Below are 72089 nucleotides of genomic sequence, written 5' to 3'. Positions count from 1 at the left end.
AAAATTCTGAAAGAGATGGGAATACCAGACCACCTGACCTGCCTCTTGAGAAATCTGTATGCAGGTCAGGCAGCAACAGTTAGAACTGGACATGGAACAACAGACTGGTTCCAAATAGGAAAAGGAGTACGTCAAGGCTGTATATTGTCACTCTGCTTATTTAACTTCTATGCAGAGTACATCATGAGAAACGCTGGACTGGAAGAAACACAAGCTGGAATCAAGATTGCCGGGAGAAATATCAATAACCTCAGATATGCAGATGACACCACCCTTATGGCAGAAAGTGAAGAGGAACTCAAAAGCCTCTTGATGAAAGTGAAAGTGGAGAGTGAAAAAGTTGGCTTAAAGCTCAACATTCAGAAAACGAAGATCATGGCATCCAGTCCCATCACTTCATGGGAAATAGATGGGGAAACAGTGGAAACAGAGTCAGACTTTATTTTTCTGGGCTCCAAAATCACTACAGATAGTGACTGCAGCCATGAAATTAAAAGACGCTTACTCCTTGGAAGGAAAGTTATGACCAACCTAGACAGCATATTCAAAAGCAGAGACATTACTTTGCCAACAAAGGTTCATCTAGTCAAGGCTATGGTTTTTCCTGTGGTCATGTATGGATGTGAGAGTTGGACTGTGAAGAAGGCTGAGCGCTGAAGAATTGATGCTTTTGAACTGTGGTGTTGGAGAAGACTCTTGAGAGTCCCTTGGACTGCAAGGAGATCCAACCAGTCCATTCTGAAGGAGATCAGCCCTGGGATTTCTTTGGAGGGAATGATGCTGAAGCTGAAACTCCAGTATTTTGGCCACCTCATGTGAAGAGTTGACTCATTGGAAAAGACTCTGATGCTGGGAGGGATTGGGGGCAGGAGGAGAAGGGGATGCCAGAGGATGAGATGGCTGGATGGCATCACTGACTCGATGGACGTGAGTCTGAGTGAACTCCGGGAGTTGGTGATGGACAGGGAGGCCTGGCGTGCTGTGATTCATGGGGTCGCAAAGAGTTGGACACGACTGAATGACTGAACTGAACTGTCCCCTTATACAGTCCATGTTCAAGGTTCTGATGTTATATGGGAGACTTAGCATCTTATTTCTCTTCTAGACATAAGTCTTGGGAGACTACCGCTGAACTCAGCTAATAACCACTGGCTCCTTCCTCTCTCCATATGCCACCCTAGTCCTTTCTGTGACCCTTCATTTTTTTTTTTTTTTCCTGTAAGTGAAATTTCTAGAAGTAGCATTTCTGGGCCACAAGATACATATTGATCTGACATGTCAGAGGCATGATCGTGGGAGGTTGGAGATAGCTGAATGAGATTAGCTGTCTCTCTCTGTTCCTGCTCTCAGTGGTACCCTTACTTCTGCTTAGTTTCTGTAGTCTTTGCTAAATAAATCATGCTGTTCCTCTTTTTTTAGTCAGTAAGTGTGGCCTCTCGAGCCAGTCAGTGGCCCAAGACTTTCTTTCAGTGTTGCGAAGGAGAGAATAGCTATGAAAATTAGAGAAAGTGGGAGGATATTTGGAAGTGGAGCCCATTATGTATGATTGCTGAGAACTTTTCTCAACGCTTTGGTTTAGACTATGTTTTAAGATTCCTCATGGGAACTCTTTCTTGTGAGAATTGCATGCAGGTATATTTTACAGGCTTCTTTTCCTTTTTCCAAAATAACTTTAACACCCACCTACTCACATAAGCTACCCGTCTTACATGAAATGACTCATTTGTCAATACTAAGTGCAGAAGCCAGTGTGGAGGCTGACTGTTTCATCAAGAACACAAAGGGTATTGTATTTCAGCTTAAGCGTGTCAAGTAGTGAACTTTTTCTTGTTCTTAGGACATCCTTTGACTTACACATGAGTTCTCAGTGTCCTGAGAGAGACTGTGGTGGTGGTGGTGGTGTCACTCAGTCATGTCTGCTCTTGCAATACAGTGGACTATAGCCAGTCAGGCTCCTCTATCTATGGGTTTTCCCAGGCAAGAATACTGAAGTGGGTTGCCATTTCCTTCTCCAGGGGATCTCCCAACACAGGAATTGAACCTGGGTTTCTTGAATCACAGGCAGATTCTTTACTCACAGAGCTACAAGGGAAGTTCAATGAAAAGGAGACAGGGACGCAAAATGGGCAGAATGTAATAGAGATAGATGATTTATGGTGCATCAAGACAGGACTGTCTCATTGTATTCATTATTGTAGTAGTGTCCTAGGGCAATCATAACAAAGTACCACAAATGGGTGGCTTAGAACAACAGAGATGTATTGTCTCCCAGTTTTGAAGGCTAGGAGCCCCAAATCAAGATGTCAGCAGGACCCTGCTCTCTTCTGAAACCTGCAGAGGAAGTCTTCTTTGCTTCTTTCTAGCTTTCAGTGGTTGGCTAGTGACCTTTGGCATTTATTGGATTATAGCTGCGTAACTAGTCTCTGCTTTCATCACTAAGTGCGTTCTGGGTTTGCCTGTGGCTGTGTCTTTCAAGGACACTATTATATTGAATTAGGGCCCACCCTTCTCCAGTATGATCTCATCTTAATGAATTATATCTATTTTCAAATTTTTGTGGCCCTATTTCCAATTAAGTTCACAGCCTAACTTACTAGGGATAAAGACTTCAACCCATCTTTTTGTTTTTTTTTTTTTTTTTGAGGAGACATAAATCATCCCAAAATGCTCATATTCACAGGAAGGAAGGCAGGGAGAGGGAAGGGAGGAGGAAAGAAAAGTGATAGTTATGGGTAATGCATTGGAAGGCTAATGTTGGAAGTGGAAGTGGAAGTAGACCACTACTTTCCTACCCTTTTTTAACAAAAAATTGCTTCTAAGGGCCTCTGTTATTTGGGTAAATTGCCTTCTCTTCCTTTCTTCTGGTAGAAACTGTTATGTACTGAACAATCTTCTGTTCTTTGCACTAAATTTTGGGCAGTGGTTGTCAGACTCTGCTGGATATTTCAGATCACCTGGGAACTTGGTAAAAATAAACAGATATCCAGTCTCTATCTTACTTCAATAAGCCCACCTCTGTATCTTCTAAATGGTGCCCTCAAGTCTGAGAACCTCTGGCCTTGGGCATATATGGCTTGCAGTCTTTCTACCCCAATCTTTGCCAACATTGTGGATGCGTCATTGTCCACAAAGAAGACTTAGCTAACACCAGACCTTTCCTGTCTTAACCTTTTCACCCTCAGTGACCTTCTAGTCCAGGCCTTTCAAGCCAGCCCCTCCCACAGGCACACTGTGGACCTCCTCAGCACTATCACACTAAAGTGTGAAAGCAATGTCTCTTGCCTCCTACTGGCTTCCTACAATTCCCTCCTCAACCCCAGGCCATCTGGTGGCCACTCCCTCTAGCCCATCTTGAAATCTGAGATAGCTCCAGACTGCGTCTTCCCACAGGCCCACGTCTGGTCCAGGAGCAATACTCCCCCACCTCTGGCCCACTGCTGGGAGATGGGCTCCCAGTACAGCCCAACGGCCCCCACCACCTCCCATTTGGCCAGAGCTTCTCTTACCAGTCCTTACACTCTTCAAACTGAAGGAGGCATGTTGTAAGCTCTTTAGGTGCTTTCTTAAATTATCTCTCTTACTTGGTTTGAGAAGAGAGGAGAACCATTCCCTTCGCCTAGGAGAGGGGAGAAGAAAGAGCCAAGGTATTCCAATTCTTAAAAGAAAATGTCTCCCAATTTTTCAACCCCTGTGCTTGTACATCCTCCAGTTGAGTGGATTTAAGGTCACAAGACCAGTTTGACCCCCTTTACAAGTCCTGCATTGGTGATACAGCCCCTCATTATAGCACCTATTGTTTTCTTCTTGATCTTTAGGGCTTCAGCCAAAAGGAAAACAGGAAGAGCCCCTACTGAACATCCTGTTTACATACAGCACTGCTCCCTAATTTAGGAAATGGCTAGTTTGTTTGTTAAACAATTTTCACTGGGCCCATTCCTTGATCTTAAGGGGACCTTTCCTTGATCTATGGTTCCCTTTACTTTCACCACAGGACTTGTCCTGCCTCCCTCCATCCCAGGTTAGATTTCATGGTTTGTACTTTCAGTAATCCTCTTGCCAATACCTGAAATTCCCTTGTCTCCTTAACTCTGGGAGTTGGTATGGACAGGGAGACCTGGTGTGTTGTGGTCCATGGGGTTGCGAAAAGTCGGACACGACTGAGCAACTGAACTGAACTGAGCTCTGGGCCCTCACTGCTAACAACACTGTTATATTTCTTTGGCCAATTGGCTCTCTTATTCTCTGCAAGGGCCATTTCAGATCTTCTCCACTCTCTTCAATCTCTAAACTCCTACCTTGCTGCTCACTCTCAGAAAATATCTTTTATTTCTTAGAGAAAACGAAAGTCATTATACTGTAACACCTTCTCCCTGGCATATTTACCACCCAACTTACATGGGCACCCTTGGTATTCTCTGTCCCTCCTGTTAAAATAGAGGTATTCATACTTTGGCCCAAGACCAATGCCTCTGTTTCTTCTTCAGATCTCATTCCCTCTCACCTTCTTAGGAATCATATCCATTATCCCTTCTTCAATCTGGATTCCTATGGTATCTGGATATATTAAAGTCTCCCCTAGATGAACAAACCTGCAATAGCTTATACTTATAAAGTAATTACTGTGTATCACTATTGTGCTAAGTACTTTATATATGTAACCTATTTATTTATTTTTAAAAATTTATGTATTTCTTTATTTTTGGCTGCACTGGTCTTTATGACTATGCTTGGGCTTTCTCTGAAAATGGCACCCCACTCCAGTACTCTTGCCTGGAAAATTCCATGGACAGAGGAACCGGTAGGCTACAGTCCATGGAGTCACAAAGAGTTGGACACGACTGAGCGGCTTCACTTTCACTTCACTTTGGGCTTTCTCTACTTGCTGTGTGCTGGCTTCTGAATGTGGTGGCATCTCCTGTTGCCATGCCAATGCTCTAGGGTGCGCAGGTGCAGTAGTTGTGGTACACAGGCTCAGTTGATCCAAGGCATGTGGATTCTTCCCAGACCATGGGTCAAACCTGTGTCCCCTGCATTGGCAGGCAGATTCTTAACCACTGGACCAACTGGGAAGTCCATATACAACTTATTTAGTCATCATATTACCAAGTGAAGTAGGTAGCATTTTTAACTCCATTTTTTTAAGAGGAAATCAATTCAAAGAATACATAACCTGTCCCAGATCATACAGCTGATGGGTAAAGTGGAATTCAAACTGAAGCAGTCTAATTCCACAGCCTTTTCTATTCTCTGGATTCCCTGTTGGTCTGTTTTTGTTGCCTATTATTTCTCTACATTTTTTTATTTCGTTGTTTCCTCCACGACCTGCTTCTTTCCCCCTGTCTTGCTCCAATTTTTATTATGACAAATTCGAAATTACAGAAAGCTGCCAGAATAGTGCAATGGGTATCTATATATCTTTTATTGAGACTCACACACATAAATAGGTGTACACACACAGAGAGAGGCAGTTACACAATGACATGATTCAAATTTCAATTAACATGGTATGCTGCTGCTGCTAAATCGCTTCAGTCGTGTCCGATTCTGTGCGACCTCATAGATGGAAGCCCACCAGGCTCCCCTGTCCTTGGGATTCTCCAGGCAAGAACACTGGAGTGGGTTGCCATTTCCTTCTCCAATGCATGAAAGTGAAAAGTGAAAGGGAAGTCGCTCAGTCGTGTCCGACTCTTAGCGACCCCATGAACTACAGCCTACCAGGCTCCTCCACCATGTATACTAACTATAATTGTGTAAAGTACAAACTTCACTGCCAGAGCTTCAGTCTTCAAATAGCTACATAATTAACAGATGCTTGTAATGACCAGTGACAGTGACCAATCATGACACTCTTTCAAATCTGTTAGAATGGTCACTACACATCTGTTACTCAGTTCATGCAGAGATAGCACAGCATACAATTGTATTGCCTCCTTGCCTCTCAGTGATAAATTCACATGACATTTTATAAAAAGGATATTGACCAAAAAAGATGAAAATGCAGGAAAGAAATTAAAAGTAATAATGATGAAAGTGAAATTCAAATCAAACATATATGGAGTTATGCAAGACTTAACTGGGAATATTGACACTGCTACCATTAGATATGCTCTGGAAATGCAGCCAGAGGAACTTAGTGGAGGCAAATCTATCAAGATTAATGAGGAAAGTGGTTGTGATAAAAAGGATTAAGATGTTCCAGGGAAGTGACATTATCAAAAACTTCACATTATAGGAGCGTTTGAAGATATTTCACAACATTGTAAGTGAAAGGGATGAAGGGCGGCAAACTGACTCAAACTTAGGAGTATGACAACTTGAAAGGCACAGAGAAGATTCCATATAGTTACATGATCAGAAGAACAGTTCAAAGTACTCTTCAGTTTTTTATGAAGAAATAAAATACTTTAATCCTCGATATTTCTAGTGTTTTAAATTACAGTACCACTTCATGGCAGATAGAAGGGGAAAAAGTGGAAGCAGTGACAGATTTTATTTTCTTGGGCTCTCGAATCACTGTGGATGGTGACTGCAGCCATGAAATTAAGAGATACTTGCCCCTTGAAAGGAAAGCTGTGACAAACATAGACGGCATATTAAAAAGTAGAGACATCACTTTGCCAACAAAGGTCTGTACAGTCAAAGCTATGGTTTTTCCAGTAGTCATGTATGGATAATAGAGTTGGTCCGTAAAGAAGACTAAGTGCCAAAGAATTGATGCTTTTGAACTGTGGTGTTGGAGAAGACTCTTGAGAATCTCTTGAACTGCAAGGAGATCAAACAGTCAATCCTAAAGGAAATCAACCCTAAATATTAATTGGAAGGACTGATGCTGAAACTGAAGCTCCAATAACTTTGGCCACCTGATGCAAAGAGCCATCTTATTGGAAAAGACCCTGATGCTGGAAAAGATTGAAGGCGAAAGGAGAAGGGGGCAGCAGAGGATAAGATGGTTAGATATTATCACCAGCTCAGTGGATATGAATTTGAGAAAACTCCAGGAGATAGTAGTGGACAGCGGAGCCTGGTGTGCTGCAGTTCATGGGGTTGCAGAGTTAGACACGACTTAGCAACTGAATGATATCATACTAAACAAAAATTGAAAGTGAAAGTGAAGTCGCTCAGTCATGTCGACTCTTTGTGACCCCATGGACTGTAGCATACCAGGCTCCTTTGTCCATGGGATTTTCCAGGCAAGACTACTGGAGTGGGTTGCCATTTCCTTCTCCAAAACAAAAATTAGTTTTACTAATTTTTCCTTTTCCTACATTTATAACTGAACATAAGAGTTTATAGTGTTTTGATATAACTGTTTAAAAGTCATAGAACAGTGGTAATTTCCCCCACTGATCATTAAAAATAATTGTGCACAGTTTCACTTTACACAGTCACTTACTTTTTTATTGTTTTTATTTTTGGTTGCACTGTGTAGGCTTTCTCTAGTTGCAGTGAGCAAGGGCTACTCTTCACTGCAGTGTGAGGACTTCTCATTGCAGTGGCTTCTTTTGTGGCAGAGCACAGGTTCTAGGGTATGTGGCCTTCAGTAGTCACGGCACATGGGCTTAGTTGCTCTATGGCATGTGGAATAATCCTGGACCAGGGATCACACCCATGTCCCCTTGCATTGGCCGGTGGATTTTTATCCACTATGCCACCAGTCTTTTTTTTTTAACGTGGTCATTTTTGAGTTTTACACTACCAGGCAAAATGAGGACTGCATATATGTATACATTTTTTTTTTTTGCCTGAGCCATTTGATGTCGTGATGCTTCATCCCGTAAATATTTCAACATGTATTTCTGTCTCTTAAGAACAAGGACATTCTTCTACATAATCACAATACCTCTCTTACCACTCTCAAGAAGTTTGATTAATAACATATCTAATATTCATTATGTATTCAACTGTCTGAATAATATTCTTTGCAGCATTTTTTAATATCCAATGTCTATATAAAGCTCAGACATGGCCTTTAGTTTCCTTTAACCTAGAATAGTTCTGCTGTTTTTGTTTTCTTTTCCTCTCATAACACTGCTATTCTTTAATGAGTTCTGCAGAGTGTCTCACTATTTGTGTGATTATTCTCTCATGCTTAGATTAAGACATTTATGTTCTAGAAATTGTTTCCTCCACCTGCCCTACTCCCACTTCCCATCCAGGCCCCTGGTAGCTGTGGGAAGGTATGCTGACATTTCTGTAATGACCTTCTCTTCTTTATATTCCTTTCTTTCTCCTTAACCAAGTAACTAACCAATCCTCTTCTCTCTAAAAAACAAAACCAAACTATTCTACAACTAGCTCCCTCAACCCTCCCACACATTCTTAAGAAGGACTGAAATTCCATCATGCACTTCCTTCATTCTATTGTTTCTAGGGCAGTTCCTCTTTTAACTCCTTGAGTGCTCAAATGCCTGCACATTCCATCAAAATGCACTCTCCAGAAAAGACTGAAAAGTCTTTCACTAAACTTGAAATGACTACCAGCAGTTTAAAAAAGACACATCTCCCAGAGGAGAGTTTGCCTTTTGAGAAATATGTTCAGCGCCCAGCCAGTTGCCAAGGCATAATAGAATCTCTAATTTTTTGTTCAGTTAAATTGCCATATAGCTCAGTAGGTGAACTAGAGATTTCCATATGAAACTCTGTCTTCATTAAAGCACTGCTTTCAGAGTGTTAACACTTTCTATTGGTAAGTTTATATAGGAGAGAGCTAGAGTCTTGGATGATTAGCTGGGCATTTGCAGAGGATCTTTGTGATATTGCTGTTTTACCCTTGGTAAAGAAAGTAATTCTTATAATTTTCATGGATGGCTTATCTCATGAACTATTTATAAACTTGAATTCAGAGAAGACAAAGTTTTATCTTAAGGTCTCATTCATCTAAAGCTCCAAACACATGCCTTACACAGTAATCAAAGTTCAATATATTTGACAAGAATACTACATAGACGATGGTTTGTCTTCTTTTGTTCCTCATATCAGAAGGTTTATAATGTCTGTTAGCAGTCATTTAAGTTTGACCATTGGGTTAAGCTGGTGTGTGATTTCTTTAATGGTCAGATTACTTCTTTACTTATTTTTAAAAAATATTTATTTGGCTGCATCAGGTCTTAGTTATGTCATCTGGGATCTTTTGTTGCCTTGTGTGGACTCTATAGTTGTGGAATGTGCTGCTCCGAAGCATGAGGAGTCTTAGATCCCCAACAAGGGAACCCAAGTTTAGAACCCAAGTCTTCTGCACTTCAAGGCAGATTCTTAACCACAGGACCATCAGGGAAATCCCATCTTTCCTTTAGTTATTAATGAGTAATGTTTGGGCTTCCCTGGTGGCTCAGACAGTAAAGAATCTGCCTGCAATGCAGCAGACCGAAGTTTGATCCCTAGGTCAGGAAGGTCCCCTAGAGAAGGGAATGGCAATCCACTCCAGTATTCCTGTCTGGAGAATTCCACGGACAGAGGAGCCTAGTGGGCTACAGTCCATGTAGTCAAAAAGAGTTGGACACAGCTGAGCGACTAACACTTTGACTTTTTCTTTCTATCAATGTATAAGGAGATACTTGAGACTATGTGAATGTTTTATCTTCCAACCTTTCACCCAGTAGTGTTAACATCCATTGATGATCTTTCCTTGTCAATTATTATATTAGTTGTTATGAAATGATGATTTTCTAATCCTGTCAATCCATCTACATTTATTACCTGGAACCCTTCTGTAAAGAAGAGCTTTCTTTCCCTCCTCCTCTGTGCCCTGCCTTCACTCCCTGCCTTTTTTTTCTTTTTTTGAGTGTTTTGATTGACTCATGGATTCTTTTTCATTCAATATATTATAATGAATTGCCGTCATTATTTTTAGAATTCAAATTGCCCTGTTTTGGCCAGTAGGAGAACCTTTAAATCTGGCTTCTGTGTCCTTTGACATATCCCATTAGTTTGGAATGCTTATCTGGTTGCTTTTAATTGAGTGCCAGATATTGCATTTAGATAATTGTAAAAATAGTTTGAGGCCTACAATAATATTATCTTTCTCCAAGGAGGATTTATGTTTGCTTCTGGCAAGAGGTTAAGGCCACTAGCAATCCTAGATCATTTTAATCCAACTGCAGAACCTGAGAGGATTTGAAGCTAGGAGGGCTGGTCTATGTCTGGTTTACCCTCACTCCCCATGTAGTCCTTTGGGTCCCAACCCCAAACCTGGCGTCTTTCCTCTTGACCTTCCCTGAACTTCAGTTTTTATACCTCGATCCCTGCTAGGCTGTCAAAAGTTCTCTTCAGCTTCTCAACCACCTCTTTGGGAAAAGTGGCTTGAAATGTTCTGCTCACCTCTGAGTCTTCTTCTCTCAGGTCTAATTACCATAATTCTTTATGTTAGCTCTTGGAATAATTAAAACAAAATTTTTTTCCCAACTTTGTGGGTTGTCTGGGTAAGAGGGCTAACCTGAATTACCTAATCTATTACTGGAAGTGGAAGTTCTCCTGACCCCAGAGCTGACTTTTAAAAATAAACTATGGTCACATCATTTTTATAATTTAAACACTGAAGTGACTGCCTATTTTTCTGCCGAATTCTTAATCAAGCCTGAAGGTCTATATCCCCACAACATCTCTAGCTACTCTCCTCACTTTCTACTTTCTAGACATACTTTCTGTCTTTGCATGCCACACCTTCACAATTTTGGCTTTGCACTTGGCAGTTCCTATCTCCTGACCTCTGTTCATTTCTCCCACTCAACTCGCTCTGAGCTAGTTAATGCTTCCTCAATCTTCAGAGCTCAGTCAAATGTTTCTTCATCAATGAAGCCTTCCCTGGCTCCCCCAGCCTAGGTAGGTCTCAGTGATGACACCCTGCTGTTCTTCAAAGCATTTAGTAAAGTTTGTAATTTTAGATTGATTTGAGTGATTATTCAAGTAATGTCTGTCATCTTCCATATCCTATATGAAGGCAGGAATCATGTCTGTTTTGCTCACCATTACACACCCAGCAACTATTTGTGGCAGGCATTCAACAAAATAGAAGAATGAATAAAATTAATTGTCAATCAACACTCCTTTTCTAGGTCACTTACATATGCAATTAGCCCACTTATTTTTTTTACCAGTGGGTCCACATACAGGATTTTGTTGATGCTGTTACAGTTTCCTGGCTTTTAACTTTGAAGCCTGATAAACAGTTTCGGTTTCCTTTTCTCTTACGGTCACATTGATTTCACGTCTGTAGAAGATCCTTTTTAACCAAAGAAACATTTTGATGTTTTTTGATGACTTTACATAACTCTGAAACCAAGAGGTTTCCTTCGTTTCAATGTAAACACACTGATGGAGAAATAACCAGTTCAGAGCCTTGATTTCCAATTAAGTGAAGTCTTCAGAAAGTGAAAAATAAAAGTCAGAGTGTCAGGTAGGTGATAGAGTCAAAAGAATTCAGTTAATAATGTTGCAAATATTTTCTTTTGTTTAATATAGATTTCCTGGTAAATTTCCATCTGCTTTGTATTTGAAAATAAAAGACAGCTGCTTTTTAAAAGTTTGTAGGCAAGAAGTCAATAAATAATGGGAACGCTAATTGATACTATAGGTTTTTGTTTTAAAACCAGACTTTGGCTTACATTGCTAGAAACTTGTACGCACCTGTGCCAATTTTTTTTTTTTTTTAATATTTATTTATTTGGCTGCTGCACTGAGTCTTAGTTGCGGCATACAGGATCTTTAGTGGTGGCATTTGAACCCTTAGTTGTGGCATGTGGTATCTAGTTCCCTGACCAGGAATCAAACCCCAGGACCCCTGCATTGGGAATGTGGAGTCTTAGCCACTGGACCACTAGGGAAGTCCCTCAATTTTTTTTAAAATAAATTTGTTTGTTTTTCATATTGTAATATGCTTGACTTGACTTGGCTATTTTTCTTCCTCTAAACCCATAGAACCCATACAAATGTCAGTTGTTTCTTTAGACTCAAATTAATTTCTTAGCTTCCCCAAATGGGGTCTTCATTAACAAAGTCAGATAATAAGAACTGTAAATTAGCTTAGATTTATAGATGTTTTTTTCCCTAACATGTCAAGCTTGCCTCTATCTCAGATGCTATGCCACCTACCTGAAATGCTCTTCCCCTAATATCCTCATGGCTAGTGACTGTATCTTCCTCAGGCTTCTGCTTAGATGTTTCTCTTGAAGGAACTGCCTTTCTGAATGGCACATCATTTTTTAAAAGGCCCTCATTATTTATTCAAACTATGTTTTTTAACATCTTGCCCAGAGTGACTATATATCTTTATCCAGGACAGTCCTGGTTTCATTTGCATTCTCTTAACATAATTATAAATAATTACTCTCAATGTGTCCTTGTTTGATGCATTATGTGGCTTGTCTACCCTTGAAAAAAAAACGTGAAAGTGTTAGTCACTAGTCACGTCTGACTCTTTTTGGCCCCGTGAACTAACTATAGCCCCCCAGGTTCCTCTATCCGTGGAATTCTCCAGGCAATAACACTGGAAGTGGGTAGCCATTCCCTTTTCCAGGGGAGCTTCCAAACTGTTACCATGTCTTATTTTTATAGCACTCATCACTACCTGATACCATCTGTCTGTCTCCTCCTATTAGAATATTGATAGGAATTGAGCATTTTTTCTATTCTCTAGTATCCCTAGCACTTAGAAATGCTTAGAGCACAAATATTCAGTAAATGTGTTGAATGAATGAGGGAATAGGTCATTGAGTACGTGCTAATGTTAAATGTTGAATCCGTTGGATCATAGAAAAAGCAAGAGAGTTCCAGAAAAACATCTGCTTTACTGGCTATGCCAAAGCCTTTGACTGTGTAGATCACAACAAATTGTGGAAAATTCTTAGAGATGGGAATACCAGATCACCTTATCTGCCTCATGAGAAATCTGTATGGAGGTCAAGAAGTAACAGTTGGAACCAGACATGGAACAATAGACTGGTTCCAAATTGGGAAAGGAGTATGACAAGGCTATATATTGTCACCCTGCTTATTTAACTTATATTCAGAGTACATCATGTGAAATGCCAGGCTGGATGAAGCACAACCTGAAATCAAGTTTGTCAGGAGAAACATCAGTAACCTCAGATATGGAGATGACACCACCCTTATGGCAGAAAGCCATAAGAACAAAGAACAAGAAAGCCTCTTGATGAAACTGAAAGAAGAAAGTGAAAAAGTTTGCTTAAAACTCAACATTCAAAAAACTAAGATCATGACATCTGGTCCCATTACTTCATGGCAAATAGATGGGGAAACAGTGGAAAATAGTGAGAGACTTTATCTTTTTTGGCTCCAAAATCACTGTAGATGGTGACTGCAGCCATGAAATTAAAAGACACTTGCTCCTTGGAAGAAAAGTCATGACCAACCTAGACAGCATGTTAAAAAGCAGAGACATTACTTAACTAACAAAGGTTCACCTAGTCAAAGCTATGGCTTTTTCATTAGTCATGTATGGATGTGAGAGTTGGATTATAAAAAAAGCTGAGTACTGAAGAATTGACCCTTTTGAACTGTGGTGTTGGAGAAGATTCTTGAGAGTCCCTTGGACTGCAAGGAGATCAAACCAGTCAATCTTACAGAAAATCAATCCTGAATATTCGTTGGAAGGACTGATGCTGAAGCTGAAACCCCAATACTTTGGCCACCTGATGTGAAGAACTGACTCATTTGAAAAGACCCTGATGCTGGGAAAGACTGAAGGCAGAAAGAGAAGGGAATGACCGAGGATGAGATGGTTGGATGGTATCACCGACTCGATGGACATGAGTTTGAGCAAGCTCTGGGAGTTGGTGATGGACAGGGAAGCCTGGAGTGCTACAGTCCATAGGGTCTCAAAGAGTCGGACACAACTGAGCGATTGGACTGAACTGAATGTTAAATGCTCTCCTGTGAATTAGAGAGGAAAAGCTAAGACGGTCTATGTTCAATGCACAAGTCCCAGCTGAAAGATTCTGGTTTGACTGGTCTTATGTAAAGAATATATATATATATATTCTTTATATATATAAACAGATATGTATATACATAGGTATATGTGTACACACACACATATATATAATAAGTAGCTGAAGTGATTCTCAGGCCAAGTTGAAAACCTATGGTCTAGGTGTTACATGCCTAGAGGAGTCAGAGATGAAAGGCAGGTGGACTTTAGAGCCATCTCTTTTCAGTGAATAGCTAGCATATCCAGTCTATCAAAATCAACACACTGAACTTGGACAGTAGCATGAAAATTTATGCTCTGTACATGATCCTGCCCAGTGTGGCCAGGGCTAATGATGAATTAAATTCCTAAATTCTGTTTTTGTCACTGGAAAACGTTTAATATAGACAGAGTACGGGCTTTGCAGGGCCTGAAAAGAAATGGAAACTATTTATAGTCCAGAATGCCTTATAACAATATATAAGTGGGAACAGGGAGGTTGTCCATGGAGAACTAATTCTGAAACTTGGTGAAAATGGACACTTGGTCACAATTTATTCACTACAGGCAATAACTTTGTTATCAAACCTGTGCATACACCCTAATTATATCACTAGGATAAATTCACACAGAGAAATGCTTTTAATTCAGATGATGCTGCTGCTGCTGGAGAAATGCTTTTAAGTCAGATGATACCTGTATACAATTTTCAAGATTACTTGGGAATCTTTAATTACTTGGGAATTCACTTTTTAAAAAATATAAACCTTTTCCCTATTAAATTTAGGTGTACTTCAAGTATAAACAACTGAGTTGCTTAACATGCTAAGAAATAATATCAATAATACTAGATACAATAATTCTAGAAATCTTAGTAATTCTCTGACAATATGTGATTCAGCTCAATTCTTCCTCACTATATATTCTTAGCACTTTGCATGTATAACTCTATTAAAGCACCCACCACACTATAATGTATATATTTGTTTTCCTTTTTGGTCATACCCGCCAAGTCTCTCTTCCCTCCTAGCATATGTACCTCCCCAAATCCACCCCCCTCCACCCCTTCCTCCAACCCCAGAGTGTTTTAAACTCTGAACTCTTAAAGCCGCAGTGTCTGGAACATCTTGAAAGTGCAGAATCCTCTGCCTTCTGACATTTCGATTTCAAGAGGTCTAGGGTGGGGCTGGGCAATCTGTAGCTGACTTTTCCAGGTGATCTGGGTGGTCAGTTCACAACCAACCAACAGAAAGTAGGACTTATCTTAGTCATCATTGCATAACTAGTACTTGGTATGTACACACCCAATAGAAGTGAATTGAATAAACTGAATGAATGGCCTGGTAAAAACGTGGGACTTCTCTGAAGGAATCATTTAATACAGATGAAAACCAGTTAGATCAGACAGCACTTTGATTGTGTGCTGTATGAATTAACCAACAGGTCTAAAATGAAGGGGATTAAAGATTACACCTGGCTGTCATGGATTCTGTGAAGATAAGAACAGTCCAATAAGCAACTAAGCCTGTGCACCACAACCATTGAACCTGTGCTCTAGAGCCTGGGAATCACAACTACTGAGCCCACGTGCTGCAACTGCTGAAGCCTGCGTGCCCCAGAGCCTGTGCTCTGCAACAGGAGAAGTCACTGCAATGAGAAGCCCACACATCTCAAATGGAGTAGCCCCTGCTTGCCACAACTAGAGAAAAGCCTGAGAGCAGCAACAAAGACCCAGCATAGTCATAAATAAATAAAATTATTTTTTAAAAAAAGAACAAGCCAATAGATTATTAGGCACTTTACAAATAAAATTTGGATAAACACAATAGATTGTGATCTGGCATAAGCATTTTAGAATTCATTCTATTTTCTCTGTATCATTTTCCAGTAAGCCTTCACTTTTCCCAGACAGAAGTATCTTGTTGCCTCATCAGAGGTGGAGAAAAGATGTGAGTTTCAAGAAAGGAGATTATAAATGAGAAATATTTTTAAAACTTGGAAATGGTCTGCAAAGTGAACATTCTATCACTTTTTGAAAATACGAATCTTAAATTTACATTTATCAAAACATGTTCATGTCAAGCTGTAAGCCATCCTACCTCTAAGCTTTATTCACCCTTCATTCCTGCTGATGAAATTCTCTACTTTTAGTTGCTGTGACATATTGTCTAGTAGCATTTTCCAATCTTCTCCCACCAACACTATATTTAAGATCCACTTGAGGTAAATAAATTTCAGCCAGAATCTTTTCTTACTCTAGGATCCAAGAGTAGAGAAGTGCCTCTCAGGAAAATAGGAAATCTTCCTTCAGATAAATTCCAAGAGTGGCCCATTAGTAACAACATCAAGATAGGGTTTTCACCAATAGGTTTCATGTTTTAAAACATCAGTAATTCAGTTGCATAAAAATAGTATGACTTTTCTTTCACTTTGAATATATCACATACATGCACTTTGAGTTAGACAATAAGCTGTCCTTATATACACAGCCAGAAAAAATTACAGCTTGGACTTAGCACTCAAAGATAAGGAATTGTCAACCTGCCATTTATGCAAATTGGCTGTTCTCAGAACAAAGTCGCTGAGAGCCCAGCCCTCCGTTTTCAAATCTCAGGTCTTCATTGTGCTTTCTGAGTCATGCTAGTCACTGTTTCCTTCTTGGACTGGTAACCAGAAATGATTGTCTTTCCACCAGAAGGTTGTTGGGGAATTAACTATTACTAATAATTGTGAAAACAGAAAGCAAGAAAGAGATATTAATACTTTACAGCACGCATTCTGTTAATAAAAATGAAAACAGGAGATCTTCAGTCACTTGAAGTTTCGAGTAATCTCAGCTTTTACATGAATAAATTGTTCATCGGAAGTACTATACTGAACTGATCAGTCATGCTAAAGTAAATCCAGCAGAAAAGAATCATGGGAATTAGCAATAAAAGGAGTACGTGTGTGCTTGCTTAGTCGTGTCTGACTCTTTGTGACCCCACAGGCTGTAGCCTGCCAGGCTCCTCTGTTCATGGAATTCTCCAGGGAAGAATACTAGAATGGGTTGCCATTTCCTCCTCCAGGGAAAAAGGAGTACATTGAAAAGAAATTGGAATATTTCAATCCTATAAGCATATTTAAAAACAAATGACTTAGGGCCACATATAGAAAGTATGCACGTGCATCTGCCATATATGTTGCATGTATGTTTGTGTCTTGTAGTTTTGAAGAGCATTCAAATAGGCACTTCTTCATGTACACAGTTAATCTAGTGACTTGAATGTAGTACTCAGTGAATAAATGATTTTTTTTTTAAGTGAAAAGTTAAAAAGTTTTTTAAGTTGAGTGACAAGAAACCAGTTAAGTAAAACTTAGTTACTCAGAATGTTAAACAGCTATTTGTTTCCACATGGAAAACTGCTTATAATATAATGTTAGGTAAAATACGAATATACTGTAACATTATAATAAAAAACCTTTGAATAAAATAAGACAGAATAACTATAGCAGGGCTATACCAGGGCTTCCCTGGTAGCTCAGTAGTAAAGTATTCGCCTGCCAATGCAGGAGATGAGGGTTTGATCCCTGAGTTGGGACTATCCCCTGGAGAAGGAAATGGCAACCAGTTCCAATACTCTTGCCTGGGAAATCCCATGGACAGAGGAGCCTGGCGGGCTGCACTTCATGGTGTTGCAAAGAGTCAGATATGATTTAATGACCAAACAACAACAGCTATAGCAAAGTGTTAAAATGGGACTTGGGAAGTTTCACCTATGGGTAGTCTTATGTCTCCTCTCTGCTTTCTATCTTTTTCTTTAATAAACATGTATCATAAAATGTTATATAATATATGTACTATATAACATGTGTATAATTTGGCATATCTGGAATTGGCAGGAAATGCTATAGGAGTAGAAATATTGCTTTGTGACAGTTCTTATGTTTCTGACATTCTAGGTCATGCTGCTGTCTAATTGGTAGAGCCTGCAAGCAGGAAGACTTAGTTAGAAGATAACTTGTGGCAGTTTCTGCTTTAGCCAAGAATATGTTTAGCTACATGTAACAGAAAACAGTTTAGCCAAATTGGGGGTTTATTTTTCAGATATAACAATGAGTCCAGTGGTAGCCATTCTAGGACTACTGTAGCAGCTTTAAGAGGCCATGAATGACCCAGCTCCTCATATAATTCTGCTCCAGGGTCCTTAGCTTGTAGATACCATCTTCTTATTTTCCACATCATGTTTGCCTTCATTTTTGTCATGAGGTTCCAGTTCTATCTTCATGTTAGTATTCTATCAGGAAGAAAAAAAAAGGAAGTAAAGAATTGGGGTATCTTTATTTAGGAAAAAAAAAATCTTTCTTTTAGAAATCATCACTCTACGTCTAGAACCATATCTCATGGCCACCTACACGTGTACAGGATGTAGGGAAATGCATTTTGAGGCTAGGCATATTGCTAGCCCTTCTAAAAAAAAAAGTATCAGAATCTTTCTATTAAAAAAGGGGTAACAAGCAATGTCATTCCTTTCTTCTCATATAAGGAATACTCAACCCCTCCCTAAGAGAAAAAAGAAATCCCAAGGTTTCTGCAATGAGCTTAGAGTCCAAGATTCAGAAATCCCAACGATGTGGGATACTCTGCAGTAGCAATGTGTATCTTCACGTACCAGCATCAGTTTTTTTAAAAAGTTATCTGCAATGTAATGATAAAGTAATTAAGTAATGGTGAGAGTGGAAAAATTTGCTTAAAGCTCAACATTCAGAAAACTAAGATCATGGCATCTGGTCCCATCACTTTATGGCAAATAGATGGGGAAACAGTGAAAACAGTGGCTTACTTTATTTTGGGGGCTCCAAAATCACTGCAGATGGTGACTGCAGCCATGAAATTAAAAGACGCTTACTGCTTGGAAGCAAAGTTATGACCAACCTAGACAGCATATTAAAAAGCAGAGACATTACTTTGTCAACAAAGGTCTGTCTAGTCAAGGCTGTGGTTTTTCCAGTGGTCATGTATGGATGTGAGAGTTGGACTATAAAGAAAGCTGAGCACCGAAGAATTGATGCTTTTGAACTGTGGTGTTAGAGAAGACTCTTGAGAGTCCCTTGGATTGCAAGGAGATCCAACCAGTCCATCCTAAAGGAAATCAGTCCTGGGTGTTCATTGAAAGGACTGATGTTGAAGCTGAAACTCCAGTAGTTTGGCCACCTGTTACAAAGAGCTGACTCATTTGAAAAGACCCTGATGCTGGGAAAGATTGAAGGCAGGAAGAAAAGGGGATGACAGAGGATGAGATGGTTAGATGGCATCACCGACTCAATGGACGTGAGTTTGGGTAAACCCCAGGAGTTGGTGATGGACAGAGAGGCCTGGTGTGCTGCAGTTCATGGGGTCACAAAGAGTCGGACACAACTGAGCGACTGAACTGAACTGATAAGGAACATGTTGTTGTTAAAACGCCTATTCAGAAAAGGGAAGACAGAAACACAGCGGTCACTGGTCCATGCTGCTGCTGCTGCTGCTAAGTCGCTTCAGTCGTGTCCGACTCTGTGCGACCCCATAGACGGCAGCCCACCAGGCTCCACCGTCCCTGGGATTCTCCAGGCAAGAACACTGGAGTGGGTTGCCATTTCCTTCTCCAATGCAGGAAAGTGAAAAATGAAAGGGAAGTCGCCCATAGAGCATCTCAAATCCTGCTGGCTAGAGCAAAGAATCCATGCCAGTTAGTTAATCTGTCAGCTCCTGGTTCTGTTCTTCAGGAAGATCTTATTACTGCATTATATTCCAGGGATCACATCTGAGGCAGACATTGTGGAGGAGATACATTTTCGGAGCAGTAAAATTTTAGCAGTACAAGAAGCCTAGATCCAAGAGTGGTGAGTCCAGATTTTGGTGCAATTTTTCCCTTTGAGCCAACTGACACTGAAAACAGTAGTGGAGAGGGTGAGAACTAGTTAGAGTTCTCTGTTGCCTCAAGGGGAGTAAGTGGGGAGTGGTGGGTAAAAAACAAGCTGGAATTCCAAAGGGCTACACCCTGGGAATAACTTTTGATTATTAATCCTTGATTGGATTAAGGTGATCTGCTTTTATTCTACGGAGAAGGCGATGGCACCCCACTCCAGTACTCTTGCCTGGAAAGTCCCTTGGATGGAGGAGCCTGGTGGGCTGCAGTCCATGGGGTCGAAAAGAGTCGGACACGACTGAGCGACTTCCCTTTCACTCTTCACTTTCATGCATTGGAGAAGGAAATGGCAACCCACTCCAGTGTTCTTGCCTGGAGAATCCCAGGGGTGGGGGAGCCTGGTGGGCTGCCGTCTATGGGGTCACACAGAGTTGGACACGACTGAAGTGACGTAGCTTTTATTCTAAGTATCTCCCAATATTCCCAGCCTCCAGCTGTCCCCTCCCATGTAGACTCTGAGCTTGGCTGTGTGATTTGCTTTGGCTGATAGTACATTACTAAGCATGATTCAACCAAAGGCTTGTGCATTGAGACTTGTCCCCTTGAAATGTTCCCTCTTGGAAACCCGAGAAGTTTCCATGTTGTGGGGAAGCCCAAGTTAGTCACATGAAGAATTCTTGTAGGAAAAAAAACAGGGAAGTCAGCCAAGAGCCAGAACATACACATGACCCTCCCTGAACCAGGCCCCAGCCATCTGAGCCACCCTAACTGAGACTCCAGATATGGCGGAGCAGAGATGAGCCATCTGCACTATGCCCTGAATGAATTCTTTAGCCAGAGACTCCAGAATCATAAGTAAATAAGAGTTGTTGTTTTAAGTCATAAGTTTTGGGGTCATTTGTTCACAGCAATAAATAACTGAAACACTACTAAAAGAATAAAGTATGTATAACAAGTAACCTAATTGTTGAGAGAGAATAGAATTTAAAATACTTTAAAAGGCATGAAAGGAAAAAACACAGAACAGATGAGACAAACAGAAAGCAAACAGTAAACTGGCAGATTTAAACTCAGATACTTGATTCTAGGAAACTCCACATATGAGTAGGCACAGATCAAGATTTGTCTCAATACAATTAAAAAAGTTTTATTCATTTTTGGCTGCACTGAATCTTTGTTGCTGCACACAGGCTTTGTTGAGTTGCAATGAAACGGGGCTACTCTTCATTGTGGTGTGCAGGCTTCTCACTGCGGTGACATTTCTTGTGGAGCACAGGAGCTCTAGCTGTTCAGGCTTCAGTATCTGTGGCTTGCAGTCTCCTAGTTGCAGCTCAGGGGCTCGAGAGCCCAGGTTCAGTAGATGTGGCACACAGGCTTAGTTGCCCCCTTGCATGTGGGATCTTTCCACACCAGGGATCTAATCTATGTCCCCTGTATCGCTGCTGCTGCTAAGTCGCTTCAGTCGTGCCCAACTCTGTGCGACCCCATAGATGGCAGTCCACCAGGCTCCTCTGTCCCTGGGATTCTCCAGGCAAGAATACTGGAATGGGTTGCCATTTCCTTCTCTGTCCCCTGCATTGGCAGGCAGATTTTAAACCCCTGGACTAACTGGGAAGTCCTTCAGTACAATCTTTAAAGCTTGGAAATTCTTGTCTTTTACTTAGCAGTTTCTGAATTCTGTCCATAACATTCTCACCTTAAAGACCCTGGGGGAGCATATTGTTGTCACTGTGTCGTGTCTGACTCTTTATGACCCCATGGACTATAGCCTGCCAGGCTCCTCTGTCCATGGGACTTCCCAGGCAAGAATACTGGAGTGGGTTGCCATTGCCTTCTCCAGGAGATCTTCCTTACCCAGGGATTGAACTCGTGTCTCCTATATTGGCAGGCAGATTCTTTGCCACTGAGCCACCTAGTAAACCCAGGGTGCTAGGGGAGATACTACCCTTAATCTCTTCTTTGCTGGTGTGTCACTCAGTTTGGTTTATAACAATTTAAGTAAGGCTTGGAATTGTAGTATTTATTATTATCCCTTCTTATTTTTTAACAAACTTGATAAGGTTATATTAATACTGACTTTTTCAGCCCATAATGGCTCCAAGCTATGGAATTAAGTCACTTTAGATTTCAGGTCACAGGAGAGCAACTCTTTGGGAACTGTGTTCTTTTTCTACCACCTGATGGGGATACAGTCATGATTAATTTCCCTTGATTTTGACCAGGGCCTACTTTCTCCATAGTGAAGTGAAAAGTCGCTCAGTCGTGTCCAACTCTTTGCGACCCCATGGACTATATAGTCCATGGAATTCTCCAGGCCAGAATACTGGAGTGGGTAGCCTTTCCCTTCTCCAGGGGATCTTCCCAACCCAGGGATCGAACCCAGGTCTCCCGCATTGTAGGCGGATTCTTTACCAGCTGAGCCACAAGGGAAGCCCAACTTTTTCCATATATAGTGATTATATAAATAGTGCTTCTTCCTCCACCGCTAAAGAAATATTCAATAGGTTGATTCACCACCCAGGATGTTTTACAATCCAGAAAATATGGCAAATTCGGGATATATGGCAAATATTTGAGAGGCGAGCACATGGTACTACGAAAGCTCCATGAGGACAGAGAAGGTGTCTGGGCTGATCAGGACAGTAGTCTAAACCTCCACTTCGCCCTCAGCATGCAATCCGCACTCGAAAAAATATTTGTTGAATGAAAAGACAAGTCATCATGGTGTTTGTATCCTTTAAAACACACACCTCAACACCCCAAAAGTAAGTTTCCCTTCTGCAATGCTGCGAATGTTTCCCGTGAAACAGGAATGCCTGCAACCAGGTAGGGCAAGCGCTGGCCCCGGTGCGGTGCGGGCCCGCCCGTCCGGAACGGGGCGGGCGACCCCGTCTGGCCGCAGCAGCCATAGCAGCCGATCACCTCCTCTCGGGGTCGGCGGCTTCAGCGGCAGGAGGCCTCTGGTGAGGAGGCAAATAAACAAAGCCAACCGCACAAAAACGGGTTGTTCTGTTTCACATCCTCCCTCGGGTTTCCTCCGAACAAAGTGACCCTCCATCTGTCCGCAGGCAGGTGGAGCTCGCCCCACCCACGCGGCGCGCACCTCCCCTCCTCACAGCTGCTCGACCCTAGACGCGTGTAGATGCGGACCCTCCAGGACAGAGCAGGCGGCGAAAGGACACGCCTCCTCCAGGGAGCACGCGGCCCCGCACGCACACCTCTCGCGCGCCTCCTCGCGAGTGAGCGCGCACGCGCACGTGGGGCGGGCCGCCTTCCCGGCACCCACTGAGCTCCCAGTCCCCTCACCCCACCCCACCCTCCAGCTGCTCAGGCTCCGCCTCCGCGCCGGGGCTGCTGAGAGGAGGCGACCGGAAGCCACTTTAAAGCAGAGCTCGAGGTGACAGGCGAGCGAGCTGCTTCGGGAGTGCAGTCGCGGCTTTCTGCGCTCCCCGCGGCAGAATGGCCCGAGTGCCGCTCGCCGCTTCTCCAGCCTATGACCCCTAGACGCCGGAGCCCACCCTCCGCGCCCACCCCCTGGCGCGGACCCTGCCTGCGAACCGGCGTCGCCCGGCTCAGCTCCTGTGGTCAGTTCTCTCAGACAACCCGTTTCAGGTAAAGGACTCGGTTCTGAGGGGCCGATGAGGGACCCTCGCTGGGATGGTGGTCACGGAAGGGGGTGCCGGCCTTGCTGCCTGCTTTCACAGATCTGGGGTGATTGGTGTTTAGACTACCTTTTTGTACCGAATTCACTTGGATCCAGTCAATATCAGGATGGCATTGATTTACACTTTTAGTCACTTCGGGTCTCTAGCAGGTGTATAAATTGGAGTAAGACACTGGGTTTAGTCGAGGGCGCCGGCGGCTCCCCATTTCCCACTGTGTAAGGGAGGCTCGGGGGCGCGTCTATGCGGTCGTTCCTGCCGGGCAGACCCCTGGCGTTCTGAGGCGCACATCGCGGGGGAGAGCACGGCTGCTGAGGGGAGCCTTCCGGCAGACCCGCGTTACGGCTGCAGCCCAGAAGTTTGCAAGCTGTTTTCAGATTAACTTTAAAGTCCTCGCTTTCCTCCCCGCCAGCCCGAGAAACGCCCTTTGCGTTTCCTCCGCTCTGCTCAGGTCGGTCCTCCGAGCCTCGCAGGACAATCTTCTCGGGAAGGTCGGTCAAGGAAAGAAAGAAATTGAGGCGCCGCGAGTGGCTTCTGGAAAGGGGAGGGCAGCCGGGGCGGGGGGTCGCTGGGGGGTGGGAGGAGGCTGGCCCGGGGGTATAGGAGCAGGAGGGGGTGGGATCCTCGGGAACACCAGAGATCTGGCCGCGAATAGGCGTCGCCGGGCACAGTTCGTGCGGTCCCGGGCGCCGAGCTGCGCAAACCGCCGCGGCCGGCAGGAGGCGTCCCTCGGACCCCCGGCCGAGATCCGAGCCCAGACGGAGTCATGAGTCGGGAGCGGGGCGGTTTCCCCGACGGTGGTGGGGTGCAGAGTGCCTGAGAACTGGGCCATCACCCGGGGGTATCGTGAGGTGAATGGTGAAGCTATAGGTCGCTGGCAGAGGGACTGGAGGAAGTGTCCTTCCAATCTTTTTTTTTTTTTTTTTCTGTTATGCAAACTAATTGAGGAACTAGGTTCTAGTGACTTCCTCACTCCAGCCACTCCTCCAGTTCTCTGCCTCTTTCTCGGTTTTATTTCTGAGTTTGACAGAGGGCAAAAATAGGAAAAGTTGTGGCGTGTGTGTGCCCTCGTATAAATAAACTGGGTTTCGTGTCTGTTTTGCCTTGACTGGGTGTGATAGGAGTGGTTATTGTGTGTGTGTGTGTGTGTGTGTGTGTGTGCGTGCGTGGGGGGAAGGCACAGGCCAGTTTGGTGTGGAGAGGGAATACCACAATCTGTGCCAATTGTGCCTTAAGGCAAGAGCACCAAATGATGAATAATAACGCCTGGCTTGGCTGCTTTCCAGTTGATTTATGTCTTATGTCAAGTCCCTCCTTCTTCGTGAAGCTTTCCCTAACAATGCCAGCTCACACTGAACTCTCCTTTTTCTACCTTTTCTTTTGTACTTGCCCTGTACATTAACGCCTTGTTATATACTGTTTTTAATTTTTCTGAGTTTGATTTATTATGCACTTTTTACACATGTAGACTTATAAATCCCTCCAGTTAGATCTTTTATTCTTTTTTCTGGGGACTCAATTTTTTTCATTTTGTTGCTTTTCTTGACTCATAAAGGCTCACGGAACTTGCCATTTAATTGGTGCTTTTTCTTCAATAATTCAGCTAGAAAATATTATGGAGCACCCACTGTGTGCATGTGCTAGGCACTGTACCCTGGATGCCTACTTGGTGAAGTCATGAGCCCTTGCGTCAAAGATTTCTTTCAGTCTATTGGATAAGGGAGAAGAGGATTAATTGCTCATCACCACCCCTTTTCCACCTGGCATAATGCTCAGTAAATATTTTCAGAATTAGTTAATGAATGCTAGATTGTGGAGGAGACACCATTCATCATTTTACAAAGTTTTCTTTGCTTTTTAAGTTCTAGTTTTTTTCAATGGGTCTGATTCTTCAAAGAAAGCACTATTTAAGTCCCTGAGTAGTTCATTCGGAATCTGAAATTTGGTGTGTTTTGTTTTCTTGTGTTATTTTTCTGTGCCTTCTTTTTTTTTAATTCACATATGTAGCTTTTCCAAAGACAGGGAGGCCCCTTTCTGTATTAGGAAGTTGTTTTTGGTTTCTAAAAGTGTGCAGTGGTTGTTGCTGATATAGCTTCTGTTGCTAAATCAACCCTGGTATTCTTCCGCTAGTAGTGGTAATGTTTTGGGGATTGCAAAAGTAAACCCTTAACATCCTTGGGGAATGTATTGGAACTTTCTGCATCTAGACGTGCTTCAACAGGTTCCTGGTTTTCTCCCATATAATATTTCGGTTGAGAGCCTGCTTCCTGCATATAGCCTCATACTGCAAATTCACTCACAGTTAATTTGCGGTTTTTCCTGCATTTGACAAATTTTTTTTTTTTTTTTTTTACAGTTTTTGTCACCTCATGAAACAGGAGATACATAAACAGCTGTGAAGAGAACCACAAAGCAATAGAGATGTGGTTTCCTCACTGTCATAGATGCACATATTTCTACCCCTCTCTCCACTCCATCCTAGACTTAAACTGTAAAAATTCATATCCCAGCAGAATTACAAATCATTATATATTAAGTCCACAAATAAATGTCAGGAGCCTCGTAGAAGATGCTCTCTCTCTTTCATCTTTACCTGTCTGTGGGCTTTTGAATAACCTTGGCTCCTTTGGAGCCTTGATTCTCAACAAAATTAAAAAGTGACCTGTAAAGATGAAATATAGTATAGGAGGAAGCATTTCAGGAACTTAGAGAATAAAACAAAATGTATTGATGAATGAAAAGGATTCTGTTGTTGTCAGCTGGTAATTGATCTTCTTTCCTTTCCTGGTAGGATTTTTAGACTGAGGAGCAATTGGAGCTAATCTACATCATGGAAGTGGAAACCACCGAACCTGAGCCAGACTGTGTAGTGCAGCCTCCTTCTCCTGATGAATTTTCATGCCCAGTGAGACTCTCTGAGAATATCACTCCATTGAAGACTTGTTTTAAGAAAAAAGATCAGAAGAGGTTGGGAACCGGAACCTTGAGGTCTTTGAGGCCAATATTAAACACTTTGTTAGAATCTGGCTCACTTGATGGGGTTTTTAGATCTAGAAACCAGAGTGCAGAAGAGAGCAGCTTACATGAACCTATGGTGAAGAAACCCTTGGAAATCAATACATCGTGTCCACCTACTGAAAACAGTATGCCTGTCCTGATTCCCAGTGGGACAAATGTTGGGGCCCAGATGCCAGAAGCCCATCCTCCCACTGATGCTCCGGAGCAGGTGGTTCCAATCCAGGATCATAGCTTTCCACCAGAAACCATCAGTGGGACAGTGGCAGATTCTACAGCAGGGCACTTCCAGACTGACCTTTTGCACCCAGTTTCAAGTGATGTTCCTGCTAGTCCTGACTGCATAGACAAAGTCATGGATTATGTTCCAGGGGTTTTCCAAGATAACAGTTTTACAATCCAGTACATTTTGGACACCAGTGACAAGTTGAGTACCGAGCTCTTTCAGGATAAAAGTGAGGAGGCCTCCCTTGACCTTGTGTTTGAGCTAGTGAACCAGCTACAATACCACACTCACCAAGAGAACGGAATTGAAATTTGCATGGACTTTTTGCAAGGCACTTGTATTTATGGCAGGGATTGTTTGAAGCACCACACGATCTTGCCATATCACTGGCAGATCAAGAGGACAACTACGCAAAAGTGGCAGAGTGTATCCAATGACTCCCAGGAGCACTTGGAAAGATTTTACTGTAACCCAGAAAATGATAGAATGAGAATGAAGTATGGGTATGTATTCATAACTACTCTAAAGCTATTGTTAAATCCTAGAGAGAAGGTAAAAAGGCTAAAGGCTTAGTAGGGTGGTTTCTTTCAGTAGTAACCTAACAGGTTTTATCCTCTTTCTACTTTTGTTCTTTTGGCTGTGTGCTATCCTGATTTTTCATGGCAGTTGAATGCAGGCTATTTATCTAACCAGACAATGAAGGTTTTATGATTTGAACAGTTCAGATGTCACTCTGCGCAATATGTGTGTGACTGAGAAGTTGCATATACATTGAATATTGTGAATCAAATACTGTTTTAATCACACAGGAGAGCTTGCTTTTGAAAGAAAATCTATGGTGAATCTTATAAATTATGAATGCTTAATTTATCTAATTTTAAAGTTTTGCATACTGAGAAGTTGCTATATTTTTAAAAGAACGTAGTGGTAGTTGGAGATTTTCATGACCCTCTTTTCATTTTGAATAGTTCAGAAAATTTTTCTGTGCATGACTCTGAGACCTTCCCAAACTTCTGAATTATGCCCAAACATGTTAAGTTTCTTTTTTAGTTTCCTTAAAGCTTTTTATCATTAATTTTATTATTCTATTTATCTCACAGATAAATTGTTCCACAACCCAGTATTTTTTTAAACCTGAAAGAGTCTTTTAACAGTGAGTGAAGGGAAAATCTATGCTAATGGACATATTTATTTGTCATTTACATAAAAGCAGTTATCCTCATGTTTTTGTAGGCAAGACCTATATTGGGTTGACCAGGAAGTTCATTTGGAAAAAAGATTGTATAGAAAAACCCAAATGACCTTTCTGGCCAACTCAATAAGTACATTGGTTCTTTTAGTACGGATATCCAAGCATTATTCACTGATAGGGGAACTGAAATTTCCACATCTACGTTCTTTAATGAACTTGGAAATAGAGAAATAATAGTTGCTACATATAATGTTGCTAGTGCAAAAATGGTTGTATAATAAGCACTGATCTTTTGTTTCTCCTGTAGTATAAAGGGACTTACAACAGGCGGACTAGCCTAACTCAAAAGTTCAGAAGAACTTTGTGGAGAGTCAGTTTTGTTCACTGCTAAGTTATACGACCCAAGTGTCTGGAGAGTCTGAAGGCAAATGGTGGTAGTGAACCATTTCCATGTTGTCCAGTGCTATTAGTTTTGATGTTAACCTTCCGTGTTCTAACAGTGCCAGAGCATTGTTGGCATCACAGTAACCTGGCCTTTGTTTAACGTCTCTTGCTCCCATTTAGTCTTAGGTAAGTGGTTTTCTTTGAATATTTCAGTACACAGACCCATCTGTCTTTTTAGCAGTTTAATTATCATCAGACTGGAATTTTTTATCTTGTGTTTCAAAAGCTACCTGTGGAGCAAGATGTGAAGCAATATAAAGCCCAAGTTTAGAGGCATTATTATGTAGCAGACCTTGGGATAAAAGTAAAGTTTATGTCCAGAATACAGTTTTCCTGATCATAAATGTATTCTCTTGATAATATAATGCACTCAAGATCCCGTCCTGCTTGGGTAGCAGAATTCTTAGATCCTGTAATAAAGCTAACTACTTTTGACTTATTTTTTTAAGCCAGCATTGAAAGACAGAAAAATGTTTTCCATTTTGTCTTAAAAATATTTTTAATGTATTGTCCAAAATCTCTGTTGCCTATGAGCTAGCAATTCTAATTGGTATGTCAAGGGTAATTAATTTTATATACTCTCAAAGCCACTCTAATCCTTCCATCTGCAGATGGCAAAACTGTGCATAACAGTGGCCTCCCACTTCACTCTTATGAAGCAGATTTCCAGTCTGCTGAGTACTTGAGCATCTTGGTACATTAAGTTTGTCTGTTTGAATTGCTTGGGAAGAAACTAGCAGAATTATTGTCCAACACATTATGTTATCTTACCATGAGCAAGACAAGACAGGTATTTTGATCCCAGAAAATCCAGGAACTCTTAGGACAGCAGCGTATTGAGTATTTTATCCTTTGGTAAACTTTCTTTACTGAAAAATAGACGTAGAGGAAAGCCCATATGCATTCATTGTTGGATCAGTTATAAAGTGATTACAGTGAGTGCTTGATTTCCAACCCAGTTTAAAGGAAGTAAATATTTATTTGACACTTCAGAGGAAAAGTTTGAGAGAATTGTCATTATAGTTACTATTGCTGGCACTGTATTGTTACTGGTGGTAAGTGGTCCTGCCCTGATAAAAATAGCCAAAAGTATTGTTAATTACTAGTAAAGTGAAGTTCTCCGTGGACTACAGTAAGAAATGTTGTAAGATTGTAGATAGCTAAGTGTCAAAAATGGGTTTTTGGGAAGTTGACCTGTGGTCACTGCAACCTGGTTTTCCTTGTATTCCAAAGCGATGTTGTGTTTCCTGGCAACAAGATGCAGATAACGGCATGTTGAGCCTTGCTGAGAGATTCACAAACAAGCTGGAGCAGCCCAGGTTCACATGGTTACCACATTATTTGGCTAAAGCTATTAATCTCTGTGGTCAGGCCTGTAAAGCTGGTCTGTCTGTGCAGATTGCACATAACCAGGAAGTGTGTGTTCAGCTGTGTATATGCCCAGGTCGAACCTGGCAGTCTCTGGATTCAGGAATAATGAATGGCAGTTGTTTATCCCAGTTGTTTTCAGCAGTTTATATGACTTGGTAAATCATTATTATATACTATACCCATAGTAGTTCATTGTGTGGAACTTGGGGAAAGTTCACAGTTCTGCGTCTCTAGCAAAGATAAGAGTTCATAGTTTCAAACTGTGTAGATGAAATTCTTTGGTTTTTGCAAATGGATTTAACATCTGATTTAACTCAAATGAGATGTGCAGTGTTCATTTTATTCTTAAGAGTGAATGGAAGGAAAGTTGAGCTAGGTAAGTTCACAGGTACCTTCCAACTATTAGTCAGGATGCTTAGCTACTAAAAACACTTACGAAAACGGGATTTCAATAATAAAAGTGTTTATATGGTTCATTATAATGAAATTATTTTAACTATTCTTTTCCAATTTTGCCTTCACTCCAAATTGTATTATTCCACTTTGCTTTCGTACTGCTTTTGTAACATCAACTGAAAACTAGTTGTATGTATGAACTCCCCATATTTAGTTGCTGAGGCTTCTTTTGCACACAGGATGAGCTTTGGAGAATTTCCAAATCCAAATACACAGTTAAGAAAACAACATTGAATGTTGTGTTTTCCATTAAGAAAACATAGTCTCTGACAGTTTAGGCACTCATCCTTAGTAGAAAATGGTAACTAAATGGCAGGACTAAGCGGTTTTAAAAGGGTCTCACTAACTGTGCAGAATACTGTTGTGGAGGATGTGCAAATCTCCCTTTAGCAACTGAGATCGCCATTAGTTTTCACATTACATTCATTTTAAAGTGTGCCAGAATAGTCTCCTAGTTATTATCACCCATAAGGAAGAGGCACTGTGCTGACCTTATTTTGGAGGTAACCTATAGTTGAAAAATATGACCAGTGATTATTTCTAATTCTGAATTTCCTGGAAAAGGGAAGGATGAAGAAGAAAGTTGCGAACACTGAGTCCATGGTTAATTTTTGTCAGAAGATAGTGTTTTCTCCTCTTTAGAATTAAAACATTGATAAAAGAAGTTTGGGGCTTAAGCCTAGAATGTTGTCATAGCTGTAGTTCATTAGTTTTGAGTGATTTTGATTGCTCATTGCTCTTAGAAGTTTGTTTCTGTTTTTTAAAAAACTGTCCAAGGGACAGTACCATTAGAAGACTTCACAGGAACTGTGTGAAAGAAGAATTGCTTATTAGTGATAATGAAGAGCACTTGCTGTTCTTTTCTATATGACTTGCAGAGTGGATTATCTAAAGTAGACCAAGCTCCTGACTGAACTCTGCTGGAATAGTTAAATTAGCCAAGTTAGCGCTGGCCTGCACAGCTGTGATGATGTATGAACTAACTCATTATGTGTTATTGATAACACAGAGAGAGGAGAACAGCTGAAACTTACTATGCCTTGTGACTTTTTGGTATTTCTTGAATATACACAGCTGGATGAGTTTGAATTTATTTAAAAAATTCCTGCCGAAGAGAAAGAGAGCTCCATAAGCAAGAACTGTGTTTGAAGTGACTTTCAAAATGTGTGCCTTGTGCTTCAGGAGAAAGCAATCCAGTGAATTATTTTCTGTACCTCTTTATGATGTTATTTACATATGAAATAAAGCTAATTGGCTTCTGTCTATACTAATCCAGGGAAGTTACTGGGTCTGTGTAGCGCCTTCATGGGAATCAATAGCAATCATTCATTTATTCCCTTTCTGGTTTTGTCAGTAAGCAGATTAGACTTTTTGAAGCAGCTGTCACCTGGCTTCAGGTTGGGGTCAGTCTGTTCCTGATATATTCATGGTCATGAAAATGAATCTTGTAGAGAGCAAAGATGTATAACTTTTAAATCAGACAGTTGGAGGAAATAACTTACAAGGTTATCTGATAGTTCCTAAAAATAATTGCATGATACATTATACATTTTCTTGTTGAGTTGACTCTAAAGCTTTTACTTTTTATTATAAATAGAAAAAATAATAATTCAACATTTAAAACTTCATTCTGCATATATGAACGTGCAGAAAATGCAACTTTTGAGTGATTACTCTGTTCCTGTAAAACTACTCCCTAGTGTTAGACTAGAATTTCTAGATTATAACTTTGCATTCTACCATAAAGCAAAGGTAAATTCATAAATTTCTTCTGGGTGCATCTTTGATCTTAGTGATTCTTAGTTTCATATTGGGTTTGGGGACTATTTCTAAAGGGTGTGAAGCAGTAGGTAACCCTTACAAACCTTGCCTACTTAGGGAATTTGAATAAAATGCAGCCATTTAAGACTGTGACTGCCTGTAGCCTCTTGTATCTTATCCCCTGATATGAGGCCACCAGATTCTGCATCCTTTGTCAAAAAATAATTTTTTTCACATTTAAAATTAGGACCTGAGATCCTCTTAACCTAGGTCAGTACCCTTTGATACTTACCAGTATCCTGTTAGTTGCAGTTGGCTTCTTGTGAAAGGAAAGCTTATTTTTGAGTTACAAGATGATTCTTGGTTATTCTAAAAAATTTTTTTGTAAGGCTGGTTCAGATCGGACATGGTAAGTTTTACAAGAAACTCTCTTTGTAAAAGCAGTAGAGTTTCTCTTTTAAATAAATCTGAGAATATTAAGCTAAAAGGAAGTGAATATGAATGATGTTTGTACCTTTGGAAGATAGCAGAGTGCTGAGGGTTGAGACATTTTGTGTTTCACTCTGGGCTTGAAATCTGTAGGTAACAGCTTAAGATCTTGAGGTGAACTGCACTTTGCAACACCATCAGCAGAAACTGTACAGAAGAATAAAATATTTATAATTAAAGTTCACCATTTCTAGGAGCAAACAAGTTATGTTTTTAGATATGAAGGGACTCCCGTAGCAAAACAAAATGTTATTTTTATATTTATAGATTATTTATGGCAGTGCTTTCTAGGGACCAGGGATCATACTGCACAGACTCGCCTCTCTTTAAAATCCCTGTAAGTGTTAAACATAATCCAGTCCAATCCCCAACACATTAGCTGAAAGCCTCAAATTTCTAATGTAGATTAATTCCTAGTTAATAGGAGGATTTGAAATTATAAGGGATAGTTTCTGAGATACATTTTGAGATCTTCAAAAATGAAGGATTTTATATAAAAATAAATTCCACTTACTGAGCTTGGTATTTTGATTTATATTTGATTTGTGCAAAAAATAGTATTGTAGTAGTGTTGTGCTAAATAAATATGAGTAATTCTGTGAGGAGCTCATTTTAGAAAGTTGATTATATTAATAAACTTCTGATTATGAAAATTCCAGGTTTCCTTGCTGACCTAGCCTATTGCTGTTGCTAAGACAAGCATAGAAGGGAGTTAACTAAGCACTTCTGTTTGCTGTGACCACACAAGAAAATATGTCTGTCTCCTCTATCTTTCTCTGCTTGGTGCTGTTTACTTACTGGTAACACCCACTTGACCAGTAAAGAACCTTTACATGGTCATCACAATGAAAGGATAAGCATGTTATGAGAGTGAGAATGCTAGAGCAACTGTTCTGTTTCATGTTCTACAGAAACCAGTGATTTGTGAATGTGTGTACCACAAAATGTGTAAGGAGTGCATTAAAATCCCTCATGACTAAGTTGTCTGAGAAAGAGTTTGGGAAATTTGTATTCTGTATGCAAATAGATATCATTTGTTTTGGTGCTGTTGCCTCTGAGCATAAGGAAGGATTTGTCAATAGTCTTATGTTGAAACCTAGCACTTCTCATAATGATTGGAAAATAGTTTAGGCCACATTTACAGGAATTTCTCTTCATTAATTTTTTCCTCTTTTTGGATTAAGAGCTTTTAAACTGTTACCTTCTCATTTGACGTATAGCCATAAAGTTTGTGTGATTTTCTTTGCTCTAAGTTTTTACCAGCACTGAATAGTCAGTGAAGAATGGCAGGGGTAGGTCCAAGAGTGAACTTTGCTTGCAGTGAACTTTCAGAATCTTGCCTGCACCCTGTGATCTTCACAGTTCTGCAGCTGATCTGGGCCTAGGGAGGGCAAATGGCACAAACTACTCTAAATAATTTCCTGCTGCGGTTGGTCTTTGGTTTCTGACTGTCACCTGGCTTTGCTCTTTCATTTCCAGGCATTGCAAGAATAAAAATAAGCACAGGAGAAATACTAGGTTTGCCTTCCAAGGTAATATAAGAAAGACATCTTTGAATGGAGGGCAGAGAATGTAAAACAGAAGGAACTTTGCTTTCTGATGTTAGGATCGTCCAAATGCTGCCACTCATCAGTAATTAATGCCACTTATGTAAAGTGTTCCACAATTAATTTGTTACTAAAAAATAATTTTTAATTTGGTCATTTATCAGTTAGTTTGTCTGTACTGAGGAAAAAGGCAAAATTTTATTTTTTTTTATTGGAGTTTAAATGTTCTACAGTATTGTGTTAATTTCTGCTACACAACAAAGTGTATCAGCTACATGCAAAATTTTAAATAACCTTTCTTTAAAGGAGTTATTTATAAAAGTCAATTCAGAAATTAACAGATTGTACCTAGTCTAGGGGCTACTAGGAGATAAATTTTGTAATTATTTATAATTAGTATTTCATTTATGAGTAAACAAATTCTAAATTGATATTATTTGAAAATTATTTTTAAGCAGTTTGCATAGTTGATTTTATAATTATGTAGAAAAGTTTTATAAGTAAATAAAATTCAGCCTACTTTAAGTATTGTCAGATTTCATATCCACAGAACTTAATCAGTTGAGTACATGGCAGACATTTTTTATTTTCTACTTTGAGATTAGAAACCTCTCGTTTTAAAAATACTTCACTTGACAAGGGGATATTTATTAATCTTCATAAAAAGTGATAACTACTAATTTAAGGTAGTATAAGACATGATACATTTCTTTTTAATCTGCTATATGTTTCTTATCCCAGCTGTTCTTATAGAAATTGTTTCACTTCCTCTTCAGGCCATGATTGAGATGTCTCACTTAAGTTGCCTTCTGAGAGTCTCAGGACATGTGACTGAACAGGGATAAAAGTTAAGGCTATATGACATTTTTGATGTCTTCAGGGTGTGAAATTTAGGCCCCTGCCTCCATAAATAGATAGCTGCGAGATCTTCTGATCTCAGAATATAATTTTTATTTATGAAAGATTTTAGGCTTATCCACATATTATTAAAAAGTTCTCTTGCATTACTTGCTTTGAACTGATAGTTTTGTAATTTAAGGAAAAGCCCAATATAACAGTGTTTTAGTAGGTTCTCTTCCTCAGGTAGCTATTGTAATTTGCTTTCAGGGGTTGCCTGAGGTAGAGAGGGCTTATGATTTGTTAGGGGTTTAGGAAACACTTAGGTGTACTCAGATCTGGGCCATGTCCTAGTACAGAGTTCTTTGAGAATAAACTGTTACGTGTCTGTTTAGTTCCCCACATGCTTTTGGATAATATAGAATTATAAAAACTTAAAAAAACAAGGTATCCTTTCATATAGACAGCCTACCTGCCTGCCTTTTTTCTCCTATTTCTTATCCTCTCATTTTTATTTCACTGTGTTCACTTCTAGAATCACTTTAACACCACAGATTAGATGTCTGACAGTTTGTAAATCAAGCATGCGGTTTAGCACACAGATTATCCACTGTGTGGATAAATCCACTCATTAACTTACTGCCTTCTCATTCGCCTGTTTCCAAGATGTCCTAGGAGGGACCAAGAGAGCAGCACACACAGCTAGAAGTTTGCTCTAAGACAGCTGATCCCCGGACACTCGAAGCCCCATTGAATCTTAAAGTGGGAAATATTTTTACCTACCCCCCAAATCTTTTGCGGTAAATATATCATCCAGGTTTAATGTTAATTGTTTTACACAGTGCTCTAAGTCTAAGCAATCCTGCTTTGAATAAGTCAGGGTCTCCTTAGAGGTGGGCAGATTTAATTGCGAGTCAACATTTGATTCTTAGCTTGCTTATAACTACTGAGGGTCATACGCAAAGTAACGTTAAAATAAAAACAAAACAAAACTCTTTGAGTTCTGATTTGTAGGTATGTCTGTATTTACAACTACTTCTGGATACCAAGTGGGAAAACCCAGTTGTTACCAGGACCCAAAGTCATACTGTAGAAGTTAAGTAGAGAAATTTAACCTCTGGAAAACAGTGAAAGGTGTTGCTTTGTATGTAGGCAACATACAAAGATAGATAATTTTTATTGCCTCCCCAAATAACTTCCTGCTATGTATTCAAGTCAGTGTTAGCAAAAATCTTAATTAGTGACAGAATAAATGACAGTTATTATGCTTCTAAAGCAGAAAGAGTACATAGTCCTCTGAAGTTTAATAACTACACTGCTTTCACAGTGTATTTTGGTATTATATATGCCATGGCTTTGATTCTCATCACCTTGTAACATATTTGAAGGAATCTATAAGCTTCCAGATATTCCAGCACTGCTAAATGAGTTCCTGGAAACATCAAAGCTAGGTATCAAAAGCCAGCTATATTTTGTGCGCCTGTGGAATTTCTTTAGCAGCAGCAAACATACCCCATCTGTCATGCCTGTCTCAAGTCTGTAGCAGAAGAGCCTAAATAACTCTCGATACTGCATTTGATCTTTATCCTTCTCTCATCGTGACCTTCAGCTAGGGGTGACATTTTCCCTTTATATCGTAGTAATAAATAATTGTGTCTGATTAATCCAGCTGATTAGGGTGGGTGTTGATTAGTTTGAGGTCACAGGTTTATCCTTACAGAAACCAGTTAACTTTTATAGGCAGGAAGCCAGGGTTCCGAAGTCTAACTCATCTAGTTAAAACTGTACAGAGTAAGGTCCAGAAAACTCAACTTAACTGACGTTTGCTAAAGTCTGAGTTCTGTATCTTATTTGCATCATCTTCCCACTTAAATGTGTTCCATCTTCTGTGATTCTAGTCTCATGTAATGGCACCATTAATCCAGTCACCAGAATATAAACGTGGGACACATCCTGGACTCCTTCTGCTCCATTCAGCCCCTCCATGCAGTTAGTCTAACTCTTAAATACTCTCACATCATCCCCATTGTTGCCTCTTCAGTTCTTTGCCATAATTTGTCTCATTTGCAGTTTTAGTAGCTATAGATGGCTAAGCATAGAATGATAAATATTTATAATAAACATGCTAATAAATATTTAGCAAATAAGTGCCTATCTCCACCCTTCCCCCACCTCCCTCTACCAAAATAAGCAAATCAGCCCTCCCTACCACTGCTGTTGGAGTGACCTTTATAAAAGGCAAATCTGACCCTTGTTGAAATCCACCGGTGATTCCTGTAGCCCACAGAATCAAGTCCTAACCTCTTAACCCAGCACACAAAGCTCTTCATTATCTGGCCCCAGCCAACCTGTTCAGTTCAGGCTTATCTGTTATCATCCCGCTCACACACACAGACACCCTGACCTCCCACATGAACTGCATGTGCTGCTTGCTCTGGATTGCTTGAGCCGCGCTTGGTTGGCTTCTGCACATGTCAGTCACTCTGCATGTGGTGTCCTGCCTCTCGGGGTCTGCCTCGCGGCTGGCCAGACCTGGCTCTCATTTCACCTACTCTGGGACACCTCCCTTGACCACCTTCCGTGACCCTGTTCCCAGCAATTAGGCCTTCTGCCTCTGGATTGTTCCCAGACCACCTTTGTGCCACACTTTACACTGTGCCACAGAGTTTGCTTGTCTTTTTCCCCACTGACTTTTGGGCATTTTACCTTTTTCATCTTATCCTGGCCATAGCCCAGCACTTAATCATTGTGTCTACTTATGATTACTTTTGTTTGTTGTCACATTTCTTTCTTGGTTTTGAACAATTTGTAAATAGAGAACTTGTCTAAAATGGTTACATTCTCCTGAGCTCCCAAACACATAATCCCAAGAACTATTTATCCAGCGAAGGGATTCTGTCCTAATTTCTGGTTTATTCAGCAACTGTTTCTTTAATAGTTTTGGTTTCCATTCCATTCCATTCTGTCATTTATATGGCAGGCCCTTTTTACTTTTTAGGATCTGACATACACATTCGAGAACATATGATGGTGTAGGTGTTGGTACACTGTGTGTTGATACTGTATGTTGGAAATGTTGGTATGTCAAGATATTTGTTGAGTGGGAAGAGAGTCATTGTTCGTAAGCATCTAAATTATGAGAATGGGTGTTCTCTTCAGAATTTTTAATTAATTTTGCAAAATTAATTCTTACATTGGTATGTGTGCTGGTGTGTTTGGTGAAGCATGTTGACACAGAATTGTTAATATTTCTGCAGTCCAGTCTCCTTCCCATTAAAGCGAAAATCACCCATTGGTTCACAATTCTTTTTTCTAATTTATTGTGATAAAGTTTTATTTTGAGTGAGTCCAGATGGATTGATTCAGCCACATGATATATTTAACTAAATCTAAAGCATACTGCGCAGTGGCTGTCTCCCATTCTTGCTCTTCTCTGGCCATCCCTCAGTCAGGCTGTCTGTAAGTCAGACAGGGTTCCCATCTGCCAGGATGACTGCACCCTGCTTTTAGGAAGCCCTGTCTCCTCTCTCCAACCCGGTCTCTGGCACTGTCTCTGCTGCTCAGTTAATACACATCCTGTATTGACCACTTTGACCTTTTACCTCCATCCTGTTGAAGTGAAGTGTTAGGTTACTTAGTCATGTCTGACTGTGATCCTGTGGACTGTAGCCCACCGGGCTCCTCTGTCCTTGGGATTCTTCAGGCAGGAATACTGGAGTGGATTGCCATTCCTGTCTCCAGGGGATCTTCCCAACTCAGGGATCGAACCCAGGTTTCCTGCATTGTAGGCAGATTCTTTACTGTCTGAACTACCGAGAAATCCCTATTTCCTATTAAACTGTTCCTAAAATTCTTTCCCTTACAGAAATTTAGCTTTCTCTTACAGAAAGCTATCTTGGATTGATTACCTTTATGTATTCCTGGAGCAGTAGCCACCTCCGCTCCCATAATGCTGCACGCATTTTCTTTGTCCTCTCATTCCCAGAATGTACTTGTGTTAGATAGGCAGATGTACTGCTTCTTTGGTTTTAGATTTTGTTAGTTTTTTCTCTCTTGAAGCCAGGGACTACATCTGTTTGATTCTTTGTGTATTGCCTAAAACAGCCCACCCTCGCCATTTCCATACACACGACTCATAACTGGTTTCTGATAATACAAAACAATGGTTTGATAAGAGTGGTGAATGTTGAACATTTGGCTTTCATGTTGGATGAATTTTATACTGATGCAGATTGAAGAGAATAAAAACTCTTGGCTTTGGATTTTTTAAGCATTCTCTGTTTAAGGGAGAGCAGGTGGTAAAATTAATCTTATAAAAAGATAATTTAATGTTTTTCAAATTTGTTATTTTGTCTCTGTCAAGTCTAGAAAATCATATTGAAAATCAAATAGAGCTAAAACAGTACTTTGATACATCAATCCACAGAACAGTTGATTGTAGTAAATTAGGATTTGTCATAGAAATTTCATAATGCCCAAAAGACTGAAGTGCTCAGAGAATGTAGCAAAGGCTGCAGTTTTAGATGCCTTTCTCATGCAAATCATTATCTATGAAGTCTTAATAACATAGGCGTAAACAGAAATTGCTAGAGAGATGTCTAGAATAAAATCTGATACTTTAACAGCAAAAAGCATTGGCTGTTTATAGTATAATGTATGTTAACGTATTAACTGCACTACTAAGAACTCCATAAAGAAAATACTGAGGATTTGTTGACTCATAATTGGGAACATTTACTGGGAAGTAAACTTAAAGCAGGAAAATCTGTTTAGAAACTGGAAGTGAACTTAAGATGAAGAAAGAGGTTAATATCTCTCCACTCGATAACATAAGATTCTCCTAAAATTAAGGGAAAATTGTTTAAAGCAACTTGATGTGAAGTTTCAGTATAGGAGTTCCAGGTTTCAATATTTTTCTTTTTTGTAGAATTTCCCAGAAACGTTTTTTTTTAAATTCTGGATTATGTATTCCTATTTACCATAAATAATTTTAAACAAAGTAGTGTTCAAATGTGATATAAACTGCATTTTATTGTCTTCCTATTTCACACTTTAAATTATATGTTCTTTTTAAGACTACATCCTGCTAGTTAGGATGAAATTAGGCATTCTAATCCTCACTTGGAATTAAGTAAGAAATTAGGGTTTGGGGAAGTTCTTTAGGACTTTTTAAAGGAACATAACTGCTTTTTACAAGTTATGTGCTCCATGGCCGCATCAGTTCGTATATGACTTTTAGTTTTTTGGTTTTTGTTTTTTTCCCAAAGAGAAGCTAATTCACAAATTATGAACATTGGGGTGGAGGGTAGGAAATATTTTCTTTCCCTCACATTTGCCAGGAGTGTTTAGTGAGAGATGTTAATAGGTATTCATAGTAAAAGGGAGAGTATTGTCATAGGTTTGGAAGAGTACTTTCTAGCCCTCATCATGGTATTGATACTTCAGTATCTACCTTCACATATTTACGGGACAGAGGAGTAGATGCAATAAGTAAATTGTTTAACTCTGTGTAGACAACTTTTTCAGACTTGACCACAGAATGTTTTTTTGTGCGTAGTACCTATTTAACAGTCCTTGGAACAAGTATTCCAAGGGCACAGTCTGGAGTTTCACAGTAACCAACAAAACCCATAGGTCAAAATTCATACCCTTTTCAAAATCCTAATTTATGACAAGAAAACATGTCAGTTATTGGGAATATCTGTCCAAACACCTCGATTTCATATGAGCCAGTTTCGAGTGCCACTGGATCTGGAGTATCTGGATGTGTGTTAAAGACATTCATTTAGAAATCTGTGGTAGAAAGAATGAAACAATGCATTTAAAAACTTAGTCACTCTGTTTATAGCTGTGATGTTATGTTTTCTTGAAATATACACAAGAAAAATGAACATTTTGCCATTAATGGTTCAGATGAGTCAAACACTAGATGAAGTCCCATTAAAAAAGAAACAAAAATTTTTTGTACCACGCTTTATAAATTTAAGTGATTCTGATTTATATAGTGGGACCTCCCCCTCCCCAATAAAGTATGGATGCAGCAGCAGCGGACCATATAACAAAATGACAAAACTATTCTCATAGCTGAACGTTATGATAATCCAGACTATTTTTTCGCATCATATTTTGTCAACCTTTTTTTTTCCCCACCCACAGGATAAAAAATGATGTTAGGTAGATTAGCAGTACTTGCCTTATCTGAGGTCATTTTATTTTTCCTATCTTTCATCAGGCAGTATTGTGTATTCCTATGTTGGCTTAGGTGAACTGATGCCTCTGAAAAAAAAGACAGGCTTCAAGAGAAGTTTCTTTTGTGTCTCTCTCTGCTTTCCATGTCAGCTTCATCCAGAGCTGACTCCCTGATTGGTTGAGACCAGGTTTGGCTCATCCTACTGTGGTGGGAAGAGCAGGACTGTGTTGATTGGTTCAGGCCAGTGATACTGTAGGATAGACTCAGTCCCTGCTCCATGGCTTGGACATTTTGGTCTTGTTAAGAAAAGACATAAAGGAAACGGGGAAACCACTTACAATGATATCTTTTTACTCCAAACAAAACAAGCTTTGAAAATTCTACAATATACTATACTAGGTATTTGTAATGTCATATGAGATGTTTAGGTATTTCTGTTTTGCAAATGTACTGCTATTAACAGTTCATTTTTTCTTGGGTCTTTTTAGAGGACAAGAATTTTGGGCAGATTTGAATGCCATGAATGTGTATGAAACAGCTGAATTTGACCAACTACGAAGGCTGTCCACACCACCCTCTAGCAATGTCAACTCTATTTACCACACAGTCTGGAAATTCTTCTGTAGGGACCACTTTGGATGGAGGGAGTATCCTGAGGTATTTACAGAATCTTTTTCCAAAAAGTACATTTAAATTTTTTTGTCTTTCACTGTTCCTTTATGACGATGACTAGACAGAACCACAAACCAGAGAGCTTATGGATATAAAATTGAATCTTGTTGACAGTGAGTAATACTTTTCTCTCTTGATTTTTCTGGAAATGTATTTTTTTCCCGTTAATTTCTTGGAGCCCATAAATGGAATACCATTGTTATCAGAGAGAAAATGCTTTTCCCAGTATCTTATTACAATAGGGACCAAGTATTTACTGTGATAAGTACTCAGACTCAGTGCCAACTTTGGAGTAATTTTAATGAGATGAACACTAGTGTAACTTTTGGCTATATCTGGCTCCTGGTGATTGGATCATGTGTTACACTATTAGCATTTTAGAAGACTGGGGAAATCAATTGCCCTTAAGCCCCTGGAAGAAGTACTTGAAAATGTTTATTGAACCATGTGGTCAAGCAAATCAGTCATTTAAAATTCTGTCACAAGTGCACACGTATTCTTAGTTTGAGATGGTAAGAATAGTCCATCCATTACACAGTGAGGTTTTAAAATGATGGTAGTTTACTTTGCCTCTGAATGAGAATTCTGAGTCACAATTAATTGCCCTGAAATGGATTTAAAGATTAATTTCACATTTCAAAGATCTGACTTCTTTAATTGGTTAAATTCATTTCCAGCATTACAAAAAGGGAGAACTGACTTACCTACCTTAGATTTTCTTTTAAGGAAACAGCAAAAGAAAACAACCTAGTATGTTAATTAGTGTAAAACACAATATTGAGTTAAAATTTCTTCTTAAGTCGTCACTAGTATCTAGTATCTTCTGAAGAGAATAGAGGCTGTTTAAAGTATATTTGGATAGTCCAGTGTAGTTGGAGTGTCTTTGTGTTTTTACTCTTGAGAGGTTTCTTGGGTTTGGAACTTAATTGATTTATGTAAGCAGTATATACTACCATCTTTAATCTTCTTCTGAAACCCTCTTAAGGAATAGAAACAATAAAATCTCCAGGAAATTTGTAAGGCCTTTAATTAGGATAGACTTAACCCTTCACATGTTTCATAAGGTGGGAAAACCATGAAAGCATCTTTCTGTTCTGCATCTTAGAAAAAAATAAAATTCCTGCATATAACAGGAAGTAATTTGATTCACTGTACTTTTTGGCACTCTTCTGATGTTAACAGCAAAGTTAACTTTTTACCTTTTGTTACATTAACATTTTTCCTGTCTTATAGTGACTGTTTATTGCTTAACTTGCTGTGTTTTTTCTTTACCTTCTGTTTTCTCCTCCATAGTCTGTTATTCGATTGATTGAAGAAGCCAACTCTCGAGGTTTGAAAGAAGTCCGATTTATGATGTGGAACAACCACTACATTCTCCACAACTCATTCTTCAGAAGAGAAATAAAAAGGAGACCCCTTTTCCGTTCCTGTTTTATACTGCTTCCATATTTACAGTAAGTGTCCAGCAGAAATTCTCACCCTCCATTTTATGTAAATGTACAACTTTTAATGCCAAAACGACTTTAAAAGATTATTATCTCTAAAATGTAAAATTGAGTTATTCTTTAGGTTTAATTCTTCCAAAAATAGAGTTCAGATGAGCTATAATTAACCCAGCACTAAAAGAGTGAGCATCCTCTTGCATTTTTTTGGACTAGAAAGCAAACATTTTTCCACAACTAAAAGTAGTTCTGTCTAGATTAAGTCAGAGTTTGCATTTGCCTCTTTCATGGAAGATTAAGACACCCTTCCATGTTATGGAACTGTTTTCTAGGCCAGGTAAATGGCCTTGGCAAGTAGAGATTGTCCCTCAAGGTAGGGTTCTCCATTCGGCTCCCTTCAGTGAATTTGCATGGAGCCGTGGAGAGAATTCACCTTTTCAAGCAATTTGCATTCTCATTTGCTCAGTAAGGCCCATTTTCCTGTAACACTCTGAAAGTACCTGTCATACTTCTGGGTTTGAGACTGAAGTCATCCTTCTGAATTAAAGGTGAGCTCTCCTTCCAGTTTCCCCAGTGCCATTTTTCTTTTCTTTAGAGAGCCTACTGGCATATCTCCATATTTGGCAAAAGCTGGGGCACATTGCCATTAGCAAGGCCATCTGAAAGGTAGTGTCTCTAGGGAAATCATTATCTACTCTAGTCAGGTAGATCATATTTAAAGCTTGATTTTTAAAATACAACTTGGTTTACTTGGCTTTATGAACTGGGGAGATCTAGGGTAATAGTGGTTGGCATCTTATATTCTTATTAGTAGTTTATTTCAAGTCCAAAGTGTGTTTTTTGCATATCATTATGGTAGTCTTAATGATCCTAATTCTGAGATTGCAAAAGGAACATTAAAAACAAAATATAAACAAAAATCCTTGAAATGCTCAGTACCTAAAAGCAGTTTGTCAGTAAGGCAGATTTTAGAAATATATGTTTCTAAACTTGAGGTAAATATGTGCTTTCTTCTTAGTTTAGGTGTGAAAATTTTACCCTGTGTTTTTTTTTAATTAGAAACTAATAAAAATGCCGTTCTGTAATTACACTAGCACAGCTGGAGACAGTGTCAGCGTCCAGTAGCTAGGAACATGCTGTCCTCCTAGTGAGACAGTAGAGCTCATCAGTGAGACCCGCAGCTTGGCATGCTGGGCCAATCAGGCATGATGCAGCTTCTGAGTGAGAGGAAGAACGCTCGTTCAATGCTGCATTGTTGGGAGAGTTTTACGGAAGAGTGAAAATTGATTTGTTTTGATCCTAAGACTGGCAATTACGGAATACCCTTCCCTTCACCTTTTTTTACTCTTAGGCTTGTTTTGTAGAAGTATGAACTGTAAAAATAGTATGAGCAGTAATAGAGTTAATGCCACAAATATGGCCTTCCTATTTATAACGTTGGCTTACAAGAGAACAAAGAAAGTCACTCTTTTCCTTTTCAAAATTTCCTATTTTAGTCTTCTTATCTGGACCAGTAATCATCAGGTAAAAAGTAAGAGCTTAGCAAATCAAAGAGATTATGCAGACATTTCAGTGCAAAAAGAGTAGAGCAGCAGCAAGTTCACCAGGGTGTGATGGTACATGCAGCCATTGCGTTCCTGTCTGCCCTAGAGTCCAGGGCTGGCCTAGAGGGGAGAAAGAGGACAAGGACCAATTCCAAAAACAGATTTCAGAAATGGATTTCTAGAGAGACCATGATCTTAGTCAGGAAGAAAGTTTTGTTTTGAAGTCTTAGTAAGTGCAAAGAGTCCAAGAAAATCATAGGTGTCAAAAAGGCTTTAACTATCAGGGGATCAGAGATACCTAAGAATTGGAAATGCTAGAGTAGGGAGGTGGGGGTGGTGGTGCAAGCTTAACTCATGAGTTTCCTGCAAAGTTGACTCTTTTTAAAGGGTTTCCCTGCTTTTTCCCCACGTCCAGTTTTATTAACATAATTGACATAAAACACTGTATAAGTTGAAAGTGCACAGCATAATGACTTTATATATATTATAGAATTATTACCACAATCAAGTTTAGCTAGTGTTTCTCATAGTTAATTTTTTTTCCATGTGCTTGCTGGTTTTTAATAGGGCTAGTAAAAACAGAAATATTACTTTGCCAACAAAGGTCCGTCTAGTCAAGGCTATGGTTTTTCCAGTGGTCATGTATGTATGTGAGAATTGGACTATGAAGAAAGCTGAGCACCGAAGAATTGATGCTTTTGAATTGTGGTGTTGGAGAGGACTCTTGAGAGTCCCTTGGACTGCAAGGAGATCCAACCAGTCCATTCTGAAGGAGATCAGTCCTTGGTGTTCATTGGAAGGACTAATGCTGAAGCTGAAACTCCAATACTTTGGCCACCTCATGTGAAGAGTTGACTCATTGGAAAAGACCCTGATGCTGGGAGGGATTGGGGGCAGGAGGAGAAGGGGACGACAGGATGAGATGGTTGGATGGCATCACCAACTCCATGGACATGAGTTTGAGTGAACTCCGGGAGTTGGTGATGGACAGGGAGGCCTGGCGTGCTGCAATTCATGGGGTCGCAAAGAGTTGGACATGACTGAGAGACTGAACTGAGTAAAAATCTTATTCTTGAATATTCTTAGAATGCTTGAGCTAAACACACAAATACCAGCTTTCGAAGTTTGGAAGTCCATTTCAATTGACAGGACATCTGTCCTGTGCAGTCATCTCATGGTCTTGAATAAGGCCTGAGACCCAGAAAGCAGTGATCCTCAGCCTTTCTGGCACCAGCGACGGGTTCCATGGAAGACAGTTTTTCCACAGACTAGAGGGGTCAGAGGAGGAGAAGGCAATGGCACCCCACTCCAGTACTCTTGCCTGGAAAATCCCATGGACGGAGGAGCCTGGTAGGCTGCAGTCCATGGGGTCACTAAGAGTGGGATACAACCGAGCAACTTCACTTTCACTTTTCACTTTCATGCACTGGAGAAGGAAATGGCAACCCACTCCAGTGTTCTTGCCTGGAGAATCCCAGGGACGGGGGAGCCTGGTGGGCTGCCGTCTATGGGGTCGCACAGAGTCGGACACGACTGAAGTGACTTAGCAGCAGCAGCAGCAGGGGTCAGAGGGAGGTTTCTGGGTGATTCAAGCATGTTACATTTATTGTGCATCTTATTTTTATGATTATTATAGCAGCTCCACCTCAGATCATCAGGCATTAGCTCCGGGAGGTTGGGGACCACTCCCCAAAAGGATAAAATTAATTTTTACTTCATCACTGAAGTTAGGAAATGTCATTCAGAATGGCCAGGGGAGGGAAGGAGAGTGATAAACGGTGACCTTAGATTAGGAGAATTCATTCTTCAGAGGTCCTTGAGTACATGCTCCATAGCCTTTGACTGACTCTGGCTCTCTAGAGAAGGCTAGGTATGTGGGAAGCTTGCAGTGTGTCACTGGAATACCTATGAGCTGAATGTGAAGCTTCCGTTTGGTGAACTGATTTCCAGGCAGGAATGGCAGAAGAAAGAGGAGCCATCTCTCCTGGTGTCAGTGCCAGGTTTTCAGTACAGCTGTGACCGCCTATAACCTATTTTGGGCAGAGTGGTTGGGAGAAGCTTACCTTCCTCCTTCAACCCAGAAACCTCTGTTGGTAACATCAACCCCTAACAATACTGGGAAACCTGGTGGGTTAGGATTTAGACTCTTCACAGAGCAGGAATAGAGGGAACAGCTAAAAATAAGGAGATTACAGTCTGTGTTTCCTGCCATTCCTCTAGAATAGTGACGGCTTTTTAAAGAGTTATGTACCTGTCAGAATTTGATTAAAGCAGTGGGGCCTCTCTTTAGAAAAATGTACCAGACAGGAAAGGCTCTGGAGGAATCTGTCAGGTCTTTGTGAAAATGCTCCAGAAGAGAACTGGCAGGCCTTCTTTGCCCTGAATCTGACCATCAGGGTTAGGATTCCCTTTATCTCTGCTTGTTTCCTTTTGCTGTATTTTGAAAATGGCCCAGAAATAGGATTTAAATCATTTAATCAGGTAGGAATAAGTAAGTGCTTATCTAAACTCATCCTTTAGAGTAATAGACCTGAATTTAAGGTTCAAGGATAGTCTAGTGTCTAGGGCTTAAGATAATTAGCTCTATCTTAAGCACATCTAAAGCTATAACATTTGAATTGTATTGATGGTTTTTTGTTATATGTGATATTTAAAACTGAAGCAAATGCCAAATGTTAGCTTTCTTTTGATGCCTACTCCATGATCTATTTGTTTTTATACAAAAACTAAAAGTATAAGCTTTTTTTTTTTTTAATATTTTCTGTCGTCTCCCTGTAAGCTCCCTCTTACCCACCTGCCTCACTGTCTCCATTCACTATGCTTCCCCATCTAAGTAGCCTTTAGTAGTGATACGTTTTCTGCTTAGTACAACAAAGTTTGAGGAACACATACAAATTGTTGTTACCTTGAAATGGAGTGTAACTATATAGGCAAAAGAGGAATCCAGGACTCAGGAAAGATATTTATAAATTGGCACTTGCTTACTTGCCTTGCAGGAGTACATTCCAGAGTTTTCTCCATAAGGAAGCCGGGGGGAGCTAATAATAGGTTATCTGTACAGTGTTCACTCTAAGGTTTTTTTCTTTCCTTTAATTGATAGCATTTTCTATAATTTTTTAAACTATTTTATATTGGAGTATCAGCCAGTTTTTTAAATATGCATTTTAGCTATTCAAATGGTAATGTTAGAGCACTGTAATGTGAGTTGGACTTACGCTGAGGTTTTCCTCCCTCTCCCTTCCAGGACACTTGGTGGTGTTCCCACACAGGCTCCTCCACCTCTTGAAGCAACCTCCTCATCGCAGATCATCTGTCCAGATGGGGTCACCTCAGCAAACTTTTACCCTGAAACTTGGGTTTATATGCATCCTTCTCAGGACTTCATCCAAGTGCCTGTTTCTGCAGAGGACAAAAGTTACCGAATCATCTATAATCTTTTTCATAAGACTGTGCCTGAGTTTAAATATAGAATTTTGCAAATATTGAGAGTCCAAAATCAGTTTCTTTGGGAGAAATATAAAAGGTGAGTCAGCAGTATTAAAAGTTCAAAAGAGGTTTTCTTGATGTAGTTAATGATAAATGCAGAACATAATAGGAAGGTCTTGCATAGAACTTAATGTCATATTTTTTCTTACATTAACTCATAATTCTCATAACAGACCTTCCAAGTAGGATTATTACAGTCTGCATTTGACAGAAAGAAAACTGAGTCACAGAAAAGTTAGATAACTTGCCACAGGTCATACAGCTAATAAGATATGGTGCTGGAATTTGAACCCAGGCAGGCTAGCACCAGAGGCCTTGTTATTGATCATTTTATGGTGCTGTATTTCAAGTCAGCCACAAATTAATGTAATTCTGTAGAGGGGAGCTTGCATGTAGATTTGAGGAACCTCAGAATTGAGAGACTTTCAGGTTGGTGGAATTAGGTAAGGAAGTCACCCTGAGAAGGTAAGCTGTGAGAGCTAGATTTGAAATGAAAGAGCAAGTGAACAAATGGTTGGTGGAGCAAAGAGGGAAAGTGCTTTTGTCTGCTGTGCAAAAGAGGGGTTTAAACTTGCAGTATGATCTTTGATGATATTTTTGCCCTTGAAGGCTATGTTAACATTTCCTCCCCATTGAAACCATAAAGAGAATATCATGCCTATTAAACTGATTATACCTTCCTTCTTCTGAATTTCCTGTCCACTTTTTGCATTAGGAAAAAGGAATATATGAACCGGAAAATGTTTGGCCGTGACAGAATAATAAATGAGAGACATTTATTTCATGGAACATCCCAGGATGTGGTAGATGGGATCTGCAAGCACAACTTTGATCCGCGAGTCTGTGGAAAGCATGCTACAATGTTTGGACAGGGCAGTTACTTTGCAAAGAAGGCAAGCTACTCTCACAACTTTTCTAAGAAGTCCTCCAAAGGAGTCCATTTCATGTTTCTGGCTAAAGTGCTAACTGGCAGATACACAATGGGCAGTCACGGCATGAGAAGGCCCCCTCCCGTCAACCCTGGCAGCGTCACCAGTGACCTGTATGACTCTTGTGTTGATAATTTCTTTGAGCCTCAGATTTTTGTCATTTTTAATGATGACCAGAGTTACCCTTATTTTGTTATCCAATATGAAGAAGTCAGTAACACTGTTTCCATTTGAAAAATCTTGGTACTGCTAAATTATTTGTATAAACTCAATCCAGCATTTGTAGCAGGTTTTGGATGGGTGGGCAGAGTAGGGAACAGCACTGGAAATAGGGCAGTTTTAAGACCATTTTTTTAAGTGCTAGAAAGTAAAAAAAAAATTTTTTTAAGAAAAACACAAGTTTTAAAATGACCACTTATTCTTTAATTATTTACTAATTGTTGTTACTGTACTCAGTGTGGAAAAGACTACGATTGCATACTCTTTTCATTCACACCTGTACATTATAGGCAGCAATGTTATTAGAAGCATTTTTAATAAAGAAACGGAACAGCCTAACTAAATGTGACTTAAGCCTGGTAGAAGTTTGGCCAAATGGAGGCTGTGAGCAAATGTGAGGATCCAGTTTATTTACAAAGATTAAAACTGACTGGAACTAGTACTACCATATTTACTCTGTCCAAAGCACTGCTGCTGTGGTGTAGGATGAGTTTATGGCATTCTAGTGGGTGGAAAGAAATTTCTGTTTCTATCAGTAGGACTGAAATATGTCACCCTACCACAGAGTTAAATCAGTGACTTTAACTGTTCTGCAGAGTTTGCCTGAGAACTCAGTTCTGTTTAGAGAAAGTAAGAGAAAAAAAGAACCATTTGAAAAATTTGTCACCAGCAAAATTTTTCATTAACTAGTTATATAAAATGTGGTTCTTCTGTTAAACTTCAGCCTTAGAAAACTCAGTCTCTCATTATCTATCGTCCACCCCAGTTTGAAGGAGTTGGGCACCTGATTTGCTTAAAGCCAGTCTTAAGAATTAAAAGTATTACTTTTAGGGTTCCAGACATAGGCCCTGACTGAAGGTTTTAGAGAAAGAAATAATACATCTGTAACTGAATTGGTTAGAGTTTATTAGTATACTTTGCACAAAGTAGATCTCAAAAAAGTATTTGTTGACATGGCAATATTGTTAAAGGTGGACCCCCACCCCTCTGCCTGCTTTGCCAGGTGTAGCTGGGTTCCCTGGTCAACTCTGTATCTTACACTACTTCACAGAAACACAGACTTGGAAATTGTGCCACTGGCCCAGCAGGAGCAGTGTTAGGAGACCGGGCCCCTGCCTGAGCTGAGAGGTAACTGCTCCGTGTACTTTGCCTTAAGCAAAGCAAACAGACCTGGATTTACAAAAGTGGAAGTGGTTGTTCACAAAAGAATTCACTATGGAACTCTTTCAGATTCCAAGCTCTCCTAGTATGTTTGCAGTTATTTCATTTATACACAACTCTTCAGGAACTTCTGTGTTGTTCAAAGCAAGATCTATCCTGATGTCTCAGTGACTTGGCCTGTTTAAGCACTTACCAGGGCTTCCACACAGTTATTTATTTTGCCCTTGTTGATCTTTTTGTTTGCTGCCATTGGCATGAAATAGCCAGCTGAGGCTGGGTTAGTTGTCCTTTCATTCAGTTGTAACTTGTAAACCAGTAATTCCCAATCTTTTTCAAGTTAAGACATCTTACTGTTGCTTATTTGGTTTTATGAAACTTGTTCCTTTTTTTCTCCCTAAAGGAAAAAAAAAGCTTTATGACATATTTATTTTTTTAATAAAACTAAAGCAAAAATAAAAGTTCTGGTAATTCTTTAAAAACTTTGTTGTTTTGGTTCTCTTTAAGACAGCTGCATTATGATCTGTAAATGCTGGTCAATTGCGTGAATGAATGTGTGATTGAATGATTGAGTGAACAGACCTAACCAGAAACTGCTGCCTAAACACTTGTGCTCTGAGAAATCAGCAAAAAGTGCATTATCTGGCAATTGACTTAAATCACAAGAGAATAGTAAATATTTTGCAGGTAAGCGCTTGAGGGAAAGGGATAAGTTTTATATTAGCAAACAGCAATAGGAAAAAAAAAAAAAATATATATATATATATTACCAGATTGTCCCCTTCAGAAGGTGTTGAAGGAAATATAAAAAGGAAGTGTAAAAATTTCATCCGCTCTCAAGCACCTTGCTGCTGCTGTTTGGCCACTCAGTTGTGTCCCACTCTTTTGCAACCTCATTAACTGTAGCCCACCTGGTTCCTCTGTCCATAGAATTCTCCAGACAAGAATACTGGAGCAGGTTGCCATTTTCTTCTCCAGGGGAATCTTCCGTACTCAAGAATCAAACACCTGAGTGGGTCTCCTGCATTGGCAGGCGGAGTCTTTACCACTGAGCCACCAGGGAAGCCCCTCAAGTGCCTTAGCTGCTTTCAGCTAACCTAAAGTGACCTGACTGGTAAAGAAGCTTCTTCAATGTACTTTCTCTCCAGTGTGATTTTTAAATTCATGTATCAGATCAGATCAGATCAGGTCAGTCGCTCAGTCGTGTCCGACTCTTTGCGACCCCATGAATCGCAGCATGCCAGGCCTCCCTGTCCATCACCAACTCCTGGAGTTCACTCAGACTCATATCCATCGAGTCAGTGATGCCATCCAGCCATCTCATCCTCTGGCGTCCCCTTCTCCTCCTGCCCCCAATCCCTCCCAGCATCAGTCTTTTCCAATGAGTCAACTCTTCGCATGAGGTGGCCAAAGTACTGGAGTTTCAGCTTTAGCATCATTCCTTCCAAAGAAATCCCAGGGCTGATCTCCTTCAGAATGGACTGGTTGGATCTCCCTGCAGTCCAAGGGACTCTCAAGAGTCTTCTCCAACACCACAGTTCAAAAGCATCAATTCTTCGGCGCTCAGCCTTCTTCACAGTCCAACTCTCACATCCATACATGACCATAGGAAAAACCATAGCCTTGACTAGACGGACCTTTGTTGGCAAAGTAATGTCTCTGCTTTTGAATATGCTATCTAGGTTGGTCATAACTTTTCTTACAAGGAGTAAGCGTCTTTTAATTTCATGGCTGCAGTCACTATCTGTAGTGATTTTGAAGCCCAGAAAAATAAAGTCTGACACTGTTTCCACTGTTTCCCCATCTATTTGTCATGAAGTGATGGGACCGGTTGCCATGATCTTCGTTTTCTGAATGTTGAGCTTTAAGCCAACTTTTTCACTCTCCACTTTCACTTTCATCAAGAGGCTTTTGAGTTCCTCTTCACTTTCTGTCATAAGGGTGGTGTCATCTGCATATCTGAGGTTATTGATATTTCTTCCGGCAATCTTGATTTCAGCTTGTGTTTCTTCCAGTCCAGCGTTTCTCATGATGTACTCTACATATAAGTTAAATAAACAGGGTGACAATATACAGCCTTGAACTCCTTTTCCTATTTGGAACCAGTCTGTTGTTCCATGTCCAGTTCTAACTGTTGCTGCCTGACCTGCATACAGATTTCTCAAGAGGCAGGTCAGGTGGTCTGTTATTCCCATCTCTTTCAGAATTTTCCACAGTTTATTGTGATCCATACAGTCAAAGGCTTTGGCATAGTCAATAAAGCAGAAATAGATGTTTTTCTGGAACTGTCTTGCTTTTTCCATGATCCAGCAGATGTTGGCAATTTGATCTCTGGTTCCTCTGCCCTTTCTAAAACCAGCTTGAACATCAGGAAGTTCACAGTTCACATATTGCTGAAGGCTGGCTTGGAGAATTTTGAGCATTACTTTACTAGCGTGTGAGATGAGTGCAATTGTGCAGTAGTTTGAGCATTCTTTGGCATTGCCTTTCTTTGGAATTGGAAAGAAAACTGACCTTTTCCAGTCCTGTGGCCACTGCTGAGTTTTCCAAATTTGCTGGCATATTGAGTGCAGCACTTTCACAGCATCATCTTTCAGGATTTGAAATAGCTCAACTGGAATTCCATCACCTCCACTAGCTTTGTTCATGTATAGTATTGTATATTTTAACTAAGCAAAGACCTGTGGAGTCAGACCAAATTTTATAATGGTTCCATGGATTTAAAACAGGGATTCAGCAAATTTGTCTCCTTCCTGGCACCACTGTAATTTATACCATTTTAGAAAGCTGGAACTGTGGTTAAGATTTTTAAGGGGAGTCTGCAAACCAAGATATTCCAGTATCATACAATTCTGTGGATGAGAAAGTTTACATGTGCAAGGTTAATAATTACTGGGCCCTTTGTATTTATAAATTCTAAAGCCCAATCCACCTTTTTGCTATAAACCTCCTTCAGTAAATGGTTTAGATACAAAAATAATCATTAGGGCCTGAAATATTGATCTTTGAGGAAAAATTTTTATGATACTAGGTCTGAAAATGACTTTTAAAAATGATGCCAAACAGTCCCGTATGGTCGTTTTAAATCAGAGGGGTTTCCGTTAATTAAGGAAGGTAAGTGGTTTTGTGTAGTCAGTTTTCTCATCTTTGTAGGTTTTTTTCCTGACTACAAATGATAAGAATGTTCTTTGAGACTTTACAATCCAGTTTTTATAAAATGCTATACAAACCAATAATATTTATATACAAATTAAAAGCCAGAAGCAGTACGGAGGTTCCTCAGAAAACTAAAAATAGAATTAGCATATGATCCAGCAATCCCACTCCTGGGCACATATCCAGACAAAACCAATTCAAAGAAACATGGCACCCCTATGTTCATAGCAGCAGTATTCACAATAGCCAAGACATGGAAGCAACCTAAATGTCCACCGACAGATGAATGGATAAAGGTGATGTGGGGTGTGTGTATACACAACACAATGGAATACTACTCAGCCATAAAAGAGAATGAAACACCCATTTGCAGCAACATCGGTGCACCAGCATTTATCATATTAAGTCAGTCAAAAGAAAAATACCATATGATATCATTTAATGTGGAATCTAAAATATGGTACAAATGAAAACTCACTGGTGCCATATGACTCACAGACAGAAAATAGATACGTGGTTGCCAAGGAGGAGGGGAGAAGGAAGAGGGATGGACTGAGAGTTTGGGGTTAGTAGATGCAAACTAGTATATATAGGATGTATATATACCAACAAGGTCCTACTGTGTGGTACAGGAAACTCCAATCTCCTGGGATAAACCATAATGGAAAAGAATATTTTAAAAAGAATGTATAAATGTGTATAAGTCACTTCACTGTACAGCAGAAAACACAACATTGTAAATCAACTATACTTCAGTATTGAAAAAGCCAGAAGCATTTTCCTTAGCAATGATAGTGTCAGGTTTTAAAAACAGACTCATTTAGTTTATTGACTTAGGTACTCTGATTGCAGGCAAAATAAATAGGACTACTTTTCCTTAGCTTGCTTACCTTACAAGCTATTATCATCCTAGGCAGAAAGAAGATGCTATTGAAGAGTTTCATCACCATTATTAGCTGGTCTTCTTTTATTGCTTTACTCACTCTTTAGCATATTTTTTGGGTGACTAATGCCTGACTAGAACTCTCAGATGGCAGCTCTTTTAAGGCTTTAATCTTACATAAATATGGAAGATTTGTATGTTAGAATACTGCTAAATTCTTCCAAACCAGAGCAGATAGCCACCCACTTTGATGATAGAATTTTAAGGGCTTAATTGTACTTAAAGTGAAGTCGCTCAGTTGTGTCCAACTCTTTGCGACCCCATGGATTGTAGCCTACCAGGTTCCTCCATCCATGGGATTTTCCAAGCAAGAGTACTGGAGTGGGGCGCCATTTCTTTCTCCAGGAGATCTTCCCAACCCAGGTATTGTAGGCAGATGCTTTACTGTCTGAGCCACTAGGGAAGTCCTAATTGTGCTGAAGTACCTAATTAATGGACTTCCCTGGTGGCTCAGATGGTTCGATCCCTGGGTTGGGAAGATCTCCTGGAGAAGGAAATGGCAACCCACTCCAGTATTCCTGCCTGGAGAATCCCAGGGACGGAGGAGCCTGGTAGACTACAGTCCATGGGGTCGCAAAGAGTTAGACATGACTGAGCGATGCGACTTCACTTCACCTAAATAATAAGATGAAAATGACCAAAAGCTCCTATGAATTCAGTGATCTTTTAAAGCAAATTCATATTAACATGACAACCATATCTACATTTTATGTGTAGGATATACTTAGTTTCTCAACAACATTTAGGGCTCACGTGTATTAATGGACTCCTTACAATAATTCCTACATGCTGCTAAAGTTTACAGCTAATAGGCTGGAAACAACTGGGCTGGACTATTTCTAAATTCAAGTTTTATAACTATTTATCTCCTTAATTATATCCAACCCTAAAATTTAGCCTTAATCAAATCAGCTCAGAGGCTCAACACAGTGTTCAGAAGCCTCTCTTATAAAATAAGTTTTAGGTGCCAAATTGTCATTGGTCGGGCCTTCTGTCTACATACATCAGCTGCACTTCGGTGTTTCACAGCACATTAAGTACAGTATTTAACAGGTCTGAGTGGCAAGAGTATACTGCTGCTGCTGCTGCCAAGTCACTTCAGTCATGTCCGACTCTGTGCGACCCCATAGACGGCGGCCCACCAGGCTCCCCCGTCCCTGGGATTCTCCAGGCAAAAACACTGGAGTGGGTTGCCATTTCCTTCTCCAATGCATGAAAGTGAAAAAAAGTGAAGTCACTCAGTCATCTCCGACCCTCAGCAACCCCATGGACTGCAGCCTTCCAGGCTCCTCCATCCATGGGACTTTCCAGGCAAGAGTACTAGAGTGGGGTGCCATTTCCTTCTCCGGCAAGAGTACACTAAAGAGATGCTATCCAACTATATGAGACTGTGGGACTCTTCCAAGCTAATACGAATTCCTTTTGCAGCCACCAGTTTATAAATTTTTTTTTGAGCAGCAGTGATGGATTTGGGGCATTAACCCACACTTTTCTGACAAAGGTCCTACTTGAAGGTTTGCATTTCAAAGTATCTTGGTTATGGGTTTAAATCATAATTTCTAAGCTGAGTGAAATAAACTATGCTACTTCAGAGTAGCAACCATAAATCGAATGAGAATTACTCTCAGTGATCTAAGCCAACTGAACACAGTAACTACAGCTTTAGTTCCAACCACTCATAAATGCAGCTGAATTTCTTCTAAATGTAAATTTCTACCCATATGAATACATTTTCTAAAAAAAAAAAAAAGTTTGTAGTCTCATTTATAATTAACTTGTAGGCATATATAAGTCAGTGCTAGATAGGAGTGGGAATGCAGATTTTGTGAATCATTGTTACTCAATTTTGCAATGAATTACTGTCACAGAGAGCAGTGGCTTAGTCACAAGCCTGTCTAAGAAAGTTACACAATCTTAGTGTTCGCTTGTGGACTGAGATACAGAATGTGAAGCAGCACAGTACCTGGCTCACGGTATACGATCACATTTTAGCTAGTGGGAGTAAAACAGAAGTAGTATTATGGTACGCTGGATAATGGCCCCCAAAACACACAAGTCCTAATTCCAGGAACCTGTTCATATGGTATATGGCAAACAAGGCGTTGCAGACATGATTTAAGGCCTTGGGATGGGGAGATGATTCTGGATTACTCTAGAAGCCCAGTGTAATCAAGGGTTCTTCCAAGAGTGAGGCAGGGGACTTCCCTGGAGGTCCAGTGGCTAGTGGTCCACTGAAAGGTGAACACCCCAGGTCAGTAGGTGTCCAATACGCTACTGGAGAAGCACAGAGAAATAGCTCCAGAAGGAATGAAGAGGCTGAGTACAAAAGAAATGATGCCCAGTTGTGGATGTGTCTGGTGATGAAAGTAAACTCCAATGCTGTAAACAACAATACTGCATAGGAACCTGGAATGTTAGGTCCATGAACCAAGGTAAATTGGAAGTGGTCAAACAGGAGATGGCAAGAGTGAACATCGACATTTTAAGAATCAGTGACCTAAAATGGATGAGAATGGGTAAATTTAAATCAGATGACTGTTGTATCTACTACTATCTACTGCGGGCAAGAATCCCTTAGAAGAAATGGAATAGCCCTCATAGTCAACAAAAGAGTCTGAAATGCAGTACTTGGATGCAATCTTAAAAATGATAGAATGATCTCAGTTCATTTCCAAGGCAAACCATTCAATATCATAGTAAACCAAGTTTATGCCCCAACCACTAATGCTGAAGAAGCTGAATGGTTCTATGAAGACCTACAAGACCTTCTAGAACTAGCACCAGAAAAAGATGTCCTTTTCACCATAGGGGATTGGAATGCAAAAGTAGGAAGTCAAGAGATACCTGGAGTAACAGGCAAGTTTGGCCTTGGAGTACAAAATGAAGCAGGGCAAAGGCTAACAGAGTTTTGCCAAAAGAGTGCACTGGTCATGGCAAACACCCTCTTCCAACAACACAAGAGAAGACTCTACACATGGACATCACCAGATGGTCAATACTGAAATCACATTGACTATATCCTTCACAGCCAAAGATGAAGAAGTTCTATACAGTCACCCTAAACAAGAACTGGAGCCGACTGTGGTTCAGATTGTGAACTCCTTATTGAAAAATTCAGACTTAAATTGAAGAAAGAAGAGAAAACCACTAGACCATTCAGGTATGACCTAAATCAAATCCTTTATAATTATACAATGGAAGTGACAAATAGATTCAAGGGATTAGATCTGATAGAGTGCCTGAAGAACTAGGGATGGAGGTTTGCAACATTGTGTAGGAGGTGGTGAGCAAAACCATCCCCAAGAAAAAGAAATGCGAAAAGGCAAAATAATTGTCTGAGGAAGCTTTACAAATAGCTGAGAAAAGAAGAGAAGCAAAAGGCAAAGGAGAATAGGAAAATATACCTATTTGAATGCAGAGTTCCAAAGAATAGCAAGGAGAGATAAGAAAGACTAGAGATCTCTTCAAGAAAATCAGAGATACCAAGGAACATTTCATGCAAAGATGGGCTCAATAAAGGACAGAAATGGTATGGACCTAACAGAAGCAGAAGATATTAAGAAGAGGTGGCAAGAATACACAGAAGAACTGTACAAAAAAGAGCTTCACGACCCAGATAATCACAATGGTGTGATCACTCACCTAGAGCCAGACATCCTAGAATGTGAAGTCAAGTGGGCCTTAGGAAACATTACTACAAACAAAGCTAGTGGATGTGATGGAATTCCAGTTGAGCTATTTCAAACCCTAAAAAATGATGCTGTGAAAGTGCTGCACTCAATATGCCAGCAAATCTGGAAAACTCAGCAGTGGCCACAGGACTGGAAATCCCAAAGAAAGGCAATGCCAAAGAATGCTAAAACTACCACACAATTGCACTCATCTCACACGCTAGCAAAGTAATGCTCAAAACTCTCCAAACCAAGCTTCAACAATACATGAACCCTGAAATTCCAAATGTTCAAGCTGGATTTAGAAAAGGCAGAGGAACCAGAGATCAAATTGCCAACATCTATTGGATCATCAAAAAAGCAAGAGTTCCAGAAAAACATCTACTTCTGCTTTATTGACTATACCAAAGCCTTTGACTGTGTGGGTCACAATAAACTGTGGGAAATTCTTAGAGATGGGAATACCAGACCACCTGACCTGCCTTCTGAGAAATCTGTATGTAGGTCAAGAAGCAACAGTTAGAACTGAACATGGAACAACAGACTGGTTCCAAACCAGGAAAGGAGTACATCAAGGCTGTATATTGTCACCCTGTTTATTTAACTTATAGGCAGAGTACATCATGCGAAATGCTGGGCTGGATGAAACACAAGCTGAAGTCAAGATTGCCAGGAGAAATATCAATAACCTCAGATATGCCAATGACACCACCCTTATGGCAGAAAGCAAAGAACTAAAGAGCTCCTGGTGAAAGTGAAAGAGGAGAGTGAAAAAGTTGGCTTAAAACTCAACATGCAAAACACTAAGATTATGGCAGCCAGTCCCATCACTTCATGGAAAATAGATGGGGAAAAAATGGAAACAGTGACAGACTATTTTTGGGGGCTCCAAAATCACTGCAGATGGTGACTGCAGCCATCAAATTAAAAGACACTTGCTCCTTGGAAGAAAAGCTATGACAAACCTAGATAGCGTATTTAAAAGCAGAGACATTCCTTGATTGACAAAGGTCTGTCTAGTCAAAGCTATGTTTTTTTCTAGTAGTCATGTATGGATATGAGAGTTGGAGTATAAGGAAAGCTGAGCACCAAAGAATTGATGCTTTTGAACTGTGGTATTGGAGAAGACTCGAGAGTCCCCTGGATTGCAGGGAGATCCAACCAGTCCATCCTAAAGGAAATCAGTCCTGAATATTCATTGAAAGGACTGATGTTAAAGCCGAAACTCTAATACTTTGGCCACCTGATGCGAAGAACTGACTCATTTGAAAAGACGCTGATGCTGGGAAAGATTGAAGGTGGGAGTAGAAGGGGACAAGAGAGGATGAGATGGTTGGATGGCATCACTGACTCGATGGACATGAGTTTGAGTAAGCTCTGGGAGCTGGTGATGGACAGGGAAGCATGGCATGCTGCAGTCCATGGGGTTGCAAAGAGTTGGACACAACTGAGCGACTGAACTGAACTGAACCTCAGGATGTGCTAAGACACCATAGGCCTTGAATTTGTGGCAGTGAGATAAAACTACTTGGAGATGACAAACTTAAATTGTCTTATTACCAGCTAACTCAGTTAGCTTTCTCCATTCATGCACACAAACATATCATGTATGTATGCTAAGTCATTTCAGTCATGTCCAACTCTTTGTGACCCTGTGTGGACTTTAGCCTGCCAGATTCTTCTGTCCATAGGATTCTCCAGGCAAGAATACTGGACTAGGTTGCCATACCCTCCTCCAGGGGATCTTCCCAACCCAGTTAAGGTACTAACAGGTAGCATCTGACTGAGAAACTCAGGAATACCCCATCATGAGTGTGACCTGTTCTGCTTTGGATCTACCACTTCACCTTCCTACAAGGTCTCTGAGAAGGTATTTGCCCAAAGGAAGCAAAGCAAAGAGATTATTATCAGCCAAGGTCTTGACTTTAATCTCCAATACAGTAAACTGGACGAAAGGTTGAAAGGCAGAAGGCTACTGTGTCTATCAATGCTGCTACTGCTAATTCGCTTCAGTCGTGTCCGACTCTGTGCGACCCCATAGATGGCAACCCACCAGGCTCCGCCATCCCTGGGATTCTCTAGGCAAGAACACTGGAGTGGGTTGCCATTTCCTTCTCCAATGCATGAAACTGAAAAGTGAAAGTGAAGTTGCTCAGTCGTGTCCGACTCTTAGTGACCCCATGGACTGCAGCCCACCAGACTCCTCCATCCATGGGGTTTTCCAGGAAAGAGTACTGGAGTGGGGTGCCATCGCTTTAGGACCAAACACCCTGGATCTAGCAGGATATATAGAAGCCCTGCTTCAACTACTCTCTACATCTAATGCCTTAAGTAAAGTTAAGCCTTCACTTCTACGACACAAAGAAAAACCATTTCTAAGAAGAAAAAATATTCATTATTTAGAGCAAGGGTTGCCAAACTTTTTTGTATAAAGAGCCTGATAATAAATATTTTAGACTTGGTGGATCACACATTCACCCATCCCACAGCTATTGAACCCTGCCATTGTAGCACAAAAACAGCACAGATGATGTGTAAGTGAATGAGAATAGCTATGATCCAATAAAACCTTATCCTAGCCTCAGGTCACCTATGCTGCATAGCACTTTTTTTTTTTTTTTTTTTTTTAGCACTTTTCATTCAGTGTAATTGAACCAAAGTTAGTTTATTTTATTTCTTACTTGAGATGTCCAGGTGCTGTATCAAATTTTTGTTTCTAACTCCTACTGTAGCTGTGCTCCTAATTACAGGGAATGCATTATTATTACTTATTAATATTTTTTCCCCTCTCTATCCTATATTAGACCATGTTCAACTCAAAAAGAAGACTGAAAACCTTTAAGAAGGCTATGTTCTCGTGGCCAACATTACTTACAAAGGCCCGTTTTCCACTTTGGAGGCAGCGGATCATGAGGGCACTACTGGAAGGTGTCCATCGTTGCACTGACAGACACCCCAGTTGAAAGGAAATCCAGTTGTTGATGTTCTATGAGAAACCTCCCATTAGACCATGAATAGATGAGAAACTAACTAGATCCACTAATGGCAAGTGGTCAGTCCCTTACTATGGTACCAAGTGGATGGAAAACTTTTCTGACTTGGGATTTTTGGTCATAGGATGGCCAAGCACATAAAGAAGTCCCTAAAGGCAATTGGTCACTTATAATAACTCATCCCCCTTTTTCAAAAAATTAGAGTTGTCTGGATGGTGGTGGGGTTCCCTGGAGCCAAGAAATAGCCCAGGGAAGTCCTCTGGAGACAATGGGAGACAACAAGATGGAAAGGGTAGAAACTATATTATAGAACTATGACCATATGTTTGATAAGGCTCAGGATCAGCCCCAAGTCTGAAGAGGCCTCAATGTCTGATCTATAAGACATCAGGACTGGGACATCAGTTTTATTCTGGTCTTCTCTCCAGCGATGGAAGAAAAGGGTATCTGATGAGCAAAAAAGAAACAAACAAACAAAATAAATGCTGGAAACTCACAGACATACCTATAGATAAAATAAAGACCTCTAGACACCTTTGATGGCTTTTCATAGAATTGCCACAGGTCTCAGAAAAGTCAAGGTGGTAGTGATGGCTATGGTGCTAGTGACGATGATCACTGGGGAGATGATGGCAGTCCTTCATGTTGATGCTGACCATGTTGGTGATGGAGAAAGTGACAGTGATGGTGGTAGTGGAAAGAGTGATGCTCGTGGCCAAGGTGGTCATGTAGGTCGTGATGGTGATGATAGTTCTGTTGCTGTTTGTAGTGGTGGTGGTTGAAAGAGGGGGGAAAAATAGACATCTAGTACTTGATTTAGAAAGAAAGTAGGGGTAATAAATTATATAGTGTCCAGCTCCATTATAAAGACTCACAAGGAAAGTACAAAAAATTCTGACCTTGAGCCCTGCCTCAGAATTCAACCTGATAACTTTGAAGTCAGAAAAGAAAAACAGTAGGTTCAAACACTGGTTTTAATTGGTTAGTAAAAAAGAGAGACCTATGGTAATTTTTATTTATTTTTTTAATTTTAGGAAGATATGTTAAAAGAGTCTTGATTTTGAAAGTGAAGCTTTTTCACCACCTCCACTCATGATGAAAAGGGTCGGGGCTGCCTTACTGTGTAACTCCAGAAAGTGTTACTCACACATCTGTGTGAATAGCACCCTGGAGGAGTTTAAAGCTCAGAGTGCAGCTATGCTTAAGGCACTGGCATGACACAGTAGCCTGTAGTAGTCTGAGAAACCGGGGCAGAGATTCAAGGAAGAGCTAAGAAGGCAGAAAGTTCTCAAAAGTTCTTAGTGCTAACAACAGGGAGACAGACCAGGCCCAAAGCCACACAGAATCAATAAGAGATTCCCAACAGTGGACAGCAGTCCATGAACTTCAGAAGGACATTGTGTGATATCGAAATTTTAAGTTGATTCCCTTATTAACACAAGGTAAATACAGGGTAAACTGTATTTTTTTGAATTGCGGTGCTGGACAAGATTCTTGAAAGAACTTTGGACTGCAAGGAGATCCAACCAGTCAATCCTAAAGGAAATCAACCCTGAATATTTATTAGAAGGATGGATGCTGAACCTGAAGCTCCAATACTTTCGCAACCTGATGCGAAGAGCCAACTCATTGAAAAAGACTCTGATGCTGGGAAGAATTGAAGGCAAATAGAGAAGAGGGTGGCAGAGGATGAGACAGTTAGATAGCATCCCTGAATCAATGGACAATGAGTCTGAGCAAACTTGGAGATAGTGATGGACAGGGAAGCCTGGCGTGCTGCAGTCCATGGAGTCACAAAGAGTCAGACACAACTCAGCAACTGAACAACAACAATAGCAAACTGTATTTACCTTTTGTTATCCACAAATCTTAAGGAAAATCTTACAATAGCTTTGAGTCTCAAGGAACGCTGGAAAGGAGATTATGCCCACTCTTGAAAGTCATGTAGAGAAGGAATAGGATGAAAGACTACGGGTGGTGGACAACTGACCCAGGATAAAGACATCAGGCAGCCACAGGAGAAGTGTAACCACCAAAAGAATTTAAGCACCTCCTACCGAAATTCAGGGGCATATGCTGGCCTTCTCATAAATAAGGTGGGAGGAACTGAGTTATTTATCGTGATATTAAACAAAAGGGTGATCCTGGAAGACTGGAGAACTTGGAAATACTTAGGCACAATGATAATGTCTACTGATTTTTACTGAACATTCATGATATTTATTGAACATTTACTACATGGTACACTCTATTAAATGCTTTGTGGGCCTTATCCCAATTTACAGTGAGAAAATAAGACCTATAATAGATTATTTAGATCAAGGGAATGCAGCCAGTGAGTGGCAGAGCCCTATTTAAACCTGTCTGCTAAATTCCAAACTCATACTCGAAAATCATTGGTCTCCAATTATTGTGATGATACATTCCCATAATTAAAAACTTCAGGGCATGCACTATAATCTATGTATATTTATTTATTCATAAACTATATACATATATGTGTATACCTTCTTCTCCACTAATAAATTATATGCATTATAAAATAAATATGAAAATAGAGAAAGATGAAGCAAATAATTTTTATGTTTTAAAAACAAGAAATGTAGTGTTTTTATATTTATTAAATGTACATACATATTGTTGCTCTTGCTAAAAAATAATAGTATTAATAGCTGGTAAAAGTATATCATGACTGTATCTAAATGGAATATTCCCATCACTGACAAAGCTTACTAAATCATTATAGTAATTTTTTCATTCTTAACCATAGTTTTGGAATGTTTACTATCCACAGTAATCATCAAAGAAAAAGATATAAAAGGAATCCAAATTGGAAAAGAAGAAGTAAAACTGTAACTGTTTGCTGATAACCATGATACTATACATAGAAAATCCTTGCAGGATACAACATTAATACACAGAAATCTTTTGCATTTCTATACACTATCAATGAAAGATCAGAAAGAGAAATTAAGGAAATAATCCCATTTGCCGCTGCATCAAAAACAATAAAATATCTAGGAATAAATCTACCTATGGAAGAAAAAGACCTATACCCTGAAAATAAGATGTTGATGAAAGAAATAGAAGATAACACAAACGATGGATACACCATGTTCTTAGATTGGAAGAATCAATATTGTGAAAACAACTATACTACCCAAGACAATCTACTGATTCAATGCAATTCCTATCAAATTACCAACAGCATTTTTCACAGAACTAGAAAAAAAATTTTTTTTTTTTAATTTGCATGGAAACATAAAAGATCCCAAAGAGCCAAAGCAATCCTAAGAAAGGAAAAAATAGAGCTGGAGGAATCTGGTTCCCTGGCTTCAGACTATCCTACAAAGCCACAGTAATCAAAGCAGTTTGGTACTGGTACAAAAACGGAAACATAGATCAATGGAACAGAATAGAAAGTCTCGAAATAAATGCATGCACCTATGGTCAATTAATCTATGACAAAGGAGGCAAGAATATACAATTGGAGAAAAGACAGTCTCTTCAATAAGTATGCTGGAAAACTGAACAGCTACATGTAAAGTAATGAAATTAGAACATTCTCTAGCTTCTCAGGTGGTGCTAGTGGAAAGAACCCGCCTGCCAATGCAGGAGACAAAAGAGACGCAGGTTCAATCCCTGGATTGAGAAGATTCCTGGAGGAGGAAATGGCAATCCACTCCAGTATTCTTGTCTGGAGAATTCCACAGACAGAGGAGCCTGGTGGGCTACAGTCCACGGCATTGAAAACAGTCCGTGACTGAAGCGACCTAGCACACACCCAACATCTAACATACACAAAAATAAACTCAAAATGGATTAACGTCTTAAATGTAAGGCTGGATACTATAAAGGTCTTAGAGGAAAACAGGAAGAACACTCTATAAATTGCAGCGATATTTTTTTGATCCACCTCCTAGACTAATGAAAACTAAAAAATAAACAAATGGGACTTAATTAACTTAAAAGATTTTACACAGCCTTGGAAACCATAAACAAAACAAAAAGACAGTCCCCAGAATGGGAGAAAATATTTGCAAATGAAGCAGCTGACAAAGGATTAATCTCCAAAATATATAAGCAGCTCATGCAGCTCAATATCAGAAAAACAACCCAATCAAAAAAATTGGTAGAAGACCTAAATAGACATTGCTCCACAGAAGACATACAGATGGCCAAAAAGCACATGAAAAGATACTCAATATCACTCAGTATTAGAGAAATGCAAATCAAAACTACAATGAGATATCACCTCACACTGGTCAGAATGGTCGTCATAAAAAAATCTACAAATGATAAATGCTGGAGAGAATGTGGAGAAAAAGGAACCCTCTTGCACTGTTGGTGGGAATGTAAGTTGACACAGCCACTATGGAAGACAGTAGAGAGATTCCCTAAAAAACTAGGAACAAAATTACCATATGACCCAGCAATCCCAGTACTGGGCATATACCCTGAGAAAACCATAGTTCAAAATGACACATGTACCCCAGTGTTCATTTTTTCACCCCAGTGTTCATTGCAGCACTATTAACAATCATCAGGACATGGAGTCGACCAAGATGTCCACTGACAGATGAACGGATAAAGAAGATGTGGTATATATGTACAATGGAATATTACTCAGCCATTAAAAGGAATGAATTTGAGTCAGCTGTGGTGAGGTAGATGATCCTAGAGCCTGTTACACAGAGTGCCATAAGTTGGCAAGAGAAAAACAAATATCACATACTAACACATATCTGTGGAATCTAGAAAAATGCTGCTGTTGCTAAGTTGCTTCAGTCGTGTCCGACTCTGTACAACCCCATAGACGGCAGCCTACCAGGCTCCTCCGTCCCTGGGATTCTCCAGGCAAGAATACTGGAGCGGGTTGCCATTTCCTTCTCCAATGCATGAAAGTGAAAAGTGAAAGTGAAGTTGCTCAGTTGCGCCCAACTCTTAGCGACCCCATGGACTGCAGCCTACCAGGCTTCTCCATCCATGGGATGTTCCAGGCAAGAGTACTGGAGTGGGTTGCCATTGCCTTCTCCGAAAAAAATGCTACTGATGAACATATTTGCAGGGCAGCAGTGGAGAAGCTGACATGGGGAACAGACTTGTGGACACAGCAGGGGAAAGAGAAAGTGGGACGACTTGAGAGAGTAGCACTGACATATATACATTACCACGAGTAAAACAGATAGCTAATGAAAAGCTGCTGCATAATTCAGGGAGCCCACTCGGTGCTCTGTGAGGACGTAAAGGGGTGGAATATGGGGGTGAGGCAGGGAGGCTCATGAGGGAAGGGATATATGTATACTTATAGCTTATGCATGTTGCTATAGAGTAGAAACCAACACAACATTGTAAAGCTATTATCCTCCAATTAAAAATAAATTTAAATTAAAAGAAATTTTGTATGGAAACACAAAAGTAATCCTGAGAAAGAAAAACAAAGCTGGAGGAATCTGGTGCCCTAGCTTAAGACTATATTACAAAGTCACAGCAATCAAAACAATTTGGTACTGGTACAAAAAACAGAAATAGAGATCAATGGAACAGGACAGAAAGCCCAGAAAAGCTAGTGGAGGTGACAGAATTCCAGCTGAGCTATTCCAAATCCTGAAAGATGATGCTGTGAAAGTGCTGCATTCAATATGCCAGCAAATTTGGAAAACTCAGCAGTGGCCACAGGACTGGAAAAGGTCAGTCTTCATTCCAATCCCAAAGAAAGGCAATGCCAAAGAATGCTCAAACTACTGCACAATTGCACTCATCTCACACGCTGCTGCTGCTGCTGCTGCTAAGTGGCTTCAGTCGTGTCCGACTCTGTGCGACCCCATAGATGGCAGCCCACCAGGCCCCGCCATCCCTGGGATACTCCAGGCAAGAACACTGGAATGGATTGCCATTTCCTCCTCCAATGCATGAAAGTGAAAAGGGAAAGTGAAGTCGCTCAGTCGTGTCCGACTCTTAGCCACCCCATTGACTGCAGCCTACCAGGCTCACATGCTAGTAAAGTAATGCTCAAAATTCTCCAAGCCAGGCTTCAGCAATATGTGAACCATGAATTTCCTGATGTTCAAGCTGGTTTTAGAAAATGCAGAGGAACCAGAGATCAAATTGCCAACATCTGCTGGATCATGGAAAAAGCAAGAGAGTTCCAGAAAAACATCTATTTCTGTTTTATTGACTATGCCAAAGCCCTTGACTGTGTGGATCACAATAAACTGTGGAAAATTCTGAAAGAGATGGGAATACCAGAACACCTGATCTGCCTCTTGAGAAATTTGTATGCAGGTCAGGAAGCAAAAATTAGAACTGGACATGGAACAACAGACTGGTTCCAAATAGGAAAAGGAGTACATCAAGGCTGTATAATGTCACCCTGTTTATTTAACTTCTATTCAGAGTACATCATGAGAAACGCTGGACTGGAAGAAGCACAAGCAGGAATCAAGATTGCCAGGAGAAATATCCATAACCTCAGATATGCAGATGACACCACCCTTATGACAGAAAGTGAAGAGGAACTAAAAAGCCTCTTGATGAAGGTGAAAGTGGACAGTGAAAAAGTTGGCTTAAAGCTCAACATTCAGAAAAGGAAGATCATGGCATCTGGTCCCATCACTTCATGGGAAAAGGATGGGGAAACAGTGGAAACAGTGTCAGACTTTATTTTTCTGGGTTCCAAAATCACTACAGATGGTGACTGCAGCCATGAAATTAAAAGACGCTAACTCCTTGGAAGAAGTTATGACCAACCTAGATAGCATATTCAAAAGCAGAGACATTACTTTGTCAACAAAGGTCCGTCTAGTCAAGGCTATGGTTTTTCCTGTGGTCATGTATGGATGTGAGAGTTGGACTGTGAAGAAGGCTGAGCACCGAAGAATTGATGCTTTTGAACTGTGGTGTTGGAGAAGACTCTTGAGAGTCCCTTGGACTGCAAGGAGATCCAACCAGTCCATTCTGAAGGAGATCAGCCCTGGGATTTCTTTGGAGAGAATGATGCTAAAGCTGAAACTCCAGTACTTTGGCCACCTCATGCGAAGAGTTGACTCATTGGAAAAGACTCTGATGCTGGGAGGGATTGGGGGCAAGAGAAGAAGGGGACGCCAGAGGATGAGATGGCTGGATGGCATCACTGACTCGATGGACGTGAGTCTGGGTGAACTCCGGGAGTTGTTGATGGACAGGGAGGCCTGGCGTGCTGTGATTCATGGGGTCCCAAAGAGTCGGACACGACTGAGCGACTGATCTGATCTGATCTGATGGTCAATGAATCTGCAACAAAGAAGACAAGAATATATAGTGGTGAAAAGAGTCCCTTCAATAAGTGGTAATGGGAAAACTGGACAGCTACATGTAAAAGAATGAAACTAGAACATTCTCTAACACCATACAGAAAAATAAATGCAAAATGGATTAAAGACCTGAATGTAAGGCTGGATACTATAAAATTCTTAGAGGAACACATATGTAGAACATTCTTTGATATAAATTGCAGCAAAATCTTTTGTGAGCCTAGAGTAATGAGCCACCTCCTAGAGTAATGAAAATTTAAAAAAACAAGGCAGATCTAATTAACTTTACAGCTCTTGTACAGCAAAGTAAACCATAAGCAAAAAGGCAACCCACAAAAAGGGATAAAATATTTGCAAACGAAGTGACCAACAAGGGATTAATCTCCAAAATATATAAACAGCTCATGAAGCTCAAGATAAAAAAACCAAACAACCCAATCAAATAATGGGCAGATCTATATAGATATTTCTTTAAAGAAGACATATAGTCAAAAAATACATGAAAAGTTACTCATTATTCAGTTCAGTTCAGTTCAGTCGCTCAGTTGTGTCCGACTCTTTGAGACCCCATGAATCGCAGCACGCCAGGCCTCCCTGTCCATCACCAACTCCTGGAGTTCACTCAGACTCCCATCCATCGAGTCAGTGATGCCATCCAGCCATCTCATCCTCTGTCCTCCCCTTCTCCTCTTGCCCCGGATCCCTCCCAGCATCAGAGTCTTTTCCAATGAGTCAACTCCTCCCATGAGGTGGCCAAAGTACTGGAGTTTCAGCTTTAGCATCATTCCTTCCAAAGAAATCCCAGGGCTGATCTCCTTCAGAATGGACTGGTTGGATCTCCTTGCAGTCCAAGGGACTCTCAAGAGTCTTCTCCAACACCACAGTTCAAAAGCATCAATTCTCTGGTGCTCAGCTTTCTTCACAGTCCAACTCTCGCATCTGTACATGACCACAGGAAAAACCAGAGCCTTGACTAGATGGACCTTTGTTGACAAAGTAATGTCTCTGCTTTTGAATATGCTATCTAGGTTGGTCATAACTTTTCTTCCAAGAAGTAAGCGTCTTTTAATTTCATGGCTGCAGTCACCACCTGCAGTGATTTTGGAGCCCAGAAAAATAAAGTCTGACACTGTTTCCGCTGTTTCCCCATCTATTTCCCATGAAGTGATGGGACCAGATGCCATGATCTTTGTTTTCTGAATGTTGAGCTTTAAGCCAACTTTTTCACTCTCCTCTTTCACCTTCATCAAGAGGCTTTTTAAAAAAAAAAAAAAAAGAGGCTTTTTAGTTCCTCTTCACTTTCTGCCATAAGGGTGGTGTCATATGCATATCTGAGGTTATTGATATTTCTCCCGGCAAACTTGATTCCAGCTTGTGCTTTCTCCAGCCCAGCGTTTCTCATGAGGTACTCTGCATAGAAGTCAAATAAGCAGGGTGACAATATACAGCCTTGACGTACTCCTTTTCCTATTTGGAACCAGTCTGTTGTTCCATGTCCAGTTCTAACTGTTGCTTCCTGACCTGCATACAGATTTCTCAAGAGGCAGATCAGGTGGTCTGGTATTCCCATCTCTTTCAGAATTTTCCACAGTTGATTGTGATCCACACAAAGGCTTTGTCATAGTCAATAAAGCAGAAATAGATGTTTTTCTGGAACTCTCTTGCTTTTTCAATGATCCAGCGGATGTTGGCAATTTGATCTCTGGTTCCTCTGCCTTTTCTAAAACCAGCTTGAACAACTGGAAGTTCATGGTTCATGTATTGCTGAAGCCTGGCTTGGAGAATTTTGAGCATTACTTTACTAGCATGTGAGATGAGTGCAATTGTGGAACACAATTCAAAACTACAATGAGATACCACCTCACACCAGTCAGAATGGCCATCATCAAAAAATGTATTAATAATAAATGCTAGAGAGGGTGTGGAGAAAAGGGAACCTTCTTACACTGTTGGTGGGAATGTAAGTTGGCACAACCATTATGAAGAATATGGAGATTTCTTAAAAAAAAAAAAAAAGTAAATAAATAGACCTACCATATGATCCAGTTTGCACAAGCTTCTATCCCCATTCATCAGAGGGGAGACAGAAGAAGCAAGAACTGCATTCCCACAGCCTCCAGAATGAACACTACAATCACAGAAAGCTAACCAAAATGACCACATGGATCACAGCCTTGTGTAACTCGGTGATGCTGGGAGACATACGTGTGGGGCCACCTGAGATGGACAGGTCATGGTGAAGAGTTCTGACAAAACGTGGTCCACCGGAGAAGGCAATGACTCCAGTAGTCTTGCCTTGAGAACCGCATAAACAGTATGAAAATGCAAAAAGATACAACACGGACGATGAGCCTGTCAGTTCAGTAGGTGTCAGAGAAATAGCTCCAGAAAGAATATAGAGGCTGGGCCAAAGTGGAAATGATACCCAGTTGTGAATGTGTCTGGTGGTAAAAGTAAAATCTGATGCTGTAAAGAACAATATTGCATAGGAACCTTGAATGTTAGGTCCATTATGTGTGCTAAGTCGCTTCATTTGTGTCTGACTCTTTGCGGCACCATGGACTGTAGCCTCCCAGTCTCCTATGTCCTTGAGATTCTCCAGGCAAGAATACTGGAGTGGGTTGCCATGCACTTCTCCAGGGTATCTTCCAAACCCAGGGGTCAAAGCTGCATCTCTTACATCTCCTGCATTGAGAGGAGGGTTCTTTACCACTAGTGCCACCTGGGTAAATTGGACGTAGTCAAGCAGGAGATGGCAAGAGTGGACATCAACCTTTTAGGAATCAGTGAACTAAAACGGATGGGAATGGGTAAATTTAATTCAGACGACCATTATATCTACTACTGTGGGTAAGAATCCCTTAGAAGAAATGGAATAGTCCTCATAGTCAACAAGAGTCTGAAATGCAGTACTTGGGTGCAATCTCAAAAATGAAAGAATGATCTTGGTTTATTTCCAAGGCAAAGCATTCAATATCATAGTAATTCAAGTCTACGCCCCAATCACCAATGCTGAAGAAGATGAAGTTGAACAGTTCTATGAAGACCTATGAAACCTTCTAGAACTACACCAGAAAAGATGTCCTTTTCATCATAGGGGATTGGAATGCAAAAGTAGGAAGTCAAGAGATACCCGGAATAACAGGCAAGTTTGGCCTTGGAGTACAAAATGAAGCAGGGCAAAGGCTAACAGAGTTTTGCCAAGAGAATGCACTGGTCATAGCAAACATGCTCTTCCAACAATACAAGAGACAACTGTAGAGTTGTTGGACATCACCAGATAGTCAATACTGAATCAGATTGATTATATTCCTTGCAGTCAAAGATGGAGAAGTTCTATACAGTCAGCCAAAACAGGACCTGGAGCTGACTGTGGCTCAGATCATGAACTCCTTATTGCAAAATTCAGTCTTAAATTGAAGAAAGTAGGGAAAACCACTAGACCATTCAAGTATGACCTAAAACAAATCCCTTATTATTATACAGTGGAGGTGACAAATAGATTCAAGGGATTAGATCTGGTAGAGTGCTGAAGAACTATGGACAGAGGTTCATAACACTGTACAGGAAGCGATGACCAAA

The 72089-nt window shown here is 40.3% G+C and overlaps 1 protein-coding gene across 1 annotated transcript; it reads left to right on the top strand.

Moving 5' to 3' along the window:
• The first annotated feature begins 23179 nt into the window (after positions 1 to 23179).
• TIPARP (TCDD inducible poly(ADP-ribose) polymerase) lies at positions 23180 to 50928 on the top strand. Its single transcript, XM_005902066.2, has 6 exons — positions 23180 to 23424; positions 26266 to 27218; positions 41491 to 41659; positions 42968 to 43128; positions 47905 to 48183; positions 48862 to 50928. Exons 2-6 carry the CDS (start codon positions 26305 to 26307, stop codon positions 49307 to 49309), a joined length of 1971 nt encoding a protein of 656 aa, XP_005902128.1. The 5' UTR covers positions 23180 to 23424; positions 26266 to 26304; the 3' UTR covers positions 49310 to 50928.
• Positions 50929 to 72089: the final 21161 nt, after the last annotated feature.

This window comes from Bos mutus, chromosome 1 (genome assembly GCF_027580195.1).
Source record: "Bos mutus isolate GX-2022 chromosome 1, NWIPB_WYAK_1.1, whole genome shotgun sequence".
Classification (NCBI taxonomy): Eukaryota; Metazoa; Chordata; class Mammalia; order Artiodactyla; family Bovidae; genus Bos; species Bos mutus.
Note: the sequence above shows the minus strand (reverse complement) of the source record. Positions and strands in the feature narration are given on the sequence as shown.

Excerpts from the sequence above, each read along its gene's own strand:
- TIPARP (XM_005902066.2), top strand. The coding sequence starts at position 26,305 with ATGGAAGTGGAAACCACCGAACCTGAGCCAGACTGTGTAGTGCAGCCT. Across the intron at positions 27,219-41,490 it reads AGAATGAGAATGAAGTATGG|AGGACAAGAATTTTGGGCAG; the intron begins GTATGTATTCAT and ends GGGTCTTTTTAG. Across the intron at positions 48,184-48,861 it reads CTTTGGGAGAAATATAAAAG|GAAAAAGGAATATATGAACC; the intron begins GTGAGTCAGCAG and ends TTTTTGCATTAG.